The 72,089-nt window shown below is 27.4% G+C and overlaps 5 protein-coding genes and 1 long non-coding RNA gene across 6 annotated transcripts; all 6 read right to left on the bottom strand.

Annotated features, from left to right (window-relative positions):
• Window positions 1–3,732: 3,732 nt before the first annotated feature.
• Window positions 3,733–6,365, bottom strand: LOC129984894 (chorion class B protein M2807-like). The gene is made up of 3 exons (XM_056094849.1): window positions 6,282–6,365; window positions 5,104–5,154; window positions 3,733–4,120 (listed from the first exon to the last, which is right to left on the bottom strand). The coding sequence occupies exons 1-3, from the start codon at window positions 6,363–6,365 to the stop codon at window positions 3,824–3,826; spliced, it is 432 nt and encodes a 143-aa protein (XP_055950824.1). The 3' UTR covers window positions 3,733–3,823.
• A 5,554-nt stretch (window positions 6,366–11,919) lies between these two features.
• On the bottom strand, window positions 11,920–15,215 carry LOC129983627 (shematrin-like protein 2). The gene is made up of 3 exons (XM_056093163.1): window positions 15,179–15,215; window positions 13,498–13,548; window positions 11,920–12,340 (listed from the first exon to the last, which is right to left on the bottom strand). The coding sequence occupies exons 2-3, from the start codon at window positions 13,546–13,548 to the stop codon at window positions 12,044–12,046; spliced, it is 348 nt and encodes a 115-aa protein (XP_055949138.1). The 5' UTR covers window positions 15,179–15,215; the 3' UTR covers window positions 11,920–12,043.
• Window positions 15,216–20,009: 4,794 nt separating this feature from the next.
• LOC129984893 (glycine-rich protein-like) lies at window positions 20,010–22,784 on the bottom strand. Its single transcript, XM_056094848.1, has 3 exons — window positions 22,748–22,784; window positions 21,272–21,322; window positions 20,010–20,306 (listed from the first exon to the last, which is right to left on the bottom strand). The coding sequence occupies exons 2-3, from the start codon at window positions 21,320–21,322 to the stop codon at window positions 20,010–20,012; spliced, it is 348 nt and encodes a 115-aa protein (XP_055950823.1). The 5' UTR covers window positions 22,748–22,784.
• A 5,167-nt stretch (window positions 22,785–27,951) lies between these two features.
• On the bottom strand, window positions 27,952–31,015 carry LOC129984826 (glycine-rich protein-like). The gene is made up of 3 exons (XM_056094787.1): window positions 30,978–31,015; window positions 29,493–29,543; window positions 27,952–28,447 (listed from the first exon to the last, which is right to left on the bottom strand). The coding sequence occupies exons 2-3, from the start codon at window positions 29,541–29,543 to the stop codon at window positions 28,151–28,153; spliced, it is 348 nt and encodes a 115-aa protein (XP_055950762.1). The 5' UTR covers window positions 30,978–31,015; the 3' UTR covers window positions 27,952–28,150.
• A 5,050-nt stretch (window positions 31,016–36,065) lies between these two features.
• On the bottom strand, window positions 36,066–38,394 carry LOC129984827 (glycine-rich protein-like). Its single transcript, XM_056094788.1, has 3 exons — window positions 38,363–38,394; window positions 37,482–37,532; window positions 36,066–36,465 (listed from the first exon to the last, which is right to left on the bottom strand). The coding sequence occupies exons 2-3, from the start codon at window positions 37,530–37,532 to the stop codon at window positions 36,169–36,171; spliced, it is 348 nt and encodes a 115-aa protein (XP_055950763.1). The 5' UTR covers window positions 38,363–38,394; the 3' UTR covers window positions 36,066–36,168.
• A 14,709-nt stretch (window positions 38,395–53,103) lies between these two features.
• On the bottom strand, window positions 53,104–63,435 carry LOC129984828 (uncharacterized). Its single transcript, XR_008785530.1, has 3 exons — window positions 63,406–63,435; window positions 62,445–62,495; window positions 53,104–53,183 (listed from the first exon to the last, which is right to left on the bottom strand). It is a non-coding gene; the product is annotated as an uncharacterized LOC129984828 (long non-coding RNA).
• Window positions 63,436–72,089: the final 8,654 nt, after the last annotated feature.

Raw genomic sequence — 72,089 nt, 5'->3', positions numbered from 1 at the left:
TATCAACTATAACATTATTTTAATATAAAATTCAAAATATCAGTAAATTTTCAAAATATCGATGAATTCCATTTAAAAATTTCCGTCAGAATAACAAAATCCCCTAACCGACATATCTTGCAGCTCACCTTGATAGAATCTCTCAAAATGAGTTGATACATAGACAAGTTACTGAAAATTCTTTAGCCTAAAATATTTCTTGGATTTAAAGTACATAGAAAATATTGTATAAATATTTACCTTTATGATTTTCATGAATTATTGGATTTAAGACATTTTTGAATATGAAAAAAACTATCTTTGATATCAACTATATCCGCCTGTATTTAAACAATTGATTCAGAAACATGATGATAAAGATTGACACATTCAATAAGGGATTTTAATACTAAATTCTAATTATTTCAAGCATTTCTGATCAAGTCCTTCAACAAAAACATGTATCTTTTGACCAAATTTTCTTTTTTCGTACGATAATGGAATTTTGAAACAAAGCTTATCCGCTGCAATTCAGATCATTCAAAGTAATACACATTTTAATTGCTTTTTTTTTCATGTTACTTTGACTTCTAATAAACCGATGATCATATTTTAAATTCTAATGTTTATAGACACTTACGATGTCAAGAATATTGCAAACATTCATTTGTTGCCGATCTCTGGAACTGTAATTAAATGTTTAGTAACTTTAAGGAGAGAGTCTAATTGTCGTTATAAAACAATATTTAGTTCTATTTAAGTATAATTTCAAAAAACGTAAAATCGTTTCCTTTTCAGAGCAATTGCCTAAATTCTCGTTGAAACATATCAAAATGGAATTTCAAAATGAAACAGAAGGGAATGATATGAACAGAAGTCCGTGATAAAAAGCACTTTTAAATACTTTTTTTATTTATAAATTTGCAGATTTGAAACACTATTTTCATGAATAGTTTATATCAAACAAAGAAAAAAATATTTATGAAAATTATCAATGGATGCTAAATGGATGTCAGGTCAAGGATCCTGGATTTTGGCGATAGCAAAAGTAACTCTCTAGAAAATAGAAAAATTAATCTCGTCTCATAGCAGAACTAAATCTATTAGGAGGCAAAATTCGTTGATCTTTCTCGATTGTTGTAATTACCATATCAATATAAAACTAAGAAAAAGAGAGCTAAATAGAGTCAATCTCGAGAATACTCTCTCTCAATCTGTCTGAAATAGAAATTGCAGGGTGAAAACTGTAGCTTCTAAAAGTTCTAAAAACTATTCTTCTATTCGTAAATTAAAGGTCCAGAAATAGTACGTGTTATATATCTATACAAAATTAAACTTTAAAATAATTCGTTAAGAATACCATCAAGAGTTAACTGTATAAAAATTTTATCTGAAAAATTTAGCAATCATTAATGTTAACAGCGGAGTTGCTCGCTAAATGCAGATAGTGAACAAAAAACTATGATACTCGGATCATAAAAATGGGAAATACGAATAATAGTATCTTCAGTTGTGTTTGAGTTTAGTTATCTCTAGTTAGTTCCAAGGAGGTAATGAATTGTTGACGGTTTTTGGGTAATATATATGTATAAATCATTAAATAGAGGCAAATAATATATTATCACATATAAATGAAAATTTGCAAAACTTAATTTAAAAGGTCACCTTTATCAATATAATAGCAAAGTTGTTGATTGAATGATTCAATACAAAGTTGTTGTAGTGACATTTTTTATATATAACAATTTTGTGCAATTCGGGATATCAAAATTTATCATTTAATATCGTCTAAAACTGTTTTATTATATTAAAAATTAAGGGGTTTATTTTTGTGTTCCATTTGGTATATCCCACGTTTTATCACTGACGAATACATAAATAATATTATTTTTAAAATATTGATTTCATTCAACATATTTAATCTTACTTAATATGTGTTAGAAAAAATTTCTACAAAGTGAAAGAAGCCGAATATGCAAATAAATAAATAAAAGAAAAATATAAAATATACCGATAAAACATTATTATTCGGAATACAGTAACAACATGTTTCGATACAAATTCTTGTCGTGTTTGTTAGTCAACTTGTTAATCAACTACATTTTTAATGATAATTTAGCTACACCAGCTTACACTAAATTGGTTACAAGACTCATCTTATTATTGTTTTTTAATAGCATAAATTGTTATAAAAGTAAAAAATATGTAAAAAAGAAACAAAAGATTTTTTTTATATTTTAATTCTATTATACCAAAAAAATTAGAATATTTTATTACACCAAAATAAAAATATTTAGAAACAGAAATTTTTTTATGAAAATATTCTGTTTCTTTTTCTATTCTTCTTTCTTGAAAACTTTTGTGACTATGACTATGACTTTCCCTTGAAATATTTATTCGCATGTGTATTTCAATTATTGAAATGAACAATTAAAGATTCTGTCTACTATATATGCAGTTTATACGAGGATTTAGTGGATGAAGTTATATTAGTTATAAAGACAATGAGCAATTTTTATTAAATCCTTGACCAAATACTTAAAATTTTAATGGGACTGTGATATAATAGGATTTGACTCCTTTATAATAGTTTAAGTACACAATAATAAGAATAAGTGTGATGGTATTAAAATACAGTGGGTGTAATATCAATCAGAATATGATTCTCAAAATTACTTCTTGTAGACAGTAATGAGTATCAAATCATGCCTAAGATATGTACTTAATCGAAATCAAGAAAAGGCACATTCCTGGCGAACTAACTAGCCGTCAATGAAGACTAATACATACATGGGAAATATTAAAGTATCTATATAATAATTCATGTGCAATGGAATAGAACGGATATTATGTATGCCAGAATGTGATTCCTAAAATTGCTTTTTCGAGGAAATAATGAACATCAAATCATGTATAAACGATTTACTTAATTGAAAGCAAAGATTTAAAAATTCTTGGCGAACCAACTGGATACCATTTGTGACTAATAAAAGCAAAATGTTAAAGGAACTTTAAAAATTATCATGAAGAGTCTGCCAAAAGTCTTTTTCAACCACTACATCCATTTAAATCTTTCCAAAAACACTTTTCCACTTCAAATATCGCGTCAAATAAATACTGAACTTTTTTGTCCCCTTTTCTAGTATTTCACCTATCCCTCTAATGTAAATGTGATAACTTAATAACTTTAAACTTTATTGTTTTAAAAATGCAATAAAGATTTGAATTTAAATAATTTTTATAAACTAATCTTCTGTAAACTTATAATAAGAGAATCATCATCAAAAATGATAATGAGTTACTTCTCATACAACAAATTATTCAATTTAAATTAAAAATCTACGTTTGAAAAAATTAAAACCAAAATTAAAAAAATAAATCTTAAAATTTCTTTACAGAGACAAAATATTATATGGTGTCAGAAATCTTAAACTTAACTATAATAAATTCATTGCTTTCTTTCCAAAAGTGGATATAAATACGGTTCAGTTTAAAAAAGAACATAACAGTATTAAAAAGGAAACTATTAAAACAGTTTTTATAAGTTAATTAGAACAAATCTTGACGAATATTATGAAAATGTAAGCGAGAAATAATAAATCCATAACAAAATATGTTGTCAGGGAAATTGTTTATTGGTACATATTTAAATCATGCAAGAAAATAAAATATTCATATCTGAATATCTATTTAGATAATAGTTTACAATATTTTTAATTAAGAATTTAAAACATAATATATTTTAATGTCACTGACTCATTGAAAATAATCAGTTATGAAAGAATCATTATCTGATTTAATTATAATAGGATCAACTCCACTCCATAGAAGAAATGGTGGTAACTTAAATCAAGGTGGGATGTCCCAATACGCCTCCATAACCATAACCAAGGTTTCCATAAGCCCCATATGGAAGTCCATATCCATCGTATCTGAGCCCGTATCCATTTAATCCATAGCCGTAGATGGGATATCCGGCACCCGATGCATAATTCCTATATTGGAAGTTTCCTCTAGCATCAACGGTACCGTAGCGTCCCACTACACCTCCAACGCCGTTTCCGGCTTCTTGCTTGTACTGGTGGCTGAAGAGATTGTTGACGGCATATCCGTAATCATAAGGTTGTGCAGGAAGAAAAGACTGAAAATAAAGATTAATTTAATATTGGGAAAACATCTTTCAATTTAAATTATGGTAGGCATTAACTAACATAATAGTAATATTATTTTTATGATATTAATCTGATGAAATTTAGTTATAAATTAATTTAATTATGATAAAATATAAAAAGGTAAATGAACAGGAAAAAAATCAAATAGAAAATGGAAAAGAAATCTTTATATTGAAGGTATTTTGGATCAAGATACAAAAACAACGTGTTTCGATAAAAAAAAAACATTGCTTTTTTTTAGAGAAATTGTTAACCTATTACATTTTTAGTGATAATTTAGTTAAATCAGAATACACTAGTTACCCAAATGAATTTATTGTCGTTTAATTAACAGCATAAATTTATACGAACGATAAAAAACTGTAATAATGTAAAAAAACATGTTATTTTTCAGTTTAACTTGTTTTATAAAAAAGAAAGAAAATGGACAGATTATTTTGTGTAGAATGAAATGAAATATTTATTTCATAATATTCATTATAATGTTTTATGGGAATTTGCAAATATGTGTATAGTTTATTTTGTCATTTGTGATCAACATTAATCTAAGTAAAAATTAAAGAAACTAGATCTGGTAAACAACAACTCAATAAACAATTTTTAACAATATAAACCATTAAATAGAAAAACTCGTATTATGGCATGAGTTATTAGAGTTTATTTCACTTGCTGATGATTGTAATGTAAATGTAGTATTTTTGAATTTGGCACATTTCAGCTATTTTTTACTCCCTGAAGAACATAGTAATTATGATAAACAAAATTCTAGGTATATCTAATAAGCTTGCAGTTTTTTTAATTATGTGGAATTTTTTCATTGCGGTTGTTCATATTAAAATGGAAGTAAGAAAAAGCTACAAAACTCGTTGACACATAAGTTCAGGCCGTGAAGATAAAGGGATAATACCTATGTTTAATAATATGGCCAGATTTTTAGAAAAGAGATACTCACTCCTTGTACTAGATACAAAGCAATGCAAGCAAAGACGACAAGACGAAACATCTAAAAACATAAAAGATTAAAAATTAAATATTTTTTTATCTGAAAAAATGTGCAAAATAATCATTTATCTTCCTTTAAGAAAAATGTAGAAATTAACATCAAATACAACGGAAAAAATCTGCCAGAAATAGATATGAATCTCAAAATAAAACCAAACAAAAAAATTGTTATGTTTATTTTATCAAAATCTAAAATTTCTTTAAGGGAGTTTTTATCCCAGTTTAGGAGCATATTACAAATGGCTTTTTGTTACAAATCATTGTTTTCTTTAGACTGATTTGAATTTTTAGGTTCCTGAAGTAAATTGTATGGGTATTAAAATAAAGATAATAGCATTATAGAATAATATAAAAAACTTAAATAAAGGAAATTCACAATTCTAAAAAAATTGTAGTTATTTAGAAAATGTAGAATAAAATTATTTGATGAAAAAAAAACATTAGTTATTATTAATATCAGATTATTAACTCAAAACTCTACAAGATAAGAATAATCTCTACATTAGAGAGTAAGAAACCGCCTAAATGTTTACTAAAAAATCAGCATGAGTTTTCTAATCATAATTTGACCTATACCTTAAAATATAATACATTTTGTGCTGAGTCTTATAGTATTAATATAGAATGTTTTAAGAAATTTTAATTTTAAGATTCGAGTGCATTTTGTAACTACACATAATAAATTACATTTACCTGTTTGCTAAACTTTTTTGAATGATAGATGAAATAGAAAAAATAAATAAATGTTTTTTTTCACGGAATACAGAAAATTTATGACGAAAACATACATCAAAAGCGGAGATGAATTTTTTGATATTTATATTACTGTGTTTTTGCATGCTTTGTAGATAAGAAAGTCAAAATAAGTAAGTCGTTCTGAAAATAAAACACACTAAAAATTGAATTTTAAGAAATGACCAAAAAGGAAATTGTAAATTTTTGGAATTGTAAATATTTTGACTAATTAATTTTTCTTTTTCAAATATCTCTTTGGAAATATCGAAAACTCAACTCTATTTGTTTTTTGTATTTCTTGTTTGAAACGAATTATTTATATTTATGTTAGAATATAATCAAAACTCTTATTTCTTCTCTATCAGAAAAATTAGAAAAAATCAAATTACTCACCTTGAATTTGTTTGTGGTGTTTTGCAGCTGAAGCGAGCTTTCAAACTGAAGCTTCATTCTTTTAGCTTGTCTTTTTATACTCATATGTGTCGTTATATTTCATATTTTAATGAAACCAAATATCGAAATATCAGAAATTTAAATTCGTAATCAAGATATCAGATATAAGTTAAAGAGACATTTATTACAGATTAAAACAGTTGTACTTAAAAAAATAAATAAATCATGTAGAAACGTTTGTTTGATTTACATGATAACACATTTTAAATTTTAAATTATTCGATTTATATCAATTTCGACATTTGAAAGTGTCGATGATAGAAATAGACACGAGGATTATGCATGATTGAGATTATGTAGCAAAGCTGTTAAAAAAAATCAACTGACTAATTTATATATAAATCATTCACTAAATTTTTTTTTTCTTTAATTTTTTTCTCTTTTTATTTTTGTTAAACTTGTTTCTTTGAAGTAAATATAATTTAAGTAATTTTATTGTGAAATCGTTCTCTTTCAAGCAAAAGCATGCAAAAAAAATATTGACTAACTTGTTATTAAGATTTAATTGATACTTAAGGAAATTAGCAACTGTCATAAATTTTGATAATTCTTTATAGCATTGAGTTTTTATGAAAATAATGATGCTTTCAAATTCTATTATTATAAATGAATTTCTTAGATTTTAGGTTTATTACGGATTCCCCCCCCCCCGAAAAAAAATCTGAACATTAATGATATTTCTGTTTTCGAAATTGCAGGAGATTCAATTGGTTTAAAACCTCTAATAGGTTAAATTATATCTATTCTGAAATATACCAAAGGGAACACAAAAATAAATCCCTTACTTTTTAATATGATGAAACAGTTTTAGATGATATTAAATGATAAAATTTTGATCTCCCGAAAATGCACAAAATTGTTAAAATTAACTTTGCTATTATGTTATTAAAGGTAACATTTTAAATTCGGTTTTGAAAACTTTCATTTATATGTGATAATATACTATTTCCCTCTATTCAATGATTTATACATATATATTACGCAAAAACCGTCAACAATTCATTACATCCTTGGAACTAACTAGAGATAGACTTCATACACAACTGAAGATACTATTATTCGTATTCCTCTTTTTTATGATCCGTGTATGATAATTTTTTGTCACTATCTGCCTTTAGCAAGCAACTCAGTTGTTCACATTAATGATTGTTAAATTTTTCAGATAAAATTTTTATACCGTTTACAATTGATGGCATTCTTAACGAATTATTTTTAAATTTAATTTTGCATAGATATATAACACTTACTATTTCTGGACCTTTAATTAAGGAATAGAAGAATAGTTTTTAGAACTTTTAGAATCTACAGTTTTCACCGTACAATTGGTATTTCAGAGTAATTGAAAGAGTGAGTATTCTCGACATTGACTCTATTTAGCTCTCTTTTTCTTGGTTTTATATTGATATGATAATTATAACAATCGAGAAAAATCAACGAATTTTGCCTCCTAATAGATTTAGTTCTGCTATGAGACGAGATTAACTCTTCTCTTTTTTAGAGAGTTATTTTCGCTGTCGCCAAAATCCAGGCCCTTGACCTGTCATCCATTCCGCATTCATTGATAATTTCCATAAATATTTCTTTCCTTGTTTGATATTAACTGTCCATGAAAATAATGTTTCAAATATGCAACTTTATAAATCAAATAAAATATTTAAATGTGCTTTTTATCGCGGACGATTCCCTTCTGCCTCATTTTGATATCCATTTTGATATTTTTCAACGAGAATTTTTGCAATTTCTCTAAAAAGAAAACGATTTTACATTTCTTGAAATTATACTTAAATAGAATTAAATATTGTTTTATAACTACAATTAGACTATCTTCTTAAAATTACTAAATATTTAATTTCAGTTCCAGCGATCGGCAATAAATGAATGTTTGCAATATTCTTGACAATGTAAATGTCTATAAACATTAGAATTTAAAATATGAATAACATTTTATAAGAAGTCAAATATACTTGAAAATAAATAAAGAAATTAAAATGTGTATTACTTTGAATGATCTGTATTAGAACTGATAAGCGTTGTTGTAAAATTTCATTGTCGTATGCAAAAATCAAAATTGACCATAAGAGACATGTTTTCGTTGAACGATTTGATCAGAAATGCTATGAATAATTATAATTTAGTATTAAAATCATTTATCGAATCTGTCAATATTTATCATTATGTTTCTGAATCAATTTTTAAGTGCACGTGGTTTAACCTATAGTTGATATCAAAGATAGTTTTTTCATATTCAAAAATGTCTTAAACCCGGCAATTCATGAAAATCATAAAGTTAAATATTTATACCGTTACAATATTTTCTATGTACTTTGCATCCAAGAAATATTTTAGGATAAAGAATTTTCAGTAACTTGTCTATTTATAAACTCATTTTGAGAGATTCTATCATGGTGAGCTGGAAGATATATCGGTTAGGGGATTTTGTTATTCTGACGGAAATTTTTAAATGGAATTAATCGATATTTTGAAAATTTACTGATCTTTGAATTTTATATTAAAATAATGTTATGGTTGATAAATGAAAAAAGTTGCTTATAATTCATAGTTAATAAAAACAATTTTAAATAATTACTTTTGCTTCAGTGTGATTTTTCATTAGTTCAATAGGAGTATGACTCGTATCCACTGTATATCCTTATCTTACGATGCATTAGTCATTTATCAGTAATTATTATATGGTAAGTGAACTTTTCTTCTAAATCAATACTCTTGATTGATATATATTTTAAATAGCTCCTTTACATCGCCAAGAATGCCAAAATACCAAATTGTCAAAATGAAAAATTCAGATGGCTGTGAGGTGAACAAAACTGTGTATTGTATTGTGAGAGGAACAGTTACGCTTGTTTGTTTACCTTACTGGGCGAAAAACAATATTGGCAACAAACAATTAGATAAGGCTACAGTAATTGTTAAAGCAGTAGTTAATTGGACGAAAGTTTGTATTTCAAATTTAAAAGTAATTTGAAATTTTTTTGGTTTTTTTCTGTTTGAATAAATATAATTTTTACGTTAGTATATAATAAAACATTGCTTTTATAATTTTAAATCAATAGAAAATCAACAATCTTAAAGAATAGCTTTTGTTTCTAGTTATTTTCCATTAGTTAAATATGAATGCACTTCCTGCCCAACCTATATCTTTCAATTTAGATTATATCCACCATTAAACCTGATAAAACAGAACAACATTTCTTCAAAGTCAATCCTCTCAAGTAAGACAGACTTGTTACGCAGAGCCATCAAATTTAGTATAGATATAATTTTGAGGATAAAAGTATCTGTTTTAGGAGAAAATGAAATATGAAATTGAAATCATTCAAAAATTAAAAGATAATTTATGTTTTCCTATAACACGAAATTACTGTATATAAAACTACTGTTACCCCAACTCAAGATAAAATAAAGAGGATTTTAAGCGATTCTTTATTTATGACAGTGAAAACGTTTGATGGCTTTTAGGGAAATATATTTGTTAGCGATTTTTATTAAAAGATTTCATTTTTGCAATGGAATTTAAATCGGTTTCTTTTTTCCCTTCGAATACTTAATCCTGTTTGTTTCTCCAGTGTTGGAAGCTAACGATGACAGATTCTGTTTACTACCTATGCAGTTTATATAGAGAATGAGAAAATAAAGTTAAATTAGTGATAATGTCTGAATTAGTAATAAAGACAAGATTTCATTTTTCTGTGGAATTTAAGTCGTTTTTCCTCCGAATCCTGTGTGTTTTTAGTGAAAGCTAGAGATAAGAGATTTTGTCCTTCTAGCTCAGCAATTTATACATGGAATTAGAAAATGATGTTACATTAGCAATGAAGGCAATGTGAATTTTGAATTAGACCATTACCCAAATACACTCATGTCCATAAATTAAGGATAATGCAATTTCAGGAAAAGAAAGAATCAGAAGAAAAACAGATCTGACTTATTTGTAAAGTCTATTTATTAAACAAAAGGTAAAGAGTAAAAAAACATGCTATATGTGTGTGATATCATTGATAAAAATTGAGATTTTTTGCTCCCTGAGCAAATTGCAGAAGAAAAAATACCTATTTACAAAAACCAATATTGCATGGTTGGTATGATGGTTAATACATAGTATGTCTCCTAGACGATGCAATACAGTTCATACAACACTTAGGCATGCTGAGTATCAAATTATAGGTTTGATCTTGGGTAATATTACGCCACTCATCAAGTAATGCACTCCGAAGTTCCGGTAGACATGTAGGAGGTGGTTGATGGGCTGCAACTCGTTGGCCAAGGATGTTCCACACATGCTCTACTGGATTAAAGTCCATACGGGTGATATCCTCCGATCGAAGGCATAGGTTTACTGGAAGACTTATAAAGCGCTTGCGAACAATTTTATTTTTTTGCCAGTATTCCTTATACATCACTCTCTTACACTCTCTTTATTGTGACGTACTAACGGTATCGTTTGGTGGCTTCCTGCAATTTGCATATGATTTTTGAAGATGTGTGTAGTCATATTACGGGTGATATATGTATTTTAGCGTTCTATTTCCTCGTGACTCTGAATTATCCTTAATTTATGGACATGAGTATGCATAAGAATTTAATGGGACTGTGATGCAATAAGAGTTGACCCCTTTATAATAGTTCATGTAAAATGAAAAGAACATTTGTCATGTTATTAAAATACCACTGGTGTAATGTATGTCAGAATATAATCCTTACAATTTCTTCTTTGATGAAATAATTGATATAAATCATGTATATGTGATTTATTTAATTGAAATTAAAGAAATCAAATTTCTTGGCGAACCAACTAATTGAACATTGCAGCTAATAAAAGAAAAGGTTAAAGGAATCTTAAAAATTATTATGAAGGGGTTTTCAAAAGTCTCCTTCAATCATTACACTATCATTTATTTTAAAATTTTTCCAAATTTTCTTTTGTACTTAAAACGTAGCGTCACTTAAATATTGAATTGCCTTGTCTGGTATTTTGGCATTTCAGGTATACTTCTAGAAAAATTGTGACAACTTCAGATCTTTAATCATGATTGTTTCGAAAAAAGCCATAAAGAAAAGAATTTAAAGAATTTTTAGAAGCTAATCATCCCTATATTCAGACTATTAAAATCGTACAGTTTTCAAAAATGATAATAAAATAAAGTACAAGTTACTTCTCATGCAATAAAAGTGTTTAATTTAAAAATTAAACTAAATATTTGAAAAAATTGAAATTCAAAATTAAAGAAAAATTAATCCTAAATTTCTTCCGAGAGACAAAATATTTTATGGTTTTTGCAATCATAACTTCATCTTTAATAAATTCCATGTTTTATTCTATAGCGGACATGAATTCTCTTCGATTTACAATAAATTATAGTATTATTAAATACCAAACATTTAAAGCATTTTTATAAGTTAAATCTATATTTTTAGATTAAATCCTGGCATCTATTATGAAAGGAGAAAAGAAAAATAATAAAATCCAAAACAAAACACATAATCATAAAAATTGTTTATTGGTACATATTTTAATCATGAAAGAAATAGATCATCGAATATCTATTTAGACCATATTTTACAATGTTTTTGATTAAGAATTCAGTTAAAATATTTAAATGTTACTGGCTTATTGAAAATCCTCTGTTATGAGAGCAGAAACGTCTAATTTATTTATTAACAGATCAAGGCACTCCGTAGAGCATTTAAAACAAGGCAGGGTATCCCAATGCGCCTCCATAGCCATAACCAAGATTTCCATAAGCCCCGTATGGAAGTCCATATCCATCGTATCTAAGCCCGTATCCATTTAATCCATAGCCGTAGATGGGATATCCGGCACCCGATGCATAATTTCTATATTGAATATTTCCTCCAGCATCAACGGAACCGTAGCTTCCCACTACACCTCCAACACCGTTTCCGGCTTCTTGCTTGTACTGGTGGCTGAAAGGATCCCTGACGGCATATCCGTAATCATAAGGTTGGGCAGGAAGGAAAGACTGAAAATAAATAATCATTAATATAAGAACAACCTCATCCGACGTAAAATAGTTTTATCACTGACGAATACATAAATAATATTATTTTTGCGATATGAATTTCATTCAACATAGTTAATCTTACTTGATTTGTGTAAGAAAAAATTTCTACAAAGTGAAAAAGCCAAATATATATATATATATATATATATATATATATATATATATATATATATATATATATATATATATATATATATATATATATATATATATATATATACATATATATATATATATATATATATATATATATATATATATATATATATATATATATATATATATATATATATATATATATATATATATATATATATATACAGATAAAACATTATTATTCGGAATACAGGAACAACATGTTTCGATATAAATTCTTGTCACCTTTGTTAGTCAACTTGTTAATCAATTACATTTTTAAAGATAATTTAGCTACACCAGCTTACACTAATTTCGTTACAAGACTCATCTCATTATTGTGTAGTTAATAGCATAAATTGATATAAAAGTTCAAAAAAAATGTAATAAACGTTGCAAAAGATTTTATTGTTTTATTTGAATTTTATTTAACCAAAAAATGTACAGAATATTTTCTGTGAAATGAAATCAATAATTTTTTCCTCACTATTTTTGATATTGTGCAATTTTTGTCCCGTATATGTATAATGAATTGTCTTATTTTGAGATCAAATTTTTTCTAAGTAAAAATTGTGGAACAAGTCTTGAATAAGAAGGAATCAATATAAAGGTTTCAATATTATAAACCTTTAAAAAAAACTCATATTAAGGCTTAAGTGATTATTACAGTTTGCTTTATTTTCTAGTCACTGCAGTGTTAATGTAGTATCGTTGTACTTGACTCTATGAAAAACCAGTTTATTATATGAAAAACAAAATTCTTACATAAAAAACCCCCCCATCGAACCAGTATGCAGATCTTTCAAAATGTGGATTTTTTTTTTTTTACTGATGTGTTTGATATTAAAGTTGGAGGCAAGAAAAAGCTACAAAATCGGGCAGGACACGCTTTAGGACAAAAATTCAGACAGTTAAGATAAATAGGTGGTACCTATGTTTATTAGAATGTACATAATGTTAGGAAAGATAGAGATACTCACTCCTTGTGCTAGAGACAAAGCAATGCAAGCGAAGACGACAAGTCGAAACATCTAAAAACATAAAATAATTAAGTGAGAAATATTTTATTCTGATAAAATGTGTCGAACAATAATTTGAATTACTTATTAATCTCATAATTTAAAAAAATATGAAAAATTTAAAAAAATTCCATGTTAATTTTTTTTTATGAATTTAAGCGTTTTTATTTTATTAAAATGTAGAATTTTTTAGTTTTGAAGCATCTTACAAATGGCTTTTAATAAGAAATCAGCCACTCATTACTGATTTGTAATTTTATGTTCCTGTAAACGACTGCATGATCATTAAAGCAAAGAAAGAGAGTATAATTATAGGACAAAGTAAACAATTACAATAGAAAAATTCAGATTTTCAACAGATTTGTAATTTTTCAGAAAAATATCGAATATAGTTCCTTTGATTAAAAACTGACTAATTAATATTATCATATTATATTTAAAGGTATTTTGAAGTAGAAATTTACAGTAAACAAGATTCTATTTTAGTATTTCTGTTAATAGCATTTTCAAGAGCTTAGACAAAAATAATCCGTAAATTAGCCAGTAAGAAACCGTCTAAATATATTCAATAAAAATTCCAGAGGTTTTTTTTCTCATAATTTTACCTATATTTGAGAATGTATTACTCCTTTAAGTATTTTAAGATTATAGAATACTTTAAGACATTTTAATTTAAAGATTGAAGGGCATTATAGAACTTTTTTTTTGAATTACACATAATGAATTTCATTTATCTAATAGCTATTTAATTATTTGAGTCATAGAATTAATAGGAAAAATTAAATAAAGGCTTTTTTTGCTGAAAATAGAAGGTTTAAAACCAAGAGATACCTTAAAAGCTGGAGATGAAATTTCTGATATTTACATTACACTATCTTTTTTCCATGCTTTTATATAAGAAAGTTGAAATAAATAAGGCATTGCAAATCTGAGAAACACTAAAAATTGCATTTAAAGAAACGACCAGTAAGAAAATTGTGAATCTCTACAATTAGAGATTAAGAAACCTTCTAAATATACATTGAAAAAATCTTCAGGCTTTTTTCTTCTCAAAATTTTACTCTTAGTTTAAAATGTAATACGCTTTATCGCACAATATGAATATAAAATATTTTAGGACATTTAAATTTTAAGATTCGAGTGCATTATAGTTCTAACTACACATAATAAAAAAAATTATCTAATTGTTAGATTTTAATTTATCTAATTTAATTAGATTTTTAATTTTTTTAGTTATACAATAAATAGAAAATAAATATATAAATGTTTTTATTGCGGACTATTTTTAGCGAAGAGATATATAAAATACTGGAGATGAAATTTCCGATCTTTATTATACTGTCTTCGTGCATGTTTTGTGCATGAGAAATTAAAGAAAAATAAGATATTGTGAAAACGAGAAACACTAAAATTGCCTTTTAAGAAAATGTCGGGAAGAAAATTGTAAATGGTTATTCAATATTGCATTTTTGCTGGGAATTATAATTTTTTCTTCAAATACCGCTTTAGAAATACTGAACACTGAAATCTATCTGTTTTTTTAATGGTTGTTTGAAAAGAATGAGGTATTTGTGGGTTAAAAAATAATCAAAGTTCCTACTTCTTCTCTATCAGAAAAATTAGAAAAAGTCAAATCACTCACCTTGAATTAGTTTATGGTGTTTTTCAGCTGATGCGAGCTTTCAAACTGAAGCTTCGTGCTTTTATTGTGCTTTTTTATACTCATAAGTGTCACTCGGGTGTTGAAAAACATTTTTATGAAATCAAATATTCAAATATCAAAAATTTAAATTTGTAATCACGATATCAGATATAAATCAAAGAAAAATGTTTATTATAGATTTAAAAAAAATGGCAGTTTGAACAAGCGAAAAAAAATGAATAAATTAGGTGTTTAATATACAAAATAATGCAATTTAAAAGTTATTGCGATTAGATATGTGATCTATATCTCTTTTGATATTTGAAATGATCGATCTTACAAATAGATTCGAATAACATTCATGATTGAGATTACGTAGCAACGCGGTTCAAAAATCAACTGAATAATTTATAAATAAATCATTCACTAAATTTTTTTCTAAATCCTTTTTTAAATTTCAAATTTTTTAAATTTGTTTTTTTTAATAAAATGCAATTTATTGTGAAGTCCTACATTTTCAAGAAATGCGTACAGAGAAAAATATTAACAAATTTGCTATTAAGATTAAATCGATATTTAAAGAAATTTAGCAATAGATTTGATAAATTTCAACAACTCTTTCTCAAAGTTAGTTATCACGAAAAAAAAGCTTTTAAATTTCGATATTATGAAAGAATTTCTTAGATATGTTTATTCCAGATTTTCCAAAAAATTCTGACGAAAAATGAAGTTTCTTATAGGGAAGCTTTAAGTGATACAATTCTCTTAAAGCATTAATCTTATTCAGCTGCTAGTATGTTAAATTATACCTATTCTGAAGGAATCGAAAGGAAACATAAAATTAGATTTCTTGCATTTTAATATAATGAAAAAATTTTTCTCACTATTAAGTGAGAAACATTTGATCATCCGAAACTTCACAAAATACTATTACATTTCTAAAGATAGAATTTTAAATTTATTTTTGCAAACTTATTTATTTGTGAGAGTATAATATTTTTCTCTTCTTAGAGATTTATAGATATATTATCTTTTGCAATTAATTCCCTCGTTGGGGCTAATTAAGGGTAAACTTCGCACACACTAAAAGGTATAATTGCTCATATTTTCCATTTTTAAGTTCTGTATATGATATTCAATTGTTCATTATCCACTTTTAACATTAATTGGATTTTTAACAATAATAACTGCTAGATTTTGAAACTAATTTTTTTTATGCAATTCACTTTTAATGGCTTTCTTTGCGAATAATGCTTAAACTTCAAATTCCTATTGATATATAACAAGAATTGTGTAAAAACCTTTAACTAACGAACAGAAGAACTTTTAAAAGCTACAATTTTCGAATCGCGATGAGTATTCTAGAAAGAGAGAGAGAGAGAGAGAGAGAGAGAGAGAGAGAGAGAGAGAGAGAGAGAGAGAAAAAAGAAATTATTTTCGGGATTGACTCACTTTAGCTCTCGTTCTTCTTGCTTTTATATTACCATAATAACAGGGCATCGAATAATCGAGAAGGATAATTGTATCTCGTCTCTTAATAGAGATAGTTTTAACTAGTATATGAGATTGACACTTGCATTTTTTAGATTATTTATCTTTGCTGACAAACTCGATTAATTCGTCGTCAAAATCGAGAATTTTTGACCTGACATCCATTGAGTATCCACTTAGCATCTTTCCTTGTTTGAGATTAATTGTCCTGGACAACAATATTTAAATTTTATAATTATATCTAATTATCAGGCCAAAATATAGGAGTTTTGACTTGACATCCATTCAGTATCCACTGAGCATAAATTCTTATTCCCTTGTTTCAGATTAATTGTCCTGGGAAACAATATTTCTATTTTCTAATTATATAAATAAAGTAAAGTATTTCAATGCTTCTTTATCAAGGATAATTTATCTTTGTTTTATTTTGAATCCCGTTTTGATGTTTTTCAGTGAGAATTTCGGCTGTTGACATGGGAAAAAACTTATTTTACATTTCCTATAGAAGTGTACCTGGTGCCCACGATATGATTTTCTTTCACAACGCATTAGTCATATAATTAATAGTTATTATATGGAAGCTGAACTTTTCAAAGCGATTTCTTCAGACTGAAATATACTTTAAAGTGCTCTTATACATCTCCAAGTACCCCAACAATGCCAAATCATCAGTCAAAACTCGAGATGGTTGACAAGGTTAACAAAACTGTGTATTGGATTGCGGGATAAACTGCTCTGCTTGCTTATTTAGCAAGCCACATTGGCGAAAAACTTAAGTGGAACACTAAATTACGTTTGAATAATTATTTAATAATACTTGACTTAATGTAAGTTTATATTTCGAATTTAAAAGTAATTTGAAATTCTTCGATCTTTTGAATTTGTATTAAAAATATTCACATTAGTTTGCATTAAAACTTTTGCTTTTATAATTCTAAAATGATCGAAAAAAAAATTAATGTCGAAGAATCACTTTCATTTTCTAGTTTCTTCATCAATAGGTTGGACATGAAGCCCATTCACATTAACATATGAATGCAGTACAAGTCCAATCTATATCTTTCAATTTAGATTATATCCTCTAACAAACCAGATAGAGAAGAACAACTTGTCTTCAAAGTCAATCTTCTCACATTTAAAGATCGTGTGGTGAAAGCTTATAAGCCAGTTAACAGCTACGATACCCGAGCAATTTCTTTTGTATCGTGGTCATGTTACTGGGCTGTGAACCACAAGGTCCCAGGTTCTATCCTCGCGCATAACAAACCGCTAAAATCGAAACACTTAGTAGATGCCCCAAATTTAGTATAAACATACTTTGAGAATTAACATTTCCATCTTGAGGCGAATATATGAAATTTTTATTAGAATTTCAGTTATTTAAAAGAGAATATTTTATTCTTTCCTGCAATTTTGTTATTACCATACATAATACTGATTTCAAAAAATTCAAGATTAAATTGAAGGTGTTTTTATACGATGCATTTTTATGCCAACATTTATTGTAAAATATTTTTTGCGTGATATTTATTAAAAGATTTCATTTTTACAATAAAATTTGATTCGTTTTCTCTTTCACTTCGAATACTTAATGACGTGTGTTCTCAATCCTCTCAAGTCAGATAAACTAATTGCATAACATAAGACGTAGAACTATCAAATTTAGTATAAATATACTTTTGAGAATGAAAATATCCATCTTGAGCTATATTCGCTATTATATGAAATTTTTATTAGAATTAATCAAAAATTAAATGAGAATTTGTTATATTTCCATATAATACGAAATGACTAAACACAAAACTGATGTTAACGCAATTGAAGATTAAAATGAAAATGTTTTTTAAATGATACCTTTTTAATTGCAATGCAAAGTTCAAAAGCATATTTATTTTAAAATATGCTTTTGGTGATTTTTATTAAAATATTTCATTTTTTCATTACATTACATTATGTATGCTTTTCCATTGTTGAAAGCTAACGATGAGAGATTCTGTCTACTCTCTATGTAGTTTATACAAATTGAAGTTACATTAGTGATAAAGACAATGTCACTAATAAAAGTAAAAATATTAACAGTAAAAGCATTGAATATGACCATTACCCAAATACTTAAGATTTTAATGGGACTTGTGATGCAATAAGATTCGATTCCTTTGTAATAGTTTAGGCGAAATGAAAAGAATAATGTAATATTATTAAAAAAAATGTGTAATATCCGTCAGAATATGATTCTTAAAATTCTTTGAAGGAATGATGAATATCAAATTATGTAAAAGAGATTTACTTAAATGAAATTAAGGAAATCAAAATTCCTGGCAAACAAACTAGTCACCAATAGTGACTAATAAACGATATAAAGGTTATAATAAAAAATAATAAAAGATAATAAAGGTTAAAAGAAATTAAAAAAATTATTATGAAGTGACTTATCTCAAAAGTTATTATGACTTATCTCAAAAGTCTATTATTAAATCTTATTATTTTTTAAATCTTTGTTAATATTATTAAATCTTGAATATTTTTAAATCGTTCTAAATGCTCTTTTGTAATTAAAACTTGACTTGAGTTAAATATTGAATTTATTTATCCTTTTTTCTGGCATTTCACGAGTCCTTCTAATGTAATTGTGGCAAATTAATATAGTTACTGATGATTGTTTCAATAATGCAGTAAAAATAAGAATTTCGATAATTTTTAGAAATTTATCTTCTGTAAACTTATAATCAGAGAATCATCACCAAAAATGTTAGTTAAGTAAAGTTAAAGTTAGTTCTCCCACCATAAAAATGTCAAATTAAAAATTAAATTAAAAAATTGAAAAAATTAAATTCAACAATTGAAGAAAAATTAAAATAGTAACAAAAATTCAACCCAAAAATTTGTCAGAGAGACAAATTCATACATGGTTTCTGCAATCTTTATTTCATCTATAATAAATGCTTTAAAGTTGGTATAAATGTTGTTCTGTTAAAAAAACAAACAAACTACAAGTATTAAAAGCCAAACAATTAAAGCAGTGTTTATAAGGTAATAATACACTTTTAGAGTAAGTATTGAAAACTTTTATGAAAGAGTAAACGTAAAATAATAAATCCAAAACAAAATACATATGCATTGAGATTGTTTATTGGTACATATTTTATTTATGCAAGAAAAATTTTCATAAAATATATGAATTTCTATTTAACCAACAGGTTACAGTATTTTTTAATTAAGAACATAAGAGAAAAAATATTATAATGTTACTGGCTTATTAATATAATTGATTATTAGAGAAGCATTCTCAAATTTAATAATAATTGGATCAACTCCACTCCATAGCAGAGATGGTCGTAACTTAAATCAAGGTGGGGTGTCCCAATACGCCTCCATAACCATAGCCAAGATTTCCATAAGCCCCATATGGAAGTCCATATCCATCGTATCTGAGCCCGTATCCATTTAATCCATAGCCGTAGATGGGATATCCGGCACCCGATGCATAATTCCTATATTGGAAGTTTCCTCTAGCATCAACGGTACCGTAGCTTCCCACTACACCTCCAACGCCGTTTCCGGCTTCTTGTTTGTGCTGGTGGCTGAAGAGATTATTGACGGCATATCCGTAATCATAAGGTTGTGCAGGAAGAAAAGACTGAAAATAAAGATTAATTTAATATTGGGAAAGCATCTTTTAATTTAAATTATGGTAGGCATTAACTAACATAATAATTATATTATTTTTATGATGTTAATCTGAAAAATGTAGCTATGAAATTTATTCAATTAGAATAAAATGAAAAAAAATGAATTTCTAAAAAAGTGGAAAAAAATCATATAGAAATTGCGAAATAAAACTACATATAGATATTATTTGGGATCAAGACACAAGAACAACGTGTTTCGATGAATATATTTGTTGCCTTATTTTAGTCAATTTGTTACACCATTATATTTTTAGTGATAATTTAGTTAAATCATCCTGTATTAATTCAGTTATCCAAATGATTTCATTATCTTTTAGATAACAGTATATTATCTAAACAATAATGAAACGGTAACTCTTTAGTTTAAGTTAAAGTTATTTAAGTTAAAAAACGGTAATAATGCAAACAAAACACATTATCGTTTTATCTTAACTTGGTATATAAAAACGAATCTAAGAAAGAAAATGGACTGATTATTTCGTAACGAAGGAAATAAGCTTTTTATTCCTTAATAATTTAGGATAATGTGTTAAGGAATTTTGGTAGGGATGTGCATATTTTATTTTGTCATTTTTTGATAAAGTTATTCTAAGTAAAAATGAAAGAAGCTAAAGGCGATAAATTATGAGTCAGTAAAAAACTACATAAAACATAAAAATGCAAAACCCATAATATGACATGAGTGAGAATATTTTATTTCACTTGTTGGTCTATGCAATTGAAATATTTTATATCTGACATTTTAAATATAAATATTTATACTTTTTACTCTCAGAAAAATAAAGATTTTATATTATGATGGAAATAAGAAAAATCTTTGAAACTCATTGGCACAAAAGTTCAGACAGTGAAGTTAAAGGAATGGTACATATGTTTATCAGATTGTCCAAATTTTTAGAAAAGAGATACTCACTCCTTGTACTAGACACAAAGCAATGCAAGCGAAGACGGCAAGACGAAACATCTAAAAACATGAAAAGATTAAATGTGAAACATTTTATATCCGACTAAATACATAGAACAAATGTTTAATTTGTCTAATAATTGAAGAAAAGTATAAAAATTAACAACAAATGCAAAGGTAAAAATCTGACAGAAATAGATTTCAATATTAAAATAAAAGCTGAACTGGAAAAAAGATGTTAAAAAAATTAGAATGCTTTATTTCATCAAAATCTAAAATTTTTTATTCTTAGTTTCGGAGCGGCTTATAAATGCCTTTTAATTACAAATGTATCACTTTTTACCGATTTGTAATTTTAGGTGCCTGAAACATATTGCATGAGCATTGAAGTAAAGAGAATAAAATTTTAGGGCCATATAAATAAATAGAATTAAAAAAAATTCCCATTTCCAACAAATCTGCAATTTTTCAAAGAAAGTGTAGAATATAGCATCTTTTATTAAAAACTGATTCATTAATATTATCACATTATATTTAAAAGCATTTTGCAGTAGAAATTTACAGTAAACAAAATTCTAATTTAGTATTTCTGTTAATAGCATATATAAGAGCTTAGACAAAAATAATCCGTAAATTATTCAGTAAGAAACCATCAAAATATATTCAATAAACAGGTTCCACGGGTTTTTTTTCTCATAATTTAACCTATATTTGAGAAGGTAATACACCTTTAATATTCCTTTAAGTACTGTAAAAATATAGAATACTTTAAGACATTTTAATTTTAAGTGCATTATGGAACATTTTTTTGAAATACATAATGAATTTCATTTATCTGATAGCTATTTAATTATTTAAATCATAGAATTAATAGAAAAAATAATTAATTAAAGGCTTTTTTCAGGAATATAGAAGATTTCAAACGAAGACATAACTAAAAAGTTGGTGATGAATTTTCTATTTATAATGCACTATCTTTTTTGCATGCTCTTATATAAGAAAGTCGAAATAAATAAGGCATTTCAAACCTGAGAAACTCTAAAAATTGCATTTTAAGAAACGACTAGTAAGAAAATTGTAATTTTTATCCAATATTGCAATTTTATTAAGAACTATAAATTTCTGTTTTTCAAACATAACATTGGGATACCGAAACTGCATTCCATTAGATTTTTAATGAAAGCTGTATGAAAAGAACTCCATCTGTTTTTAACAATTGTTGTTTGAAACGAATTAAGTATTTTTAGATTAAAAAAATAATCGAAATTACACCACTAAAAATTATATTTTAAAAATAATCAGAAAGAAAATTGTAAATTTTTATCCAGGATCGTCATTTACCAGGAACTATAAATTTCTGTTTCTCAAATATCTTTGAAAATGCCGAATTTGAAAATGATAAGGCATTTTTTTGTTAAAAATTCATAGAAACTCGTACTTCTTCATTATCAGAGAAATTAGAAAAAAAAATAATAAATCACTCACCTTTAATTAATTTATGGTGTTTTGCAGCTGAAGCGAGCTTTCAAACTGAAGCTTCACGCTTTGAGCTTGTCTTTTTATACTCATAAGTGTCACTGAGGCGTTGAAAAGTATTTTGACGCAATCAAATATCTAAATATTAGAAATTTAAATTCGTAATCATGATGTCAGAAATGAGTTGAAGACAGATGTTTATTACAGATTAAAATAATTTGCACTTGAAATAAAAAATGATTAAATTTGACAGAAAAGTGTGTTTTGCATACAAGATAATACAATTTAAAAGTTAAGATATTTTATTTATATCTCTTTTGACATCTGAAAGCATCGATATTAGAAACAGATACAAAGTATGTCATGAATAACGTTGTATAACAACGCTGTTTAAACTCAAATACAAAATTTGTATATACATTATGCACTAAACGTTTTTCTAAATATTTAAACCTGTTTCTTTGAATGCAATGCAATTTAGATAATTTTCTTGTGAAATCCTACCCTTTCAAGCAAAACATGCAGCAAAAAAACATTAATAATTTATTATTAAAATGTAAATGATATTTATGGAAAGTTTGCAACAGTCTTGATAAATTTCAATCTAATTTAGTTGTTATAAAGAAACGTCTTAAAATTTCGTTATCAAAAATGATTTTCGTATATTTTTTGTTTATTCTAGATTTCTAAAAAAATTATAGTTAATAATGAAATTTCTTGTAGAGAAATTGTAAGAGATTTATTTGGCTTAAAGCACTTATTTTATCCAGCTGCTACTCTGTTAAATTGTATATATTCAGATAAAATCAAAATTGAGCATAAAATCAAATCTCTTTTTTTCATTATAACAAAACATTTTTCCTTTGTGTTAAATGAGAAACATTTGACCTGTCCAAACTGCGCAAACACTATTATATTGTTAAAAATAGCATTTTAAATTCAGTGTATATAATTACTGAATTTATATATTATTATTATTATTATATAATAATATATTATTTACTTCTAATACATGATTTATACATATATATTACGCAAAAAGCGTCAACAATTCAATACATCCTTAGAATAGTTAGAGGTAAATTTCATACACAACTGAAGATACTGTTATTCGTTTTTACCATTTTTATAATTCGTGTAAGATAGTTTTTTTTGTTCACTATCTGCATTTAGCGAGCAACTCGGTTGTTAACATTAATGATTGTTAAATTATTCAAATAAAATTTTTATACAATTTACACTTGATGGCATTCTTAACGAATAACTTTGAAGTTTAATTTTCTACAGATATATAACACGTACTATTTCTCTTCCTTTAATTAATGAATAGAAAAATAGTTTTTAGAACTTTTAGAAGCTACAGTTTTCATCCTGCAATCGGTATTCCAGACAGATGGAGAGAGAGAGAGTATTCTCGAGAGTGACTCTATTTAGCTCTCTTTTTCTTAATTTTATATTGATATGGTAGTTACAACAATCGAGAAGGATCAAAGAATTTTGCCTTCTAATAGATTAAGTTCTTCTATGAGATGAGATTAGCTCTTCTATTTTCTAGAGAGTTATTTTTGTTCGCCAAAAACCAGATTCCTTGACCTGACATCCATTTAGCATCCATTGATATTTTTCACAAATATTTCTTTCTTTGTTTGATATTAACTGCCCAAAAAATAATGTTTCATATCTTGAACTTTATAAATCAAATAAAATATTTAAATGTGCTTTTATCACGGACGATTAAACGATTTGGTCAGACGCTTCTGTTCCATTTTGATAACAAATTCGCATCCTAATAGAGATAGTTCTACTATGAGACTAGATTAGCTCTTGTATCTTCTACAGAGTTATGTTTGCTGTTGCCAAAATCGAAGATCCTTGACCTGACATCCATTTAGCATCCATTGATAATTTCCATAAATCTTCCTTCCTTTGTTTCAGATTAACTACCGAGGGAAACAATATTTCAAATCTGTAACTATACAAATCAAATAAAGTATTTAAACGTGACAGACGATTGTCCTAAATTGTATTTTAAAATGCAGTTTGATATTTTTCCCGCGAGAATTTTGGCAATTGCTTTGAAAAGAAAATAATTTCGCATTCTTTGAAATTATACATGAATAGAATTACATAGTTCAATATAATGACAGTTTGACAATCTTTTTATAATTATTAAATATTTAATTACAGTTATGGAAATTGGCACCAAATGAATGTATTCAATATTCTTATTCAATGATCTGACAAATTACATGTCGATAAAAATAAAAATTAAAAATATGATTAAATTATATTAGGAGTCAACGATGCATTAAAATATATAAAGCAACGAAATTGAGTATCACCTAGATAAGCTTTGTTGCAGAATTCTATTTTCATAAGAAAATTCATATCTGGTTATAAAAGACATGTTTTCGTTGAAGGATTTGATAAAAATATACTAAGTAATTATAAATAGTATTAAAATTACGTATTGAATCTTTCTATTTTAGTCATTGTGTTTTCTTAATCAGATGTTGTAGTGCACGAGGCTACATGTTATAGTTGATATCAAATATAGTTTTTTCTGATTCAAAAATGTCTTAAATCCGGCGATTAATGAAAATCGTGAAGTTAGATATTTTTGTCATTACAATATTTACTTAATGTATTCATTGCGCCCAAGAAAGGTATTAGACAAAAGAATTTTTAGTAACATGTCTGTCTATGAACTCAAGTGGACTCGGAGAGCTGTAAGACTTTTGAGTTAGTGAAGGATAACATTATAGCAATACCTTTCTTGGCAGGTTTCTCCGTTATTACTGTATAATAACATAATTCGAAAGTTTCTAATATGAATTCTTCAGTATTTTGAAAATGCTTCGTGCTCTCGAGTTTTATATTAGCACAATGCCCAGATTAATATATCATAAAACATTACTTTTAATTCCTTTTAATAAAAATAGTCTAAAAAAATCTACTTTCGCCATTGTATTGTTTTTCGTTTGTTAAAAGAGAGTATATCTCATGTCCATTGTATGTATTCATTTTATAAAATTTTGGTTATATAACTAGCAATTCTTATTTAGCCGGTGAACTTTTATTATAACTGAATTTTCTCGGTCGAAATATTTCTTTAAACAATTATTCACATCGTTTAGGATACCAGAAATGCCAAATTTTCAAAGTCAAAGCTCGAGATGGCTGACGAGGTAAACAAAACTCAGCATAGAGTTGCCAGAAGAACTTCACCGCTTGCTTGTTTAGTTTATCTTGTTGAAGACAAACACAAGAGGAACATTAAATTAGACTCCAATAATTATTAAAATAATACTCGACTTAAAGAATGTTTCCTTTTCGAATTTAAAGATAAAATGACATTGTTTGGCCTATTGAATTTGAATTAATATAAAGATTACATCAGTAGATAAAAAAACATTTTTTTATAATTCTAAATCAATGGGAAAATAATAATTAAAAAAAATCACTTCTGTTTTCAGTTTTTTTTCTTTAACTAAATATGAATGTACTTCATGCTCAATCTATGTCTTTAGATTATATCCACTAACAAATCGATTAAAGCAGAACAAATTTTCTTCAAACTCAATCCTGTCACGTCAGACAAACTAATTACATAACACAAGACGCAGAGCCATCAAATTTAGTATATATATAGTTTTGAGAATGAAAATATCCATCTTGAATTATGTTCGCTATTATATGAAATTTTTATTAAAATTTTAGTTAATCAAAAATTAAAATAGAATTTGTTATATTTTCAGATAACTCGAAATTTCTAAACACAAAACTGATGTTACCGCAACTGAAGATTAAAATAAAAATGTTTTTTAAAATGATACCTTTTTAATTGCAGTGCAAAGTTTTGATACCTTCTAGTACTTATTTTAAAATATGTTTTTGGTGATTTTTTTATGAAAAAATTTCATTATTCATTACATTTTTTTCTTTCAATGTTTAATCATGTATGCCTTTTCATTGTTGAAGGCTAACGTTGAATAATTCTGTTTGCTATCTATGCAGTTTATACGAGAAATTATGAAATGAAATTACATTAGTGATAACGAGAATGGGCCCATTATAGAAACTATAAAAACCTTAAGTATTACCAAAATACTACCAAATCTCTAGGTAGTTTATACAAATTGAAGTTACATTAGTGATAAAGACAATGTCACTAATAAAAGTAAAAATATTAACAGTAAAAGCATTGAATAAGACCATTACTCAAATACTTAAGATTTTAATGGGACCTGTGATGTAATAAGATTCGATTCCTTTGTAATAGTTTAGGCGAAATGAAAAGAATAATGTAATATTATTAAAAAAATGTGTAATACCTGTCAGAATATGATTCTAAAAATTCTTTGAAGGAATGATGAATATCAAATTATGTAAAAGAGATTTACTTAAATGAAATGAAGGAAATCAGAATTCCTGTCGAACAAACTAGTTACCAATAGTGACTAATAAACGAAAAAGGTTAAAAGAAATTAAAAAAATTATTATGAAGTGTCTCTCAAAAGTCTATTATTAAATCTTATTATTTTTTAAATCTTTGTTAATATTATTAAATCTTGAATATTTTTAAATCGTTCTAAATGCTCTATTGTAATTAAAACTTGACTTCAGTTAAATATTGAATTTATTTATCCTTTTTTCTGGCATTTCACGAATCCTTCTAATGTAATTGAGGTAATTTAATATAGTTACTGATGATTGTTTCAAGAATGCAGTAAAGATATGAATTTCGATAATTTTTAGAAATTTATCTTCTGTAAACTTATAATCAGAGAATCATCACCAAAAATGTTAGTTAAGTAAAGTTAAAGTTAGTTCTCCTACAATAAAAATGTCAAGTTAAAAATTAAATTAAAAAATTGAAAAAATTAAATTCAACAATTGAAGAAAAATTAAAATAGTAAGAAAAATTCAATACAAAAATTTGTCAGAGAGACAAATTCATACATGGTTTCCGCAATCTTTATTTCATCTATAATAAATTCCATGCTTGTTTACTAAAGTTGGTATAAATATTGTTCTGTTAAAAAAGCAAACAAACTACAGTAACAGTATTAAAAGCAAAACAATTAAAGCAGTTTTTATAAGATAATAATACACTTTTAGAGTAAGTCTTGAAAACTTTTATGAAAGAGTAAACGTAAAATAATAAATCAAAAACAAAATACATATTCATCGACATTGTTTATTGGTACATATTTAATTTATGCAAGAAAAATGTTCATAAAATATATGAATTTCTATTTAACCAACAGGTTACAGTATTTTTAATTAAGAACTCAAGAGAAAAAATATTATAATGTTACTTGCTTATTAAAATAATCGATTATTAGAGAAGCATTCTCAAATTTAATTATAATTGGATCAACTCCACTCCATAGCAGAGATGGTCGTAACTTAAATCAAGGCGGGGTGTCCCAATACGCCTCCATAACCATAGCCAAGATTTCCATAAGCCCCATATGGAAGTCCATATCCATCGTATCTGAGCCCGTATCCATTCAATCCATAGCCGTAGATGGGATATCCGGCACCCGATGCATAATTCCTATATTGGAAGTTTCCTCTAGCATCAACGGTACCGTATCTTCCCACTACACCTCCAACACCGTTTCCGGCTTCTTGCTTGTACTGGTGGCTGAAGAGATTATTGACGGCATATCCGTAATCATAAGGTTGTGCAGGAAGAAAAGACTGAAAATAAAGATTAATTTGATATTGGGAAAGCATCTTTTAATTTAAATTATGGTAGGCATTAACTAACATAATAATTATATTATTTTTATGATGTTAATCTGAAAAATGTAGCGATGAAATTTATTCAATTAGAATAAAATGAAAAAAAAAAATGAATTTCCAAAAAAGTGGAAAAAATCATACAGAAATTGCGAAATAAAACTACATATAGAAATTATTTGGGATCAAGACACAAGAACAACGTGTTTCGATGAATATATTTGTTGCCTCATTTTAGTCAATTTGTTACACCATTATATTTTTAGTGATAATTTAGTTAAATCATCCTGTATTAATTCAGTTATCCAAATGATTTCATTATCTTTTAGATAACAATATATTATCTAAACAATACTGAAATGGTAACTTTTTAGTTTAAGTTAAAGTTATTTAAGTTAAAAAACGGTAATAATGCAAACAAAACATATCGTTTTATCTTAACTTGGTATATAAAAACGAATCTAAGAAAGAAAATGGACTGATTATTTCGTAACGAAGGAAATAAGCTATTTATTCCTTAATAATTTAGGATAATGTGTTAAGGAATTTTGGCAAGTATGTGTATATTTTATTTTGTCATTTTTTGATAAAGTTATTCTAAGTAAAAATGAAAGAAGCAAAAGCCGATAAATTATGAGTCAGTAAAAAACTTTCAACAATATAAAACATTAAAATGCAAAACTCATATTATGACTTGAGTGAGAATATTTTATTTCACTTCTTGGTCTCTGCAATTGAAATTTTTTATATCTGACATCTTAAATATAAATATTTATACTTTTCACTCTCAGAAAAATAAAGATATTACATGGTAAAAAAATTCTAACTATATCTAAAAAACTTCAATTCTTTCATAATGTGAATTCTATTACGGTAATTCATATTATGATGGAAATAAGAAAAATCTTTGAAACTCATTGGCACAAAAGTTCAGACAGTGAAGTTAAAGGAATGGTACATATGTTTATCAGATTGTTCAAATTTTTAGAAAAGAGGTACTCACTCCTTGTACTAGACACAAAGCAATGCAAGCGAAGACGGCAAGACGAAACATCTAAAAACATGAAAAGATTAAATGTGAAACATTTTATATCTGACTAAATACATATAACAAAATTTGTCTAATAATTTAAGAAAAGTATCAAAATTAACAACAAATGCAAAAGTAAAATTCTGACAGAAATAGATTTCAATATTAAAATAAAAGCTGAACTGGAAAAAAGATGTTAAAAAAATTAGAATGCTTTATTTCATCAAAATCTAAAATTTTTCTAAGAGAGTTTTTATTTTTAGTTTCGGAGCGGCTTATAAATGGCTTTTAATTACAAATGTATCACTTTTAACCGATTTGTAATTTTAGGTGCCTGAAACATATTGCATGACTATTGAAGTAAAGGGAATACAATTTTAGGGCCATATAAATAAATAGAATTAAAAAAATTCCCATTTCCAACAAATCTGCAATTTTTCAAAGAAAGTGTAGAATATAGCATCTTTCATTAAAAACTGATTCATTAATATTATCACATTATATTTAAAAGCATTTTGCAGTAGAAGTTTACAGTAAAAAAAATTATAATTTAGTATTTCTGTTAATAGCATGTTCAAGAGCTTAGACAAAAATAATCCGTAAATTAATCAGTAAGAAACCATTTAAATATATTCAATAAACAGATTCCACAGGTTTTTTTTCTCATAATTTAACCTATATTTGAGAAGGTAATACACCTTTAATATTCCTTTAAGTACTGTAAGACTATAGAATACTTTAAGACATTTTAATTTTAAGTGCATAATGGAACATTTTTTTGAAATACATAATGAATTTCATTTATCTGATAGCTATTTAATTATTTAAATCATAGAATTAATAGAAAAAATAATTAATTAAAGGCTTTTTTAGGAATATAGAAGATTTAAAACGAAGACATACCTAAAAAGCTGGTGATGAAATTTCTGCTATTCATAATGCACTATCTTTTTTGCAAGCTCTTATATAAGAAAGTCGAAATAAATAAGGCATTTCAAACCTGAGAAACACTAAAAATTGCATTTTAAGAAACGACTAGTAAGAAAATTGTAATTTTTATCCAATATTGCAATTTTATTAAGAACTATAAATTTCGGTTTTTCAAACATAACATTGGGATACCGAACACTGCATTCCATTAGATTTTTAATGAAAGCTCTATGAAAATAACTCCATTTGTTTTTAACAATTGTTGTTTGAAACGAATTAAGTATTTTTAGATTAAAAAAATAATCGAAATTACACCACTAAAAATTATATTTTAAAAATAATCGGAAAGAAAATTGGAAATTTTTATCCAGGATCGCCATTTACTAGGAACTATAAATTTCTGTTTCTCAAATACCTTTGAAAATGCCGAATTTGAAAAGAATAAGTCATTTTTTTGTTAAAAATTAATAGAAACTCGTACTTCTTCATTATCAGAGAAATTAGAAAAGAAAATAATAAATCACTCACCTTTAATTAATTTATGGTGTTTTGCAGCTGAAGCGAGCTTTCAAACTGAAGCTTCACGCTTTGAGCTTGTCTTTTTATACTCATAAGTGTCACTGAGGCGTTGAAAAGTATTTTGACGCAATCAAATATCTAAATATTAGAAATTTAAATTCGTAATCATGATGTCAGAAATGAGTTGAAGACAGATGTTTATTACAGATTAAAATAATTTGCACTTGAAATAAAAAATGATTAAATTTGACAGAAAAGTGTGTTTTGCATACAAGATAATACAATTTAAAAACTAAGATATCAGATTTATATCTCTTTTGACATCTGAAAGTATCGATATTAGAAGCAGATACAAAGTATGTGCATGAATAACGTTGTATAACGACGCTGTTTAAACTCAAATACAAAATTTGTATATACATTATGCACTAAACGTTTCTCTAAATATTTTGCTTTAAATTTCAATATTTGTTAAACTTGTTTCTTTGAATAAAATGCAATTTAGATAAATTTCTTGTGAAATCCTACCCTTTCAAGCAAAACATGCAGCAAAAAAACATTAATAATTTATTATTAAAATTTAAATGATATTTATGGAAATTTGGCAACAGTCTTGAGAAATTTCAATCTAATTTAGTTGTTATAAAGAAACGTCTTAAAATTTCGTTATTAAAAATGATTTTCGTATATTTTTTGTTTATTCTAGATTTCCAAAAAAATTATAGTTAATAATGAAATTTCTTGTAGAGAAATTGTAAGAGATTTATTTGGCTTAAAGCACTTATTTTATCCAGCTGCTACTCTGTTAAATTGTATATATTCAGATGAAATCGAAATTGAGCATAAAATTAAATCTCTTTTTTTTATTGTAACAAAACATTTTTCCTTTGTGTTAAAGGAGAAACATTTGACCTGTCCAAACTGCGCAAACACTATTATATTGTTAAAAATAGCATTTTAAATTCAGTGTATATAATTACTGAATTTATATATTATTATTATTATTATATAATAATATATTATTTACTTCTAATACATGATTTATACATATATATTACGCAAAAAGCGTCAACAATTCAATACATCCTAGGAACTAGCAAGAGATAAACTTCATACACAACTGAAGATACTGTTATTCGTTTTTACCATTTTTATAATTCGTGTAAGATAGTTTTTTTTGTTCACTATCTGCATTTAGCGAGCAACTAGGTTGTTAACATTAATGATTGTTAAATTATTCAAATAAAATTTTTATACAATTTACTCTTGATGGCATTCTTAACGAATGACTTTGAAGTTTAATTTTCGACAGATATATAACACGTACTATTTCTCTTCCTTTAATTAATGAATAGAAAAATAGTTTTTAGAACTTTTAGAAGCTACAGTTTTCATCCTGCAATCGGTATTCCAGACAGATGGAGAGAGAGAGAGTATTCTCGAGAGTGACTCTATTTAGCTCTCTTTATCTTAATTTTATATTGATATGGTAGTTACAACAATCGAGAAGGATCAAAGAATTTTGCCTTCTAATAGATTAAGTTCTTCTATGAGATGAGATTAGCTCTTCTATTTTCTAGAGAGTTATTTTTGCTGTCGCCAAAAACAAGATTCCTTGACCTGACATCCATTTAGCATCCATTGATAATTTTCACAAATATTTCTTTCTTTGTTTGATATTAACTGCCCAAGAAAATATTCTTTGAAATCGTCAACTTTATAAATCAAATAAAATATTTAAATGTGCGGACGATTAAACGATTTGATCAGATCCTTCTGTTTCATTTTGATAACGAATTCGCATCCTAATAGAGATAGTTCTACTATGAGACTAGATTAGCTCTTGTATCTTCTACAGAGTTATGTTTGCTGTTGCCAAAATCGAAGATCCTTGACCTGACATCCATTTAGCATCCATTGATAATTTCCATAAATCTTCCTTCCTTTGTTTCAGATTAACTACCGAGGGAAACAATATTTCTAATCTGTAACTATATAAATCAAATAAAGTATTTAAATGTGACAGACGATTTTTCTTTGTTTTATTTTAAAATGCATTTTGATATTTTTTTTTCAGCGAGAATTTTGGCCATTGCATTGGTATTGCAAAGATAATAATTTCCAATTCTTTTGAATTATGCATGAATAGAACTGAATAGTTTAATATAATGACAGTTTGACAATCTTCTTATAATTATTAAATATTTAATTACAATTATGGAAATTTGCACTAAATGAATGTATTCATTATTTTTATTCAATGATTTGACAACGTACATATCGATAAAAATAAGAATTTATAATATGATTAAATTATATTAGGAGTCAACGATGCATTAAAATATATAAAGCAGCGAAATTGTATATCACCTAAAATGACCTTATTAGAACGGATAAGCTTTGTTGCAGAATTCTATTTTCATAAGAACATTCATATCTGGTCATAAAAGACATGTTCTCGTTGAAGGAGTTGATAAAAATATAATAAGTAATTATAAATAGTATTAAAATTACTTATTGAATCTTTCTATATTAGTCATTGTGTTTTCTGAATCAGAGATTGAAATGCACGAGGCTACATGTATAGTTGATATCAAAGATAGTTTTTTCTGATTCAAAAATGTCTTAAATCCGGCAATTCATGAAAATCGTGAAGTTAGATATTTTTTTCATTGCAATATTTTCTAAGTGTGTTCATTTCGCCCAAGAAAGGTATAAGACAAAAGAATTTTCAGTAACATGTCTGTGTATGTACTCAACTGGACGTGGAGAGCTGTAAGACTTTGGAGTTAGCGAAGTATAACATTATAACAAAACATTTCTTGGCAAGTTTCTCAGTTATTACTGCATAATTCGAAACTTTCTTATATAAATTCTTCAGTATTTTAAAAATGATTTGGGCTCTTGAGTTTTATATTAGAATAATGCCCAGATTAATATACCATAAAATATTTAAAATATTCCTTTTAATTCGTAGCTAATACAAATAGTCGTAAAAAACCTACTTTCGCCCGTGTATTGTTTTTCTTTTGTTAAAAGAGATTACATCTCGTGTCCACTGCATAAATTCATTTTTCGATGTATTGGTTATGATTACTAATTCTTATATAGCCGGTGAACATCTGTTATAACATCGGTAAGGATACCAGCATTGCCAAATTTTCAAAGTCAAAGCTCGAGATGGCTGACGAGGTAAACAAAACTCAGCATAGATTTGCCAGAAGAACTGTGCCGCTTGCTTTTTTAGTTTATTTTGTTGACGACAAACTCAAGAGTTACATTAAATTAGGCTTCAATAATTATTAAAATAATACTCGACTTAACGAATTTTTCCATTCCGAATTTAAAGATAAAATGAAATTCTTTGGCCTATTGAATTTGAATCAGTATAATGATTACATCAGTATATAACAAAAAATTTCTTTTATGATTCTAAATCAACGAAAAAATAATAATCATAAAAAAATCACTTCTGTTTTCTAGTTTTTTTTCATCAACTAAATATGAATGCATTTCATGCCCAATCTATGTCTTTCTGTTTAGATTATATCCACTAGCAAATCTAATAAAGCAGAATAACTTTTCTTCAAACTCAATCCTGTCAAGTCAGACAAACTAATTACATAACACAAGACGCAGAACCATCAAATTTAGTATAAATATACTTTTGAGAATGAAAATATCCATCTTGAATAATGTTAGCTATTATATGAAATTTTTTTTTAGAATTTTAGTTAATCATCAATTAAAATAGGATTTGTTATGTTTCCAGATAACTCGAAATTTCTAAACACAAAATTGATGTTACCGCAACTGAAAATTAAAATTAAAATGTTTTTTAAATGATACCTTTTTAATTGCAGTGCAAAGTTTTGCTACCATCTAGTATTTATTTTAAAATATGTTTTTGGTGATTTTTTATGAAAAGATTTCATTTTTACATTACATTTTTTCCCCTTTGAACGTTTAATCATGTATGCTTTTTCATTGTTGAAAGTTAACGTTGAAAGATTTCGTCTACTATCTATGCCGTTTATACGAGGAATTAGAAAATGAAGTTACATTAGTGATAACGACAATGTACAGTTTGAATTAGATCATTACCCAAATACTGAAAATTTTATTGGGACAGTGATGCAAAACGACTCGACACCTTTATACCAGTTCATGTACACAATAAAAAGAATAGGTGTAATATTATTAAATATCATTTGTACAATGTCTGTCAGAATATGATTCTTAAAATTCTTTGCAGAAATGATGAACATCAAATCATGTAAAAGGAAATTAAAATTCTTGGCGAACAAACTAGTTGCCAATAGAGAACTAATAAAGGAAAAGTGTTAAAAGAAATTTAAATCTATTATAAAGTGTCTCTCAAAAGTCTCTTTCAATCACTACACTGTCATTAATGTTTAAATCATTCTAAATACACTTTTGTAATTAAAATATTACTTCGGTTACATATTGAACTTCATTTTCCTATTGTCCGATCCTTCACGTATCTTTCTAATGAAAATGTAACAACTTCATATCTTTAATTGTTTCAATAATGCAATAAAGATACGAATTTCAATAATTCTTTGAAATCAATCATCTGTAAATTTATAATCAGAGAATCATCACCAAAGATGTTAAATAAATAAAGTTACAGTTACTTCTCATGCAACAAAAGTGCTTAAATAAAAAATTAAATTCAACATTTGAAAAATTAAAATGTAAAGTTTAAAAAAATAATCCAAAAATTCGTCAGAGATAAAATATTTTATGGTTTCGGCAATCTTGATTTCATCTATAATAAAATCCACTTTTGTATTCTAAAATGGGCATAAATACTGTTACATAAAAAAAAAACAGAAAGATCATCGAAAAAAAAGCCGAAACAATTAAAACAGTTTTTATAAGTTAATACCATATTTTTAGACTAATCTTGAAAATTTTTGTGAAAGATTAAATGAAAAATAATAAAACAAAACAAAATAATATTCATAGAAATTATTTATTGGTACATATTTTATTTATTCAAGAAAAAAATTCATAAAATATTTGAATATCTATTTAATTAATAGATTACAATATTTTTGGTTAAGAAATCAAGAGAAAAATGTTTTTATAGTACTGGCATATTGAAAAAAAAAATCATTTATGAGAGCAGCATTCCCTAATTTAATTATAATCAGACCAAGCTACTGCATAGCATTTAAAATAAGGCGGGGTATCCCAATGCGCCTCCATAACCGTATCCAAGATTTCCATAAACTCCATATGGATGTCCATATCCATCGTATCTGAGCCCGTATCCATTTAATCCATAGCCGTAGATGGGATATCCGGCACCCGATGCATAATTCCTATATTGGAAGTTTCCTCTAGCATCAACGGTACCGTAGCTTCCCACTACACCTCCAACGCCGTTTCCGGCTTCTTGTTTGTACTGGTGGCTGAAAGGATTCCTGACGGCATATCCGTAATCATAAGGTTGTGCAGGAAGAAAAGACTGAAAATAAAGATTCAATAATATAGAAAAAAACGTTTTTGGATTTAAATTAGTATCGGCGTTAACCAACATATTATTAATATTATGTTTTAGGAATTCGATTCAATATAATCATGGAACGTATTTAATTTGGGTAAGATAAAATATAAATTTCTACAAAAGAGGAAGAAGTAAGTCGTAAATGCATAAGTAAATAATAAAGAAAAAGCATTTTTATTCAGGATACAAAAATAACGTGAGTCGATTAAAATATTTGTAGCTTTCGTTGTCTAACTTGTTAACCTATCATATTTTTAGTGATATTTTAGTTACATCTTCCTACACTAATTTAGATACCTAAGGGATTTCATGATTTTTTAGTTGAAAGCAAAAATCAATATAAAAGATTAAAAACAGTAATAATGCATTCAAAAGATATTATGGCTTTGTTTAAATTTGGTATATAAAAGAAAAAAAAAACCCGAAAATACACAGAATATTTTGTATAAAGTGGAATCATTTATTTATTCCTTAATATTTCTGACAATGTGTTATAAGATTTTAACGAAACATATGTGTATAATGGATCTTCCTATTTTTACATGAAATTTATTCTAAGTAAAATTTAAAGAAAAGAGTTTAAGAACAAGGACTCAGTAAAAATATTTCAATAGTATAAACCATGAAAAAAGAAAACAATTATCATGGATTGAGTGATTATTACAATTTTCTTTATTTGCCAGTGACTATTATGTAAATTTAGTATGTTTCCACACGACGTGTTTCAGCTATTTTTATTCTTTGAAAAATATGGTTATTACATGAAAAACAAATTTTTAAATACATCTAATAAGCTTGTAGCTTTTTCATAATGTGTAATTTTTCTATATTGTAGTTAATATTATGATGGAAGTAAGAAAAAGCTACAAAATTGGGCAAGACACGTGATGGCATAAAAGTTCAGGTAGTGAAGATAAAATGATGGTGTCTGTGTTTATTAGAATGTTCAGACTTTTAGAAAAGAAAGAGGTACTCACTCCTTGCACTAGATACAGAGCAATGCAAGCGAAGACGACAAGGCGAAACATCTATAATCATAAATAGATATTGAGAAATAATTGATAAATGACAAAATGTTCAGAACAATAATTTATCTTTTTTAATTATTCTTATAATTTAAAAAAAGTTTTAAAATTAAATAAACAAAACGATTTATTAAAAACAAATGATAATTAACGATAAACAAAACAAAAAAATAACGATAAACGATAAACAAAATGGTGTAAAAGCGAAACAAAAATTGATTTGAAATTCTAAATAAAACCAGTGAAAAAAATCAAATTGGAATGTTTTATTTTATAAAAATTTAAAATTTCTCCAAGAGAATATTTATTCTTAATTTAGGAGTGCCTTAAAAATGGTTTTATTTCCAAACACTCTTTACACCGATTCTTAATTTTGGGTTCCATAAAATAAAGAGACAGCCATTAAAATAAAGAGAATATAGGGTAATTTAAAAAAAAGTAGGAAAAAAATTGAGAAATACAGAACATTTATAATGAAAACGTAATCAGATTCTAGAAATAAAATTCCTGATATTTGTAGCAAAGCCTTTTTGCATTTTTTGAACTTAAGAAAATCAAAATAAATAAGGTATTGTGAAAATGAGAAACACTAAAAATTACATTTTAAGAAATTAGCAGAAAGAAAATTGTAAATTTTTATCCAGGATCGTTATTTACTAGAAATTATAAATTTCTGTTTCTCAAATACCAAACTTTGGAAATGCCGAAATTGAAAATCCAATGGTATATTACAATGCTTGTTTGAAAAGAATGAGATAATTTTGGGTTAAAAATTAAATAGAAAGTCATACTTTTTCTTTATCAGAGAAATTAGAAAATATCATGTTACTCACTTTTAATTAGTTTATCGTGTTTTGCAGCTGAATGGAGCTTTCAAACTGAAGCTGCATTCTTTTAGTGAGCCATTTTATACTCATAAGTTTCATTCAGATTTTGAAAACTATTTTTATGCAATTAAATATCCAAATATTAGAAATTTAAATTCGTAATCATGATATCAGAAATAAATTATAGAAAGATGTTTATTATCGATAAAAAAATGGCTCTATAAACAAAAGAAAGTGAATAAATCATACAGAAAAGTGTGTTTGATTTACAAGATAATAAGATTTAAATTTAAATCGATAATCTCTAAACGATTTAAATCTCGTTCGACATTTGGAATTATTGATCTTTGAGATATATACGAAGAATATACACGAGTAAGATTATGTAGAAACGTTGTTCAAAGTCAAATGCATAATTTATATATAAATCATTCACTAATTTTTTTCTGAATATTTTTTTAAAATATTGATATTTGTTTTGGTTTCTTTGAAAAAAAGGCAGTTTAGATAATTTTATTGTGAAATTCTAACCTTGCAAGCAACGCATGCAGAGAACAATAATAACTACTTATTAAAATTTAATTAATATTTGAAGAAATTTAGCAAGAATTTTGATAAATTTCGATGAATCTCTAACAAATTTAGTTATTATGAAAAAAAGCTTTTAAATTTCTTTATTATAAAGGAATTTCTTTGACTTCGAATTCTCCAAAAAATTCTTATGAATAATAAAATTCCTGATCGAGAAATTATAAGATACTGAATTAGCTTGAATGGTTTATCTTATTACTCTGATAGTTTATTAAATTATATTTATTCTGAAAGGTTCGAATTGAGACATACAAATAAATTCCTTACTTTCCAATACAATGAAACAATTTTCGTCGCTGCTAAATGAGAAATATTTGATCATTTGAGATTACACCGAACGGTATTACATTAATAAAGATAGCATTTGAAATTTACTTTTGTATTTTCTTCTACTTATGAATTTTTATTTAGATTATGAAAAAAATAAAGTTATAAATATTTAAAGTTTATATAAAGTTTTAGTTCATTTCCTCCTTGGGGCTAGGAGAAAAACTTCATACACATGAAAAATACCATTAATCATATTTCCAGTCTTTAAGTTCCGAGTATGATAGTTTATTGTTCACTGTCTGATTTTAGAGAGCAATTGGTTGTCAACATTTACGGTAGCTGAATTTTCTAAAAAAAATTTTTATGCAGTTTCACTCTTAATAACTACCTTAACGAAAATTTTTAAATATAAATTTTTATATACATATAACACATACCCACTGTATCAGAACATTTAATTAACAAATAGAAGAATAGTTTTTAGAACTTTTGTATAAACAACAGTTTTCACCTTGCTATCAGTAATTCAGAGATTGAGAGAAAGTATTCTCGAGATTGACTCTCTTTAGCTCTTTTTTTCTTGGTTTTATATTAATATAGTAACTATAAAAATCCAAAAGGATCAACGAATTTCGTATCTTAATAGAGATAGATCTACTATGAAACGAGATTAGCTCTTGTATTTTCTAGATAATTTATTTTTTATGATGCCAAAATGGAGGATGATTGACAAAATATCCATTTAACATTCATTAATGATTTCAATAAAATTTTCTTCCTTTGTTTGAAATTAACTGCCTAGTGAAACCGTATTTTCGAATATGTAACTATATAAATCAAATAAAATATTTAAATGTGTCTTTATCACAGACGATTTCCCACTTTTTTTTATTTTGAAATCGATTTTGATATTTTCAGCGAGAATTTTGGCAGTTGCTTTGAAAAGTAAACGATTATATATTTTTTGAAATTATACTTAAATAGAACTAAATAGTTTATTATAATGCTAGTTTGACAATCGTCTTTCAATTATTAAATATTTAATTACAGTTAAGGTGATTGGTAACAAATGAATGTAGGCAATATCTTATACAGATATTTGACAATGAGCGGGTATATAAATATATTTGAAACATGATAAACATTTTACTTGGACGTCAGCGATATACGGAAATAAAAAACTCAATAAAAATGTGTAATACATTGAATAAACTTAATTAGAACGAATAAATTTTGTTTCAAAATTCTGTTTCATAAAAAAAAAATCAAATCTAGCCATAAAAGATATATTTCCACTGAAGAATTTGTATAAGAAATGTAATAAAATATATAATTTAATATGAATATAATTAATCGAATTTTACCATATTCATCATTGAGTTTATTTAATTAATTGTTGAAGCGCACGTGGTTACATGCATAGTTTATATCAAAGATCATTTTTTTAGATTCAAAAACATCTTAAATCTAGAGATTAAAAAAATCGTGAAGTTTTTATCACTACAATATTTTCTAAGAATGTATATTGCACCCAAATTTTTTAGAAAAAAGAATTTCCAATAACATGTATGAGCCTGAACTCAATTGGACAGGTTCCATCGTGGAGAGCTGTAAGATTGGCCAATTATTGAGTTCTAACATTTTAACAAAACATTTCTTGGCAGATTTTCTCAGTAATTACTATTGAATAATTCGAAAGTTTTTAATTTTAATTCCTCAGTATTTTCAAAATTTTATGATCTCTTAAATTTTAGATTAGTATGATCCTCATATTAATATATAATAATACATTAAATATAATTCTAGAATAATAAAAATAATTTAAAAAAAAATTGCTTTTTCTTCCTATTATTTTCCGTTAGTTTAATATGAGTGTACCTCTTTTCCACATATATCTTTATTTTACGACGTATCAGTCACGTAATCAGTAATTATTATATGGCAGAAAAATTTTTCTTCTAAACGAAATCTCTTGATTTTAATATACTTCAGAGTGCTTCTTTGAAACGCCAATGATGGCAACAATACCAAATAGTCAAAGTCAAAGATCAAAATGGCTGACAAGGCAAACAGAGCTGTTCAGATGGTTCTGAGAGGAACAACTCCGCTTGCTTGTTTAGATTATCCTTTAATAAAAGTAATATTTGATTTAATGAAAGTTTGTATTTCGTATTTAAAAGTAATTCGTATTCGTATACTTTGCATTACTATATAAAAAAAACATTGCTTTTAAATTTAAAAAAAACAGCAATCGTAAAGCATCGCTTTTGATTTCTAGTTGTTTCTATCAGTTAAATATGAATGAATTTCTTGACCAGTCAATATCCCTTAATTTAGATGATATCCTCTAGCAAACTTGATATAGCAGAGCAACAAGTTTTCTAAGACTATCGTCTCAAGTCAGACAAATTAGTTACAGGCGATAAGATGTAGAGCCTTCAAATTTATTATATATAATTCCTATAATTTAGTAATTTGGAGAATGAAAATTTTCATCTTGATGCTATTATATGAATTTTTTTTGTTAAAATTTTAGTTAATCAAAAAGTGAAAAGGAATCTATTATTATGTGTCTGCATCACGCGAAATTACTACATACAAAACTGGTTTTACTCCAATTCAAGATTAAAATGAAGCATGTTTTTAAACGATACTTTTTTATGGAAATGCAAATTTTTACTGTCATCTAACATTTATACTAATATTTTTTAGCGTAATTTCTATTAAAAGATTTAATTTGAACTTTGAAATTTAAACCTTCTTATTTTCTCCTCCGAATACTTAATCGCGTGTATTTTTCCAAAGTTAAAAGCTGACAATGACCGGTCTATCTATTTTCTATGAAATTTATACTAGGAATTATAAAATGAAGTTGTCTCAGTGATAAAGAAGAAGTGAAATTTGAATTAAACCTGACCAAAATATTTAAGATTTTAATAAGACGATGATGTAATAGAGCTCAACTTCTTTATAATAGTTCATATACACAAGAAAAAGAATAAAAGAATAAAGTAATGGTATAAAAATACTGTTGGTGTAATGTCTGCCAGAATATGATTCTCAAAATTACGTCTTGTAGAGATTAATGACCCTCAAATCACACCTAAGAGATCTACTTAATCGAAATTAAAAAAATCCCCATTCTTGGTGAGCCAGCTTGCCACCATTGACAATTAATAAACGGAAAAGGTTAAATGATCTATATAATAGTTCATATACTATGAAAAGAACAGTTGCAATGCAGTAAAGTAACATTAGTGCAATGTCTGCCAGAATATGATTCTCGAAATTACGTCTTGTAGAGAGTAATGACCCTCAAATCACACCTAAGAGATCTACTTAATCGAAATTAAAAAAATCCCCATTCTTGGTGAGCCAGCTTGCCACCATTGACAATTAATAAACGGAAAAGGTTAAATGATCTATATAATAGTTCATATACTATGAAAAGAACAGTTGCAATGCAGTAAAGTAACATTAGTGCAATGTCTGCCAGAATATGATTCTCGAAATTACGTCTTGTAGAGAGTAATGACCCTCAAATCACACCTAAGAGATCTACTTATTAGAAATTTAAAAAATCCCCATTCTTGGGGAGCCAGCTTGCCACCATTGACAATTAATAAACGGAAAAGGTTAAATGATCTATATAATAGTTCATATACTATGAAAAGAACAGTTGCAATGCAGTAAAGTAACATTAGTGCAATGTGTGCCAGAATATGATTCTCGAAATTACGTCTTGTAGAGAGTAATGACCCTCAAATCACACCTAAGAGATCTACTTATTAGAAATTTAAAAAATCCCCATTCTTGGGGAGCCAGCTTGCCACCATTGACAATTAATAAACGGAAAAGGTTAAATGATCTATATAATAGTTCATATACTATGAAAAGAACAGTTGCAATGCAGTAAAGTAACATTAGTGCAATGTGTGCCAGAATATGATTCTCGAAATTACGTCTTGTAGAGAGTAATGACCCTCAAATCACACCTAAGAGATCTACTTATTAGAAATTTAAAAAATCCCCATTCTTGGTGAGCCAGCTTGCCACCATTGACAATTAATAAACGGAAAAGGTTAAATGATCTATATAATAGTTCATATACTATGAAAAGAACAGTTGCAATGCAGTAAAGTAACATTAGTGCAATGTCTGCCAGAATATGATTCTCAAAATTACGTCTTGTAGAGAGTAATGACCCTCAAATCACACCTAAGAGATCTACTTATTCGAAATTAAAAAAATCCCCATTCTTGGTGAGCCAGCTTGCCACCATTGACAATTAATAAACGGAAAAGGTTAAATGATCTATATAATAGTTCATATACTATGAAAAGAACAGTTGCAATGCAGTAAAGTAACATTAGTGCCATGTGTGCCAGAACATGATTCTTAAAATTACTTCTTTGAGGGAGCAATGAATATCAAATCATGTACAAGTGATTTATTTACTTGAAATTAAGGAAATAAAAATTAGCGGAGACCAAATAATTGACAATTGCGACCAAATAATAAATAACTGACAATAAAAGCAATAACCAAGTAATTAACAATAAAAGTAAAAATTAATTTAGCTTTAAAAATAATTATGAATTATCTCTCAAAAGTCTATTTGAATCTTTGCACTCCCGTTTATTTTTAAATATTTAAAAATATTCTATTGTACTTAAAACACTGCATCAGTAAAATATTGAAATTCTTTGCCCGTTGTTGGAATTTCATGTATTCTTCTAGTAAAATTGTGAAAATATTATTTCTTAATCGAGATAGTTTTAAGAATGCAATAAAGATTCAAATTTAAATAATTCTTAGAAACTAATATTCTGTACATTTAGAATAACAGAATCATACATTTTTCAAACACGTTAATTAAATAAAGTAAAAATTACTTCTCATACATAAAAAGTTTTTAACTTAAAAATTAATATTTGAAGAAATTAAAATTCAAAGTTAAAAAAAATCAATACTAAAATACTTCAGAGAAACAAAATAACTTGTGGTCGAATCAATATTAATTTCTTCTATAATAAATTCCATGTTGTATTATCAAGCGGGAATAAATACAATTCTATATAAAAAAATACAGTCGCATTTTTAAATACTTAGCATTTAAAGTAGTTTTTATAAGTTAAAAGTATAATTTTAGAATAAATCTTGACAACTAGTATGAAATAGTAAGTGAAAAATAATAAATCCCAAATAAAATACTCCATCATAATTTTTTTTATTAGAACATGTTTTAATCATGCAAGGAAAATACAATACAATATCTATTGAGATAACAGCTGACAAGATTTTTGATTAAGAATTCAGTATAAAATATTTTGATGTTACTAGTTTATTGAAAGTAATCATTATGAGAGCAGCATTCTCTAATTTAATTATAATCAGATCAATTCACTCCATAGCATTTAAAACAAGGCGGGGTGTCCCAATACGCCTCCATAACCATAACCAAGGTTTCCATAAGCCCCGTATGGAAGTCCATATCCATCGTATCTAAGCCCGTATCCATTTAATCCATAGCCGTAGATGGGATATCCGGCACCCGATGCATAGTTCCTATATTGAAAGTTTCCTCTAGCATCAACGGTACCGTAGCTTCCCACTACACCTCCAACGCCGTTTCCGGCTTCTTGTTTGTACTGGTGGCTGAAGAGATTCCTGACGGCATATCCGTAATCATAAGGTTGGGCAGGAAGGAAAGACTGAAAATAAATAATCATTAATATAAGAACAACCTCATCCAATGTAAATTAGTATTGGTGTTGACCAGCGTATTAATAATATTATTTTTACGATATTATTTTGATTCAATATATTTATGGAACTTATATAGTTTGGCTAGGGAAGAATATAAATTTCTACAAAAGAGAAAGAAGTGGAATCAAAAATGCATAAGAAAGTAATATAGAGAAAACATTTTCATTCAGGGCACATGAATGGCGTTTGTAAATAAAAATGCTTGTTACCTTAGTTACCTAACTTGCTCACTTATTATGTTTTTTGCCTTGATTTAATTACATCTACCTATACTAATTTAGTTACAGAACTGATTTCCTTATTATTTAATGAAAAGCAAAAATCAACGTAAAAAATAAAACACAATAATAATGCATGCATAAGAAATTATCGTTTTAGTTTCATTTTGTTATATATAAAAGAGCGAAAACACAAAGAATATTTTTATATGAAATGAAATTATATATATTTTTTAATGTTCAGACAAAATTGAATATTGTTCTTAAATATATCCGATAAAGTGTTATGAGATTTTTAACACGTATTACTTTTTTTTTCATTTTTTTGATCAAGTTTGTTCTAAGTAAAAATTAAAGAAAACAAGAGCTGATAAAGAGCTTTTCAACATTATAAACCATTAAAAAAGGAAACTCGCATTATGACATGAATGATTAATTACAATAAGTTTAGTTACTGTTTATTGCTATGTAAAGGCAGTATCTTCGTACTTGACTCATTTCGGTTATTTTTTTTACTCTTTGAAAAACATTGCTATTACAAGATAAACAAATTTCTCTGTACATCTAATCAGTTTGCAGTTCTTTCATAATGTGAAATTTTTCTATTGTGGTAGCTCATGTTATGCTGGAAGTAAGAAAAAAAACTACAGATCAGGGCAAGGCATGCTTCGGCACAAAATATCAGACACTGAAGATAAGGATATTTTTATTAGAATTTCTGAAGAATTAGAAGAGAAAGAGATACTCACTCCTTGTACTAGACACAAAGCAATGCAAGCGAAGACGACAAGGCGAAACATCTGAAATGATTAAAAGAGAAATATTATACATCTGACAAAAGTTCAGAGCAATTATTTGCTTAATTTAATCAATATCAGAATTGAAGAATAATATAGAAATAAATTTAAACAAATTATTGAGGCAGCTGCTACCAAAAATTTATTTCAGCAACAAAATATGGCAAAATTAAAAACAAACAAACAAACAAAAAACGTAATAGTAAAGATTGGATTTGATGTGACTTGCTCTGCGTTTAGTTCCACTTCACTGTAATGAATACCGCATATTTTAGAGCATTTTGAATATTTTGGAAATCTTTTTATTCTGAGATATCGTCAAATATTCGATGTGAATCAACGATGTTTGAGATAAGAGCACGTAATAGATTTTTTCCGTAACCTTATTGATTTATTGAGTTCAAATATACGAAATTTGGTAATAAAGAAGCAACTAATACTTTGAAGAATTTTGTCCTATTAGCAAATCTGGCTATATTTTAATTATACTAGCAGAAATTTAACTAGCTATAATATCAAAATGGCGCTATAATTTTGGGGAAACGATTACAAACAAAGTTATAGTTATCAAAATCTGCTTTTCAATTATTATTCTTACAGAAAGATATAAACAAAATTTCATTTGCATGGATTACGAACAATGTATGAAGCAGATTTTCACCGGAATCTGGTGAAGTATTTTGCTATATTTTAGTTTATTTAGTTTAATCTAGCTACAATTTAACTATACTAGTTGGAATTTAACTAGCTATAATATAATAACGCAGCTATAGTTTTAGTGAAAAGATTACAAACAAAATTTGAGCTATCAAAATCTGTTTTTCAATTTTCTAACAGAAAGAAATAAAATTTCATTTGCATAGATTATGAAAAATGTATGATGCAGACTTTTACTAGAATTTGGTGATGAAATTTCCTATACTTTCGTTTTTTTATATGCTTTGTACATAAGAAATTAAAAGTAAACAGGTTATTGTAAAATCGAAAAGCACTGGAAATAAAATTTTAAAAAACGAAAGGGAAGACAATTTTGGGGTTTTATTCGGTGCTGCATTTTTACAAAAAAAAAAAAAAAAAAAGTTAGTTTTTGTTTCTTAAGCTTTGCTTCAGAACTGTTGAACCCAGAACTCCACCTACATTCTAAACGGATATGGAAGCAAACAACCCTTTTTCCCTCAACAATAATCGAAATACAGGCTGTTGCTCTATTAGTAAAAGACTGTAAACATGCAATTTACTCACCTTTAGTTTATGATGTGTTGCAGGTGAAGCGAACTTCTTCCGAACTGAAGTTGAAAGCTTTTTGATTGAATTTTTATGCTCCTAAATATCATTCGAGCATTGAAAAATGCTTTTACGCAATCAAATGTGCAAATATCTGAAATCTAAAACCAATTTGATATTAAAATAAGTAAAAGAGATTTTTGACAGATGAATAGAGAAGTATTTTTAAATAGGAAAATGAATAAATAAAATCGCAGAGTAATATAAAGTATACCAGATAATACAATTTAAAATTTATAATAACTGATTTACATCACTTTCGATTTTTTGCAGTATCTATCTTATAATCAGAGATAAAAAACGCATTCACGCATGAGTTTATCTTATCACAATGTTAAAACATTGGTAACAATTTGAATCCTGTATTTAAATTTGTTCTACATAATCCTTTTTTAATTTTTAACATTCATTAAAACTGTTATCTAATTAAAATGCAAATTAGAAAAGTTCCTGCGAAATATTGTCCGTTTAATGGCAGATGTCCTTTTCTTGTAAGCAAATATGCAATGAATGATATTAACCCACTTTTTATTAAAAATGTCTGCGATAATCAAGCAATGTTTAGCAAATCCTTAACGATTTCGACAATTATTTGTCGAACTGAATCGAAAAATATTTTTGCATTTCGTTATTACTATTTTATTATTTAGATTTTGTAGTTATTTTAAATATTTCAATAAAAATCATATCGATATTGAAGTACAGGATACCGCAGATGGAAGGAATCTGGGTGAAAATATTTATATTTCCAAGCTGCTGATTTCTTAGATTGACTATTAACAAGGAAGAGTTATCTATTAAAGGCGAAAATAAAAAAAAATCTATTTATTTTTCAACAACAAAATTATTTTTTTAATAACAACAATAAATTTTTTAACAAAAATCCTCGCTAACAGATGAGCAGAATCTGATCACTCATAACCGCCTGAATAGTCACTGTAAGGTTAAAAGTAGCATTTTATTTTCTTTATTGTAACATTTTCCATATTTGTGACAGCAAATTTTTCCCGTTTCTAGTGGATAGATATATTGCATAAATAAAACAATAGAAATTAATACTCTCATAGTTTCTAAATATAGATACACTACACAGATATATAGATATCACCATTCCCATGTGCTATTGCCTGTCCCCTTGCTATATATTGTGTTTGATAATTATATTGCCGCATGAAATGAGTCAGCCAACTTTGCATGGCCAAATGGTCATAGCACTGGTCTCTTAAACAAGATATCGTAAGTTCGAATCCTGCTAGAGACAATGTGATTCACAAACTGTGTAAATATCTAACTCCTTTATTTTATGTTTTCCTTTATTTCATGTTCCATAAGATTCTGGACCTTTCTTTAGTTTACCAGATAAGTGTTCTGGACTTTTCTTACTGTCTCCAGAAAAGTATTCTGGAACTTTCCCTACTAATGTAAAAGAAGAAGATCTGTCAGTCACTGTGTTCTCAGTTGAGAGTTGAGTTAATAAATTGGTTTAGCTCCACTTCTTGTGTATGTCATTGAAGTCCATACTAAAGTACCTACGTGACAATATCATTCACAAGTCGCTTATGGCGGAAAACTGTTTCTTAGGACTATTAGTTGCATTTATTTTCAATTAAATTCCTTATGAATAATATTCATTAATTTCTAAAGAACACCTAAATATCAAATCATGACTGGTATAAAAAAACGTAATACTTTAATTTCCCAGTTCTTTTTTGTATATATGAATAATTTTTATAGATAAAAACCACGTGACATTATAGTGCCTATTTGCAAACCAATTTTCAGGATAATTGGATTTGTAACTTTCAGAGGACTGTAACTTCTCTTTCTTATTCCTCTTTTGAAATGAACAGATACTAACTTTTTGTGGTTCAGCGTTTAGTCCTATTCAACGATATTTTGATTGAACATTTACACTATCTAATACCACTGAATATATTTCATTGATATAAGTAAATGAAAGAATTCATAGCAAATTTTTTCCCACTCATGTTGATTTATATGAATGCTAATGGATACTAATACATGGATACTAATATACATGAATGTTTCATGACTGAAATTTATTGATAAATATATAAAATCTTTTCACTTATAGAAAGTTCTATGATTTTCAAATCAATTCGTATAATATGCGTTTCACTTTTGCAATTACAATATTTTCATTTATAAAATTATCTTCTCATAAATCAAATTGAAGGTAATAGAGTTTTAATCCTTATTTGGCTATGAAAGGCCATGTGAATTTATCAATTTTCTAAACATTTTTGCGTGGCTTTGTCAGTTTTTGTAATGATTAAAAGGTACAGTAAGTCACTATTCTGCTAATATACAAACAGTTAGTCCAGTGCTCAAAATTCTGAAAAAGACAGTATAGAGAATAGTTCAACATAGTAACTGGTATCTGTAAAGTATTCGTGGAATTCATGGAAAGTCACATTGACAACTATACTATTTACACCTAAAGTTTTTTCGACATTTCATATGTAAACATATGTAAAATCTAAATCTTCTCTTTTGAAAAATGTAATTCATATGGATGAAAATTTCTTTAATAGATATAGAAACATTAATCTTTAACATTATCACTTTTGAAACAGTAAAAATTCATTCATCGTATAAAAGGTTCATCATAAAGGGAAACTGTTTTTATAAATGTATGATGCGGCATTTTCTGAAATATTTTGGTTGGTTCCATTTTATATAACTACATACTGAAAGTGATTGATATATTCAATTGTTTTGATATAGATTAGTATTATGCATTAACTAAGAGATACCTTGGCGTTAACAATATAGGCTCTCACATTTTGCCAATGAATTCAGAAAGCTTATCTTTAAATAAAAAGTGATGAACTCGATCACATATAGTCAAGTTTTGTTAAACGAAAACTTTACAGTTGTTGAATGTGTTTAATTACTTCAATTAATGTATTATCCGGTAAAAAATTAATGAAAGTTAATAACTGCGTTTTTCCCCCTTTATACTGTACTTTGAATAATCGTTTCGCAATATGTACTGTCCGGTAAATTAAAAAAAATAATGAAAATAACTGCGTTTTTATTTCTCCATTCTGTTATTTGAATAATACTTTCGTAATATGTATCTTATCCATGAAAATTACAATGACAACTTTGTTCATAAACTGATGAGATGTATAGTTATATGGTCTAAGTCAATAAGTTTGCCTTTAAATACAGGGTTAGCAAGAAATAAGTTACCCACTTCAGAGGACTCTAAAATACGTTCTATTGATTCAAATGAGATAAAATTTGAACTACGGATTATTGAGATGATGCGCTTTACATTTATTAAATAAAAGAAATTAGTACAAAAATTCACCGTTAGGTGGGGTTGTAATACACATAAAACCATTTAATGTGGTTTATAATTGTTAAATAAAGAAAAATTAAAATTTCTCAATATGTCTTCCTTTATTTACAATATGCTCTGTTCCGAGAAACATATTTTCTATAGATGACCGGAGTGAATCTGCCGGATTATTAAGAATATGGCACCGAATGCTGTCCTTCAGATCTAGTAGATATAATGGCTTTTAACGGTAGATATTGTCCTTCAAATAATCCCACAACCAAAAGTCGCAAGGTGTGATTTCCGGTGAGCGAGGAGGCCATGCTGTTGGGAAATGACGGCTGATAACTGATGCTTTTGTGAAATGCTGTTTTAACAATCGCTTTACATGACGATCAATATGAAGTGGTGCACCATCCTGCATGAAAATGATGGCTTGAAGGCATTCATGCTGTAGAAGAGTTGGGATTAAATTCCCTCAGCATATTATGGTACCGTTGTCCTGTGATGGAACAAGTTTGGATTCCATTTGAAGTTATCTCTTCAAAGAAATGCAGTCTAATGATAAAGATAGCTGTAAAAACAAACCATACTGTCACTTTTTTAGGATGCAAGGGTTGTTCCTGGATAACGTGAGGGTTTTACTCTGCCCAAATTCGATAGATGTGGGTGTTAACTTGCCCATTGAGGCAAAAGTAGGCCGCGTCACTCCATAGAATGTTCCATGGTTGTGTCAACCACTACTTGAGCAAGTAACTGAAGTGCATAAGTTTTACGGACCTCTAAGTTCTCGTCTTACAACAGGTGCACAGACTTGATTTTGTATGGATAAAAATGCAAAATCTGTCCAACGATTTTTCGTACAGTTGAATACGGTATAGCCAGATCTTACAAATCTTAATTATAATTTCACGAATTATATTTTTTTAATTGTGGAGTTTTATTTTGTTTCTATTTCTGTATTTTAACCTTCGATTGGAAATTTTGCATACCCGATTTTTTATGTAGTGGTAAAATAGTAAAATAATAAATAAATGGAGAGAAAGAAACATGCTCTGTTCTTTCTGCTTTAATAATAGAAGAGAGTGTGTACCTGTGTGTAAATGCCTTACAGGACAAACCCTAGGGTATAAAGTTACCTATAAATATACTTTTGAAGATGAAATTTTATATTTTGAGGCGGTTATATGAATTTTTATTAGAATTTTAGTTAATTACACAATAAAATAGATTTTATTGTTTAATTACCACTGATTTTAAGCACTGAACTGTTTTTAACCCAAATTAAAATTAAAATGAAATCTTCTTAGTGGAAGTTTTAGCATTTTTGTTCAAAAAAAATATTTTTTCCCATAATTTTTATTAAAGAATTTCATTTTTGGAATGAAATATAAACCATTTCTTTTTCTCCAGCGAACAATTAATCTTTTTTATACATTGTTGAGAGCTGCTGTTGATAGTTATCTTTTATTATCTGAGCAATTTAATTTATACGAGGAATTAAAGATGAGGTTACATTAGACAATACGAAATTAGCAATATTCCAATACTCATTTAGTTAAGATGATAATGAATTCTCGACCCCTTTTAAAATATAGAATAGAGTTCGACCCCTTTTAAAAAGTCCATGTACAATGAAAAGAACGCGAGTAATGATATTAAAATTCCATGGATGTAATGCCTGTCAGAATATGGTTCTTAAAAGTACTCCTTTGAGAGTAAAATAAGCATCAAATGATGCGCAAGTCATTTACATAATTAAATTTTAAAAAGTACTATCCTTGAGAATCAACTAGCAACCATTAACGACTAATAAAAAGATAAATGGAATAAAATATTTTTTTAAATTATAAAATAAATAAAGTAAATATAACTTTTAATCCAACAAAAGTGTTTAATATAAAAATTAAACTCAACATTCGAAAAAATTAAGAAGGAAAGTTAAAAAAAAAAAAGCTATTCTAATATTCGCCAGACGGACAAAATATTTTGTGGTTTCCTAGAACAATTCTGAACAACTATTCAGAAAGTATAAACGAAAAATAATAAATCCAGAACAAAATATATTGCCATAATAATTATTTATTCGCACATATTTTAATCATGCTAGGAAAAAATTTCACATAATATCTATTATCTATTAGCTAACAGTATACAACATTTTTGATAGTTCAAGATGTAAAATATCATAATCTTACAAGCTTTTTGAAAATAATCAGTTATAAGAGTAACATTCTCTAATTTAATCATAATTGGATTAACTCCACTCCATAGCAGACATAGTAATGACTTTAAAACAATGCGGGGTGTCCTAATACGCCTCCATAACCATAACCAAGATTTCCATAAAGTCCGTAAGGATGTCCATATCCATCTTATCTGAGCCCGTATCCATTTAATCCAAAGCCATAGATGGGATATCCGGCACCCGATGCATAATTCCTATATTGGAAGTTTCCTCTAGCATCAACGGTACCGTAGCTTCCCACTACACCTCCAACGCCGTTTCCGGTTTCTTGTTTGTACTGGTGGCTGAAGAGATTATTGACGGCGTATCCGTAATTATAAGGTTGTGCAGGAAGAAAAGACTGAAAATAAAGATTCATTAATAGACGAACAACCTCATCCTACATAAAATAATTGCATCACTGACGAATACATAAATGATATTATTTTTTCGGTATTAATTTGATTCAATATAGTTAATCTTAATTAATTTGTGTAAGATAAAATTTCTACAAAAGGGAAAGAACCCAATGGGACGAAAGAAAATTATAGAGACAAAACATTATTATTCGGAATACAGGAACAACATGTTCCGATACAAATTCTTGTCACCTTAGTTAATCAACTAGTTTACTAGTTACATTTTTAATGATAATTTAGTTACAGCAGTTTACACTAATTTTGCTACAAGACTCATTTCATTATTGTTTAGTTAATAGCATAAATTGATATAAAAGTTAAAAAAAATGTTATAAAAGATACAAAAGATTTTGTGGTTTTATTTTAATTTTATTGCATCAAAAAACAAAAATGCACAGAATTTTTTGTATGAAATGAAATCAAACATTTATTCGTCACTATTTTTGGTATTGTGTAATAAGTTTTTATCATGTAGTTGTATGATGAATTTTCTTATTTTGAGATCAAATTCTTTTTAAGTAAAAATTAAGGAATAAGTGTTGATGAAGAAGGAATAAATATAAATATTTTAACATTATAAACCTTTAAAAAAGAAAATTCCTATTAAGGCTTTGCGATAATTACAGTTTGCTTTATTTGTTAGTCACTGCTATGTAAATGTAGTATCTTTGTACTTGACTGTATGAAAAAGAAGTTTATTACATGAAAAACAAAATTCTTATAGGAAAAAAAACCCATCGAACCAGTATCCAGATCTTTCAAAATGTGGATTTTTTTTTCGGTTTCGGTGTTTCATATTAAAGATGGAAGAAAGAAAAATCTACATAATTCGGCAAGACACGCGTTCGCACAAAAATTCAGACTGTGAAGATAAATAGGCGATACCTATGTTTATGAGAATGTACAGAATGTTAGAAATGTTAGAATGTCAGGAAAGATAGAGATACTCACTCCTTGTGCTAGAGACAAAGCAATGCAAGCGAAGACGACAAGTAGAAACATCTAAAAGCATAAAATAAATTAAGTGAGAAATATTTTGTATCTGTCAGAATTTGTAGAGAAATAATTTGAATTTTTTACTAATCTCATAATTAAAAAAAGTATGGTAACTAACGATAAACAAAATGGTGTGATAAATATCAACATCAAAATAAAAAAATAAAAAAAATGAAATATATATATATATATATATATATATATATATATATATATATATATATATATATATATATATATATATATATATATATATATATATATATATAAATTAAAAGGTTTTTATTTTATCAAATTCTAAAATTTTTTAGTTTCAGAGTGTCTTACAATGGATTTTAATTTGAAATCAGTCACTCATTAGACTGATTTGTAATCAAGGTTCCTGAAACAGACTGCATGTACATTAAAAAAAAGAGAATATAATTATAAAACAATGTAAAAAGTTAGAATAGAAAAATTCATATTTTCAACAGAATTGTGACTTTTTAGAAAAATGTATAACATATCTTCTTTGATAAAAACTGACTAATTAATATTATCGTATTATATTGAAAGATATTTTGAAATAAAAATTCACAATAAATTATATTCTAATTTAATATTCGTTTTAATAGCAGGTCCAAGAGCTTAAATAAGAATAATCTCTACAAGTAGAGAATAAGAAACCGTCTAAATATTCACTGAAAAATCAGCGAGTTTTTTTTCTTGTCATAATTTACTCATATTTTAGAATGTAATATGCTTCATCATACAGTATGAATATAAAATATTTTAGGACATTTAAAATTTGAGATTCGATTGCATTATTGTTGTAACTAAGCATAATAAATGGCATTTATATACTATATTCTTAATTTTTTTTGAGTTATACAATAAATAGAAAATAAATATATAAATGCTTTTATTGCGGAATATGGAGTATTTGTAGCGATGTGATACATCAAATACTGGTGATGAAAATTCTGATATTTATAGTACTGTCTTTGTGTATGTTTCGTAAATGAGAAATCAAAGACAAATAAGATATTATGAAAACGCGAAACGCTAAAAATTACATTTTAGGTAAACATCAGAAAGTAAACTGTAAATGGCTATCCAATATTGCAATTTTACTGGGAACTATAATTTTTTCTTTAAATACTACTTTAGAAATACCGAACACTTAAATCTATCTTTTTTTATAATGGTTGTTTGAAAAGAATGAGGTATTTGTTTGTTAAAAAATAATCGAAGCTCCTACTTCTTCTCTATCAGAAAAATTAGAAAAAATCAAATCACTCACCTTTAATTAGTTTATGGTGTTTTGCAGCTGAAGCGAGCTTTCAAACTGAAGCTTCATGTTTTTAGTGTGCTTTTTTATACTCACAAATGTCACTCGGGTGTTGAAAAATATTTTATGAAATCAGATAACCAAATACCAGAAATTTAAATTAATAATAATGATATCTGAACCATGTTTAAGAAATAGGTTTATTATAGATTTAAAAACGTTAACACTTCAAACAAACGAGATAAATAAATAAATTAGGTAGCAAAGCGTGTTTGATATACAAGATAATACAATTTAAAAGTTAAGATATCGGATTTATATCTCTTTCGACATTTGAAATTATCTATCATAGAAACAGATGCGAAGAATATGCATGATTGAGATTATGTAGCAACGCTGTTCTAAAATCAACTGCCTAAGCTGTATATAAATCAATCACTAAATCTTTACCATTTTTTTTTAAAATTTCCATATTTGTTAAACATGTTTCTTTGAATAAAATGCAAATTAGATTATTTTGTTGCAAAATCCTACCCTTTCAAGCAAATAATGCAGAGAAAATTATAAACTAACCTGTTATTAAAATTAAATTGATATGCATGGAAATTTAGCAGCAGTCTTGAAAAATTTCGATAATTCTCTGTCGAATTTAATTATTATGAAAATAAAAACACTTTCAAATTTCGTTATTAAAGATAATTTTCTTACATTTTATATTTATTCCAGATTTTCCAAAAAATTCTAATATATGATGAATTTCTGATAGAGAGTTTGTAAGAGATTCAATTGGCGTATAGCATTGATCTTATTCAGATGCAAGATGTTAAATTATATCTATTCTGAAGGAGTTGAAAGGGAATCTAAGATTAAATTCTTGACTTTTTAATATAATGGATCTGTTTTTATTCGCTATTAAATGAAAAGCAATTGATCACCGAAGCTGCACAAAATGCGGTTATATTATTAAAGATGGCATTTTAAATTCAGTGTCGTGAACTTTTATTTATTTGTGACAATATACTATTTCCCTCTACTTATGAATTTATGCTTATGTTACACCACAAAGCCTAAGTAATTCATTCTCTCCTTTAGGACAAACAAATAAAGGCAAATCAATAAACTTCAATAGCTTTAATGTATTTTGTTGCTTGGCATAACTAAAGCCTCTAGCACGGCATCCACAGACGCACTTCAAATTTTCATTAGTTATTCCCCTGTCGATATAATTATTAAAAGATAAAGGGGGGACGGCTAAGTTCATTAGAGAAGCAAAAGAATGTAGAATATGCAGACAATAGGCGCAATTTTGATTTTGAAGTATCTCTCCCACCATGGAAAATCAAAAGAAACACATGAAGCTACTATGTGGATGTTATGGCTAAAGGTAATTGTATTTATACAGACGGGTCAAACATAGGGGAAAAAAGGGATTCTGCTTTTCTATGGTAAGAAAATAAACAAGGAAAAAAGTCTAAAGAATTTAGATTGAATAACAATGCCATTTTCTTTATGGAGAAGTGGTGGCAATCAGAAATGCTCTGGTGTTTATTGCTGAGCGCAATATAAAAGAGTCAAAAATAATTTCTGATTCAAGATCAGCTTTAATGGCTCTTGATTCCGTTGGTGAAACAAAAAAAATAATATTAGATTTAGATGTAAAAGAAAAAGCGGCTGAACTCTGTGTTGCAATAATCTAGATCAGAGCTTATCAGGGGTATATTGGAAACGGAAAAGCAAATACATTAGCGAAAGAAGATTTAAACTTAGAAACCTAAGAGATATCTTTCCACGTATCCAAAATCCAACTTAGAGATGAGACTAAAAAACTAACAATTAAGGATTGGCAGAAGAAATGGAATAATTCCAAAAAAGGGGAGAACTACCTATCAACATTTTAAAAACGTTTCTGTTAACCGAATTGAAGATGATATTTATCTTAACCAAGTATATAATGGACACGAGCATTTTCAGTACATCAAAGCCTTTTCTTGACAAAAGTTCGAATTGTCAGTGTGGCACCGAAAAAGGCTCTTTAAATCACGTGATCAAAACCTATGAACTGACTCAGATGGCGAGAACACAGACTCAGATGGCCAAGAAACTGGAGGTTTTTTTAAGGAAGACTCTTAAAATTCAAGCCATTAAATTTTCTATTAAGAACGTTTTGTTAAACTATTTTCTAAAGCTCTCTTCTAATGTAAAAATTACATTTAATGTATTTATTGCATTTTTAATGTTTCACAATTTAATATGTAATGTGAAATGTAGTATATTTTGTTTTGTTGTTTCTGGTCCAATATGCAATCTCTCTAGAGAGTCATTTGTTGTTTGCCAGTATCCAGTATCATCAAGTATAGTTTATTCCTTCGTGCTAGGTGGAGTTGCTGTTCATCGGCACCATCAAGATTTCTGCATGGCGTCTGGCCAGGTCGAGCATTGCTTGCATATTCTCTCCTTGAGACTAATTAGAGATAAACTTTATAGACACCTAAAGATATCACTGTTCTCATTTTCATGTTCCATGTATAATAGTTTATTGTTCACTATCTGCCTGTAATGAGCAACTAGGTTTTTAACATTAATACTTTCTAAATTTTTTTTATCAAATTTATAATGCAGTTTACATTTAATGACTTTCTTAACGAATAGCTTTTAAATTTAAATTTCTATAGACATAAAACACGTACTATTTCAGAATCATTAATTAATGAATAGAGGAATAGTTTTTAAAACTTTTATAAGCTACTATTTTCTAGAATTCTAGTTAGAGAAAGAGAGAAAATTCACGAGACTGACTCACTTCAGCACTCTTTTTTTTATTTATATTGACTTAGTGACAGAGTACCGAATAACCGAGAGGGATCACAGAATTTCGTCTTCTAACAGACTCCAACTAGAAAGCAAGATTAGCTCTTGTATGTTCTAGAGTGTTTATTTTGCTGACAAATTCAACAAATTAGTTTGCCAAAGTCGAGGATTGTTGGCCAGATTTCCATTCTGAATCTAATGAGAATTTCTGTAAATCTTTCTTTCTTTGTTTGAAACAAAATGGCTAGGAAAACAATATTTCAAATCTGCAACTATGTAAATCAAAAAAGTATTTAGATGGGATTTTATCGATTTCCCTCCATTTCAATTTATGTTTTTCGGCGAGAATGTTGGCAATTGATTTGAAAAGAAAACGATTTTACATTTTTAGAAATTATAGAACTAAATAGCTTATTATAATACCAGTTTGACAATCTTCTTTCAATTATTAAATATTTAATCAGGGTTCCGGCGACTGGCAACAAATGAATGCATGCAACATTTTTATTCAATGATTTGACAACGTTCATGTCCAGAAACGCAGTAATTGAAAGCATGATTAACAGTTTACTAGGACTCAACGATGCATGCAAGCTTTAATAAAAGCTCAACGATGCAATTATTATTTTAGGACTCAAAGCAACTGAAATGTGTATTACTCAGGATGACCTGTATTAGAGCGGATAAGATTTGTTGTATAATTTAATTATCATGAAAAAATTGTATTTGGCCAAAAGAGAAAATTATCTTTGTTTTAGAAAAAATTAATTTTGATCAGAAATATAATAAGTAATTATAATTTAATATTGAAATGATTTGTTGAATCCTCCCGTCTTCTTCATTTTTGTGTTTTCTTAATCAATTATTGAAGTGCGCATGGTTTACATGTATTATTATTATTAAAGATAAATTTCTAGGATTCAAAAACTTTTTAAATCCGGGGATTCTTGAGAATTGCGAAATTAGTTATTTTTACTGCTATAATATTTTCTAAGAGTGTACATCGCACCCAAGAAAGTTTTTATTCTTAAAAATTTTCAATAACATGTTTATGCACAAATGCAACTGGACAAATTCCCTCGCGAAGTGTTTCAAGATTTGTCAGTAAGTGAAGTATAACATCCTGACAAAACAGAGTTTGGAGATCTTCTCAGATATTATTGTAACGCTTGGATAAATCGAAAGTTTTTAATTCGAACTCTTCGGTTTTATGGAAAATTTTCTAGTCTCTTGAAATTTATATTAGCATAATATTTTTTTAGCTAATAATAAAGACCAAAATAAATTTTTTGGTCGTTTGTATTTTATTTTAGCTAATTTTTATATTAAATTATTCTAATTTAATGAATAATACTTGAGAAGAATCACTTTTATAATCTGTTTATTTTCCATATGTTAAATAGGAGTGCATCTCCTGTCCTATCTATTTCATTCAATTTCGGGTATAGAAACTAGCAATTCTGGAAGAGTAGAAAAGACTGTCTCGAAAATCTATCCTCTCAATCGCATTTCTGCTTACACAAACTTAAAAAAAATACTTTAATAATAATTTAATAATTATTATTAATATATAATATCTTGATTTAATAAATTTTAATTTTTAAAAAATTAATATTTTATTAATTAAGCTAGGAAAGTTGATTAAATTACGTTGAGCCATTTTTCGATATGTGAAGATAAAATATTTAAAAACAGCGTTGCAAATATTTCCATGCTCTTCAGATAATATCTAGTAATTCACTTTTTAAAGCAATTTTAGAAACATTGAACTTTAATTTTCAGAAGCCGAATTAGCCTAGTATAAAATGAGAAAATTTAGAATCCTAGTATAAAATAAGACTTCAAGCATAAATTATTTTTTTATTTTTTTTACAAATAAATTTTAAATTAGAAAAATTTTTGGTATCAATCTGAGTCAAATTTAATTCTATGAATTAATTGTATGAAATTGTGTTTTTTTGTACCTGCCATTCGAATTCTTGCATATCAGATTCTTTATGTCATGATCAAATAGTAAATCGAGAGAACGAATCATGTTTTAGTCAATTCGTATTACTAATAAAAGAGAATGTGTACCTGCTTGCTAGTGCTTTACAGCACAAACCATACGACTTAAAGTCACGAAATTTGTATAATTATTCTTTTGAGATAATTTCCATCATGAGGCGATTATATGAAATTAGAATATTAATTTATTAAAAATTAAAGCTCATTTTATTATTTTTCCCAACTAAACAAAAATTACTTTATATAAAACTGATTTTACTCCAAATCAGATATAAAATAAATATATTTTTAAGTGATACTTATCTAGGGGTAGTGCATATTTTTGTTGCTTATTTATATTGTTTTTCTGAATTTTTTTTATTTTTTATTGTCCCTTATTTTTAGTAATAGATTTTATTTTTACAGTGAAATATAAAACATTTTCTTTTTTCTACCGAATATTTAATCGCTATTTGTGCAACTGCCTATTTCTAATTGTCTACTGTAACTTCATTTTCTAATTACACGTATAGACTGCCCTGATATTATACACAAAAATCCTCATAATCAGATTTCAACAATGGAATAGAAAAGGAAGTTAGAATAGACAATGAGCAATTAGAAATTGGCCATTACCTCGGTGGTAAAGATTTTTATGGGGCTATGATGCAATTTGACTCGACTCCTTTAAAATAGTTAATTTGCAATGAAAAGAAACAGAGAAAAAAGAAGTGGTATTAAAATACATAGGGTGTAATGCCTGTCAGAATATGATTTTAAAAAATACTTCCAAGAGGGTAAATTAAACATCAAGAAACGATTTACTGGAAAGAAATCTTTTAAAAATGCACATTCCTTGTGAGCCATCTTGCCATCATTGATGATTAAGACAAAGAATGTTAGAATCATATATTTTTTAAAACTATTTAATAAACAAAGAAAAATTCACTTCGCATGCAAGAAAAGTGTTTAATTTTAAAATTAAATTCTGCATTTTAAGAGATTAAAAACCAAGTTAAAAAAATCAATAACATGTTTTAGTGAAACGAAATATTTTCTTTCCCCTGAATCTTAATTTGTATTGCAATAAATTCCCTTTTTGTTATATTAAGTGGGCTTAGTTATGTTTTATTTACAAAAAGTGAATAGTATTATGCACAGAACTATTTAAACAGTTTTTAAGAGTTAAAACTTTATTTTTAGAACAAATCCGCACAAATATTTAAAAAGAATAAACAAAACATAATAAGTCCAATGCAAAATATGTTGTTAGATAAATTGTTTATTGATGTACATTTTAATCACGCAAGGAAAAAAGTTCATAAAATATTTGAATATCTATTTACGCAAATTTTACAATATTTTTGATTACGAATTAAAACGAAAAAATATTATTATGTTATGGGCTTATTGAAAATAATTAGTTATCAGAGACGTGGACATAGTTTTAAAACAAGGCGGGGTATCCAGCATAGCCAAGATTTCCATTAACTCCATATGGATGTCCATATCCATCGTATCTGAGCCCGTATCCATTTAATCCATAGCCGTAGATGGGATATCCAGCACCCGATGCATAGTTCCTGTATTGGAAGTTTCCTCTAGCATCAACGGTACCGTAGCTTCCCACTACACCTCCAACGCCGTTTCCGGCTTCTTGCTTGTACTGGTGGCTGAAGAGATTGTTGACGGCATATCCGTAATCATAAGGTTGGACAGGAAGAAAAGACTGAAAATAAAGATTAATTTAATATTGGGAAAACATCTTTTAATTTAAATTAGTGTTGCTGTTGACGTTTTAATAATATTATTTTTTCAATATTAATCAGATTCAATATTGTGATGAATATTACTTAATTTAGATAAAATAGAAAAATAAATTTTTACAAAACATATGTCATATGTTTTAACATTTTTAAGAACATGGTTAATACATGACAAACAAATTTCTTGGTACATCTAATCGGGTTTATGTTTACCCATGAGGTTTTCTATTTGGTTGTTCATATTAAGATGGAAGTATGAAAAACTACAAAACTTGGCAAGACACAGGTTGGCACAAATGTTCAGGCGCTGAAGATAAAGTAATGATACTCATGTTTGTTGGAATTTTTAAACAATAAGTAGAGAAAGAGATACTCACTCCTTGTACTAGACAAAGAGCAATGCAAGCGAAGACGACAAGACGAAACATCTGAAAAGAAGATTGAATGTAAGTATTTTGTATCTGACAAAAAGTGCAGAAAAATCATTTTCTTTATTTAATTAATCTCATAATTGAAAAATATAGATATAAAAAATAAACAAAATGGTTGGGAGGTTGCTGCCAAAAATTTATTTCAGTGTCAACATAAAAATAAATTGAAAAAAAAAGTAATAGTGAGAATTGGATTTCATGTGACTTGTTCTGCGTTTAGTTCCCGTTATATTATAATGAATATCGAATATTTTATAGTATTTAGAATACTTTGGAAATCTTTATATTCTATGATGTCGTCAAATATTCGATGTGGATTTGCGATGTTTGTGACAAGACATAATAGATTTTTTTTTAAAGTGTAACCGTATTGATTTTTTTGCGTTCAAATATACTCAACTTGGCAGCTAACACTTTGAAGAATATTGTCTTATCTTTGATCTTGATTACGGAGTAATAATTTTGATGAAAAGATTATAAACAAAATATGAATAATAAAAATAGATCTGCTTTTAAATTATTATGCTTACAAAAATACTTAAATAAAATTTCTTTTTCATGGATTACGAAAGGTTTATAGGGCGGAAGGTTATTGGTTATGAAATTTCCTATAATTTCGTTTTTTTTTGTATGTTTTGTGCATGAGAAATTAAAAAAAAAATACAACTATTGTAAAACCAAAGAACAATAAAAATGTAATTTTAAATATAGCGATGCTGCATTTTTACAGAAAAAAAATACAGTTAATTTTTGTTTTTTAAATGCAGCCTTCAGAACTGTCGAACCCTGAACTCCATCTGTATTTTATAACAGATGCATGAAGCAAACGATATTTTCCCCCAAAAAATATTCAAAATACGTTCTAATGCTGTATTCGAAAAAGACTGTAATAAGACAATTTACTCACCTTTTATGATATGTTGTAGCTCAAACGAACTTCTTCCGAACTGAAGTTTCAGGATTTTAGCTCTCCATTTTATACTCTCAAATATCATTCGGGCGTTGAAAAATATTTTTATACAATCAAATCAGCATATTTCTGAAATCTAAAATCTCAAATTTGATATAAAGGTCACTAAATAAAAGAGATTTTTGACTGGTTAGGAAAATGAATGAATTAAATTGCAATGTAATACAAAGTATGCCAGATAATACAATTTGAAAATGAAAATATCAAATTCATATCTCTTTCTATGTTTTACATTATCTGTATTAGAATCAGAGATAAAAAAAAGCGTATGCATGCATGAGTCGATCTTATCACATTGTTTATAACCTTGGTAACAATTTCAATCATGTATTTAAATTTTTTCCAAATAATCTTTCTTGAAATCTTAATATTCATTAAAATTGTTATCGAGTTGAAATGTAAATTAAATAATTTTTGTGTGAAACATTGTCATTATAGCAGCAAATGTTTGTTTTCATGTAAGCAAAATTTGTACTCAACAATATTAACTTACTTTGATATTAAAAATATACGTTATATAATCAAGCAACATTGAAAAAGTTTTGATAAATTTCGACAAATATTTGTCGAATTCATTTAAAAATTTATTGAAATTTTTTTATTACGAAGGTATTATATAGTTTTAAATTTATTTCGAATTAAAAAAACAACAACATACGAATAATGGGGTTTTGAATAACGAATTGGAATGCAATCAAACTGAAAACCTCGTATTTCGGAACTTCTAGTTTTTTTAATTTTCTATAAACAAAGAATCTAAACAGAAACACAAAATAAAATCCATGATTTTTTAAAATAAAAAAATGGCTTTCCTCACTAACGAATGAACATACTCTGATCACCGATAACTGCCGGAATTGCCATTATAAGTTTAAAAGTAGCATTTTTATTTCTTTATTGTGATATTTTCTCTATTTGAATAAGTGATTTTTTCTTTATTTACGTGCTTTTATATTGTGTCATTAAACCATTAGGGACTTAATGCTTCCATCGTAGTTAGCATTAGCTATATTTCACAAATCTCTAAATATCATCATTACCATATCCCAATGCTCTCTTGTTTGATAGTGTTGTTAATTTTCAATGAATCTCAGCATGGCTCTTGAAGGCAGTACATTTATTAAACATAAAAAAAATCACAAGTATTGACGGTTACGCACACAGTATCATGTTAAGAAGTTCGCGGGAGGAATGCACCGGAACGAAGCCAGAAGCGTAATCACACAGATATTCTTAAGCCATGAAAAATAATTTACTCACTTCATCCCAACACACCCCTCCTACGAGTGATATTTTTCAAGCATTTATAATAATACACATAAAAATTAAATGCACACAGCAATACAAAAATTACATATACATATAAAAATTAAGAAATTAACGAAATATTTTTCACAGAATATTTTAGCTTTTCTTCACTTACAACTTTTGTAAGAAAATCTGCAATCAAACATTCTGTTTGAACATATTCTAATTACATTGTGTTTCACCAAATATTTCACAAAATGAAAACGTAAGTTCATATGTCTTGATTTATTTGAAGACCTGCTGCACATGATCCACTGAATTGCTGCTTGACAATCTGAGTTTAAGGTTACCGCATTATTTATAAATTGTTTACAGCTTAACTCTGTTAATAATTTAAAGTTCAAATAAAGTTTTTATATATTTCAGAAATAGCAAATGACTCAGCTTCAGACGTTGACAGACTGACAGTTTTTTGTTTATGACATTTCCATGAAATTAATGAATTACCTAATAAAATTACACCACCAGAAAATTATTTATCATTTTCTGCATTCCCCCAACTAGCATCAGAACTTGCATTAAGGAAAACCAAATTTGCTGTCATAAAACAATTTTTTATTTTTTGAACCCATTAATTATTTTAGTACTGTTTTTGCCAAATTATAGTGCCTTTTTTTCTCATTTATGATTAAATTATGACAAATATGCTCTTGCAAATGATAAATCAGGTCGCGTTTTATTAGCTCAATATAAAAGCTCACCAATAAATTCTTGATACATCGTGATGTGTAATCAGTTCATTTGTGAAAGGGAAACTCTATCTTCTCCTTTTACAATTGGAGTTTTAACACTTTTACATTTTTCTAGATTATGTTTAACCAATAATGATTCAATATATTCAGACTGACATAAACTTATACCATTTTCATGTTAAGCAATTTCTATACTTAAAAACTTACCGGTTTTGTTCTCATGTAATTCAAATATGCTTTTGATGCTGTTTACAATCGCTTGATACATTTCATCAGTATTAGAAAAAAATGTTAAATCATCTACATACATATATAATATACAAAATTTTTACCAACAGTTTTAATGAACACACAATTGTTAGAAGCCAGTTGCATCAATCCAAATTTTTCTAACTCACCTTTTATAGTCATATACCAGTTTCTACCAGATTGTGGTAATCCATAAATAATCTTTCACAATTTATAAACTTTTTCATCTCAATTATTTTTTTATAACCAGATAGGGTAAGATATAAACAATTTCTCCGTCAGTACATAAATATGCAGTTTTAACATCAAAGAACTTAAAAAAATAAATTTAATTTAGATGAAAGTGCAATTAGCATTCTGAAAGATTCGATGTGTGCTGGTTTCAGGTTCGAAATCCCAACGTTAGGTTTCATAGCCGAGTAATATAACCACTAGACAAAAATCATCGCTCTGGTCCGGATTTTGTTATCTGGCTTATGATGTTACCAACACAATACTCCTCCACCAGTGAGTCGGCTGAGAGAGGAACGATGTTATCCCGCCAAGCGTTATGGGCGGCAACGAACGTTATTATAGCGCCAAGTGCTATGGCGAGAGACGGCGGGAATGTGCGAGTGGTTACTATTGCGTCAAGTGAGTCTGACAACTTTTGCTGAGGGTAAATGACGCTACGATAGCTGCACGAAAGTTGCGTTTGTTAGTTCAGAACCATGGTAACCAATGTGATGGTTCGTTAGGGTTCATGGCCGAGTAATATAACCACTAGACAAAAGTTATCACTCTGGTCTAGAGGTTGTTTGTTATCTGGCTTTTGATGTTACCACCACAGATGTTTACAACCAGTGAATAAGACTCGGAATAATCTTTATTTTTTATTTGATTAAAACCTGCAACTACAAGTCTCGCTTTATATTTTGTTTCACCACAGTAATCTTGTTTTCAATAATATATCCATTTGCTTTTTATAAATTTTGTTTTTGCAGGCTTGTTTACTATTTCCCAAACTTCGTGTTTATTTAACAAATTCAATTCATTTTTCATTGCTATTTCCCAGTTCTTCCAATCGTTATTATTTTTCCAATTTTATCGTATTTATTCCAATCGTTATCGGCACTATTTTTTGCCTCTAAGTATGTATTCGGAATGCTGTGAGCTATATTAGCCGACATTTGTTTAGAATTGAGTCTTTCTGAACGTCTGACTGAGATATTATTACTACTTGGCTCAACATCGGGTGTTTCGTTTTCTTCCCCCATATCGGAGTCTCTCTGAAGCGAAGTTTCGCTATGGTATAGAATTGAGGAGTCACTATTCTCATCATCTGCCGGTTCAGCAGGAATTTCTAAACTAGATATTTCATTTCGTATTTTTTTATTCATCTCACATGTCGCTGGAGAAGTTTCAAGCAGTGCATTAATATCCCAAGTTTCTGCTTTCGTTTTCCCCAAATAAATACCACCTTTTAAAGATTCAATGAGTTTAACATATATTTCTTCTATTATTTTTCGACTTTTAATGTCATAAATTCGATAACCCTTTCTTTCTCTAGTGTATACTATCATTATACCACGTCTTCCTGGAACTTCAAATCTATTTTTCATTACTTTCGGAACATGAGAATAAGCCACATAGCCAAATTTTTAAAGATAATTTAATTTTGCTTTTCTACCTGTCCAAATTTCAAGGGAGTATTTTTTTCTTTTCCTTTAAGTGGGGTTACATTACTCACTTGGGTGCTACAATTAATGGCTTCTGCCCAAAATTTTAATGGAAGATCACTTTCATACAATAAAGATCTATCCCTTTTTAAAAGGATGCGTTCGCTCTTTCAGCTTTACCGTTACTTTCACTATTTTATGGATTAGTTTTTTCATAAAATATCCCTGAATTAGCAAGATAAATATTCATTCATTGTTCTTCTGCAAATTCTAAGGAATTGTCAGTTCTTAATCTTTTAATTCTTTTATCAGTTAGATTTTTATACTTGGCTTTAAATTGCAAAATTATTTTAAAAACACTTCATTTTTATTTCTTAAGAAATAAATAAAATGCATGACAGAAAAATCATCCAAAAATAACATGAAATATTTTGCACCACCAAATGATTCAGGTTGAATAGGACCACACAGATCAGCATTTATCAACTCAAGAATTTCAGAACTTTGATTTATGTCTTAGGATGAGTTTTTTTTTTGGTTATTCCACATCTAAAATCATTTATATCATTAATATCAATATAATCTTTCATTTTAAGCATATGCTTAGGATTTAAAAGACATAATCTGTAATGCCAAATCTCTGATGGACTGCTTAGAAAAGTAACACTTTGAATTACACAATGGTTCCAAATATATTTCTAATCTTTTCTTATTTTTAAATGCTTTAGCAACTAAGTTATTATCTTTATCAAAAATCAACACACAGTTATTATTCAATTTAATTTTACAACCCTTATCCATCAAAAAAGTTACTGACTATAAATTATGTCTTAGTTCAGGAACATAGTTAACATTAGTAGTTGTTAAATTTGTAGGATTATTACTCACAATTTTTGTTTTAATTGTTCCGACTCCTTCATACAAAATTTTAGACTCTTTACCTGCTAAATAAATGTCCTTTGTTTCAGGGATTATTTCTTCAAACCACATACTGCCTTTGGCCATATGACAAGAAGCTCCACTATCCAACAACCATATTATATCACTTAGGCTTTCTTGTTGATGAGAAATAGTAAACACATTATCACTAACACTTCGTTGTTTTGTTGACTGTTTGACATGGTGTTTATTTCGCCTTTGATTGTTTTCATTACATGAAGCACTTCGACTTGTATTTTTATTTTTGTAGAAGGAGTCGTGGCGATATAATTTGGACGTCTGCAGATGTAACAGAGCCTTAACCTGAACTTTTTTTTTTCTAAAATAAAACATCCCGCAATGATTTCTTCAGCACCAGTACTTGTCGCCGAATAACATGTATTTTCTTCTACACGTAAAATTTCTAATACTTCGTCCATTGACTTGCCACGTTGGGTTTTGAAAATTTCTCGTACTTTAGAGAATTTTACTTTTAGTCCGCGCATGAACGAGCTCCCTAGGTGTGATATCCAGTCCTAAAGAATGACACTTCGTAGCCATTCCTCTTGATCTGGAAACATAATCGTTTGCCGATTCATTACTTTTCATTTAAAAATTTTTCATTTCATTGCCGGCATATATTCTGCGATTTCTGCTTGACCCGTGAATGTTGACTTTATTTTATCCCAAAGAATTGTTGCATTTTCCTCTGCTGCGAATTGCAGGGCCTGTTCGTCTGACAATGATAACTTAATGTAAGCAACGGCGTCACAATTTTTCTGGTTCCATCCTGCTATATCTTTTCCATTTAGATTTTTTGGTTTCACCACGGATATCACAGAGTCCAATCTTTTCAAATACAGCGTTGCCTGCATTTTCAATGCCCAAATAAAGTAATTAGTTCCATTGAGTTCCAGGACATTTAATTTATCCACGCTGACAATTTCGTCTCTGACAGTTTCATTTTATCACACAGTTCACTTAGAATTTTAACGAAATATAACCACGTTCTGCTACCAATTTGTTGTTAATTTTCAATGAATCTCAGCATGGTTCTTGAAGACAACACATTTATTAGACATAAAGAAAACATTTATTGACGGTTACGCACACAGCATCATGTTAAGCAGTTCGCGGGAAGAAACGAAGCCAGAAGCGTAACCACAAAGATATTCTTACGCCAGGAAAAATAGTTCACTCGCGTCGTCACAACAAATACTTATATCACTCACTGGCCACCTGTTGTTTTGTCGGGACTATTCCTTGCATTTATTTTCAATTAAATTTCTTATGGAAAATATTCATGATTTTCCAAAGAAAAATATAAGTGTTAAATCCTGATTGTATCAAAATTTATTTTCCTTGTATCAGTTCTTAATTATATATATGAAACCTTTTCATAAAATAAAAACACCGTAACATTATAGACAGATATTTACAATGTATCTGTGGTGGTAACTTCATAAGTCAGATAACAACCGCCTGAGACTAACCGCCAACTACTAGACGAGTGATCACTTTTGTCTAGTAGTTATGTTACTCGACTATGAACCCTAACGGTGCATGTAACTAGAAAGCACATAACTTTCAGGAAAATGTATCTTCTTTTAGAAGATTGTAGCTTCATTCTTTTGTTCCGAATGAGGTACCAACTCTTTGCAGTTCAGTTTCTCAGAACTGTTGGAGATGACGTTTTGTTTGAAAGATAAACTGTCTAATACCAAAGGACATATTTCATAACCAAATAAATAAATTCATTCTAATTGTATTTTTTCCATTTATCCGCGTTGATTTATATCTTCCTATGAATATAATTGACCTGGCTACCAGCACACAAAAAGTTAACTGATTAATAAGTTAATTCTCATTCTCATGATTAATAAGTTATAAAAATATAACAATATTAAGTAATTTCAAAGTTATTCATTAAAAACAACTATTAAAATAAAAGATCTTAAAAACACAATGAAGTAACAACCCTGAGCATTCTTGATAATTAAAAATTAATTAAATTAAGATCAAACTAAAAGAGATATTTCGTTATAAAACAAAATTCTTTTAAAGTATGTGTTGTTAAATTTTCACAGAATGCCAGTAAAAAAATTATATTTTTATTATTTTTGCATTTTTATAATTATCAAGCGGATTTTGTTTCTTAATTTTTTTAAAGCCTTTGAACTCTAAAAAATTTCTACGAATTGTTTGATTCTGATTTGAACAGTATTAAACACATAGAGAATTAAATTAAATCCCTTGCAATAACTTTCTGAAAAAATTAGCAGATTTCTGCCTTTTTTTAAAATTTTTACTAGTCTTTTAAAATGTATGCAATAATTCCATATCTGTACTAATTCACATGAGTATTTCATGACAGAAATTCCTTTATAAATATATAAAATCAGGTAATTTACAGAAAATTTTATGGATTTCAAATCAATTGATATTATATGCCTTTCATTTTTACAATTACGTAATTTTTATTTAAAGAATATTCTTTAAGAAGTCAAATTTTATTTAACAGAGCTAAACACTTTGTTCTTGTGTGAAAAGCCATATGAATTGTTAATTTTTCTACTGTTTAATATGGTTTGTCAGTTTTTGGAATAAGTGAATATTATAGCATATTAGTCATATACTAATATACAAACAATTAGTCCAGAATTCAGCAATCCGAAACCGATAGTATTTCAACTTAATGACTAGTGTCTGTACAGCATTCGTTGAATCAATGTACAATTTTATGGACAACTTCATGAGGTACACCCGGAATTTGGCAATAGAATTTAGCTCACCATAGGTAAAATCAAATTCTTTTTCTGAGAAATTCAATTTAGACATCTTTAATAGAGATAGAAAAATTAATCTTCAGAGCTTTCACTTCTGAAACGGCAACAATCCTTTCATTTAAGAAGAGGTTCATCATAAGTGGAAAATTTCATGAATGTGGAGAGAGGCATTTTTAGAAACTCTTTGGTTGGTTTCATTTTGTACTCTGAATGGTGATCCATATGTTCAGATGATTTGATTTTAATGAACATTATGTATGAACTAAAGATGATATGGTTTCAACAGTACATGCTATCGATTTTCGCCTTTTAATAGTCTTTTTAAAGACTATTTTTATGTAAAAAAATGTAGATTTTGATCGTATATGGACAAATATTGTGAAAAAAAAAACTTTGTACTGTTGTCGAAGGTATTCATTTTGAACAAATGTTTAAGCATTTCAATTATTGTATATATGGTAGTTTAAGGAAATGAATGAAAGTTAATAAATGTGTTTTTATTTCTCTATTTTGTATTTTAAATAATCATTTCGTGATATGTATATTATCCCTGAAAATCATAATCTAAACTTTGTTCAAATACTGATAAGAGACTTAGATATTGGGGATAAGGAATTAAATTTGCCATTAAATATTGCAGCAAGTTTATCAGATTGAAGCATAAATATTTGTATCCTTTATAATATTTGTTTCATTCTAAGAAAACTTTTTTACTCATTTTCTCTTTTTCACTAAATAAAATCTAATTTCCGAAATTATTTTTTTCATTACTTCTCTCTATAGAAATAGAAATACTTTAATTCATTTAAGAGCTTTATTTGATGAAACTTTGTAGCTTTAATAATATATCTAATTGCAAAAACTTATTTCCTTTTTTGGAGAACCCTCTATATAGATGTCTGCTTGCCTTTAACGTCAATTCTCTGGGTTGAAATATGCTTTAAAGTACGTCAAGAATGCCGAAATGCTATATCGCCAGAGTCAAAATTCGAAATTCTGAGAAAGCAAAC

This window comes from Argiope bruennichi, chromosome 9 (genome assembly GCF_947563725.1).
Source record: "Argiope bruennichi chromosome 9, qqArgBrue1.1, whole genome shotgun sequence".
Lineage (NCBI taxonomy): Eukaryota > Metazoa > Arthropoda > Arachnida > Araneae > Araneidae > Argiope > Argiope bruennichi.
Note: the sequence above shows the minus strand (reverse complement) of the source record. Positions and strands in the feature narration are given on the sequence as shown.

Excerpts from the sequence above, each read along its gene's own strand:
- LOC129984894 (XM_056094849.1), bottom strand. The coding sequence starts at position 6,365 with ATGAGTATAAAAAGACAAGCTAAAAGAATGAAGCTTCAGTTTGAAAGC. Across the intron at positions 5,155-6,281 it reads ACACCACAAACAAATTCAAG|ATGTTTCGTCTTGTCGTCTT; the intron begins GTGAGTAATTTG and ends TTATGTTTTTAG. Across the intron at positions 4,121-5,103 it reads CTTTGTATCTAGTACAAGGA|TCTTTTCTTCCTGCACAACC; the intron begins GTGAGTATCTCT and ends CTTTATTTTCAG.
- LOC129983627 (XM_056093163.1), bottom strand. The coding sequence starts at position 13,548 with ATGTTTCGACTTGTCGTCTTCGCTTGCATTGCTTTGTCTCTAGCACAA. Across the intron at positions 12,341-13,497 it reads CTTTGTCTCTAGCACAAGGA|TCTTTCCTTCCTGCCCAACC; the intron begins GTGAGTATCTCT and ends ATTTATTTTCAG.
- LOC129984893 (XM_056094848.1), bottom strand. The coding sequence starts at position 21,322 with ATGTTTCGTCTTGCCGTCTTCGCTTGCATTGCTTTGTGTCTAGTACAA. Across the intron at positions 20,307-21,271 it reads CTTTGTGTCTAGTACAAGGA|TCTTTTCTTCCTGCACAACC; the intron begins GTGAGTATCTCT and ends CTTTATTTTCAG.
- LOC129984826 (XM_056094787.1), bottom strand. The coding sequence starts at position 29,543 with ATGTTTCGTCTTGCCGTCTTCGCTTGCATTGCTTTGTGTCTAGTACAA. Across the intron at positions 28,448-29,492 it reads CTTTGTGTCTAGTACAAGGA|TCTTTTCTTCCTGCACAACC; the intron begins GTGAGTACCTCT and ends CTTTATTTTCAG.
- LOC129984827 (XM_056094788.1), bottom strand. The coding sequence starts at position 37,532 with ATGTTTCGCCTTGTCGTCTTCGCTTGCATTGCTCTGTATCTAGTGCAA. Across the intron at positions 36,466-37,481 it reads CTCTGTATCTAGTGCAAGGA|TCTTTTCTTCCTGCACAACC; the intron begins GTGAGTACCTCT and ends CTTTATTTTCAG.